The 72,089-nt window shown below is 42.2% G+C and overlaps 2 protein-coding genes across 3 annotated transcripts; both read right to left on the bottom strand.

Annotated features, from left to right (window-relative positions):
- Positions 1-17,068: 17,068 nt before the first annotated feature.
- LOC308079697 (receptor-interacting serine/threonine-protein kinase 3-like) lies at positions 17,069-41,318 on the bottom strand. The gene is made up of 11 exons (XM_080421258.1): positions 41,292-41,318; positions 28,975-29,153; positions 28,420-28,753; positions 26,830-26,972; positions 26,678-26,733; positions 26,148-26,306; positions 25,511-25,593; positions 25,156-25,195; positions 24,535-24,624; positions 24,195-24,260; positions 17,069-18,343 (listed from the first exon to the last, which is right to left on the bottom strand). Exons 2-11 carry the CDS (start codon positions 29,115-29,117, stop codon positions 17,799-17,801), a joined length of 1,659 nt encoding a protein of 552 aa, XP_080277384.1. The 5' UTR covers positions 29,118-29,153; positions 41,292-41,318; the 3' UTR covers positions 17,069-17,798.
- A 19,663-nt stretch (positions 41,319-60,981) lies between these two features.
- On the bottom strand, positions 60,982-68,757 carry LOC308079749 (troponin I, slow skeletal muscle-like). 2 transcript variants are annotated; one of them, XM_080421341.1, is made up of 7 exons: positions 68,736-68,757; positions 65,574-65,615; positions 65,107-65,142; positions 64,372-64,503; positions 63,471-63,560; positions 62,090-62,272; positions 60,982-61,109 (listed from the first exon to the last, which is right to left on the bottom strand). In XM_080421341.1, the coding sequence occupies exons 2-7, from the start codon at positions 65,589-65,591 to the stop codon at positions 61,026-61,028; spliced, it is 543 nt and encodes a 180-aa protein (XP_080277467.1). In that variant the 5' UTR covers positions 65,592-65,615; positions 68,736-68,757; the 3' UTR covers positions 60,982-61,025. The 2 variants fall into 2 exon arrangements, with proteins under 2 accessions (XP_080277467.1, XP_080277466.1); XM_080421340.1 differs by lacking the exon at positions 68,736-68,757 and having other exon boundaries at positions 65,107-65,148; positions 65,574-65,617.
- Between the last annotated feature and the right edge of the window lie 3,332 nt (positions 68,758-72,089).

The following is a 72,089-nucleotide window of genomic DNA, read 5'->3' as shown; positions in this document are numbered from 1 at the left end:
CACAGAGTTGATTTGTCTCCTATTGCGCCACATCCAGTAGTGGAAAAAGTAGTCAAATGTTTTACTTAAGTAAAAGTATCAATACTGCAATGTAGAAGTACTCTGTTACAAGTAAAAGTCCGGAATTAAAAATTTACTTGAGTAAAAGTACAAAAGTATCAAAAAGTACCAAAAGTGAAAGTACTAAAATGTTTGAAAATAGCAGATCTACAAGCTCACAACGCGTTGCGATGCAACGTGTTGTGAGCTTGTAGATCGGCTATTTACAAATAGCCTAGGTATAAAATAGGGCTAAAGTGGTTAATGTATGTTTTATAATGTTATCATTTATATCTGCAAAGTAACTAGTAACTAAAGTTTTCAAATAATTGTAGTGGAGTAAAAGTACAATATTTGCCTCTGAGATGTAATGGAGTAGAAGTGAAAGTATAGACAATTGGAAATACTCCAGTAAAGTAAAAGTACCTCAAAATTGTACTTAAGTACAGTACTTGAGTAAATGTACTTTCCAGTACTTTCCACCACTGCATCCATCCATCCATTGTGACTCACAGGGCTCAGGTCCGCTTCTGAAGGCAGGTCTGCCTTGTTTTAAATGTGTTATACTGGTGTGTCAACCTAAGAACCAACTACGGGGAATGTTGAAAAGTGTTTTTTCAGGCCAGTCCCATCGTGTAAAACAGGTGAGAACATGGTCAGATTTTGACTCAACTTGTCACTAGATTATGACCTCAGTGAGAATGTAGCTTCCTAGGCTCCTGTTACGACCTTATATGGTCTAGAGGATAAGGAGTAACATATTTCAAACCATAGCCAGGGTCAACCAAAAAAAAAGTGTACAATTTATTAATCAACTTAAATTCACAGGGGATCAACAAACAGGGAAAGCAAAAACGTCAGGGTGGCCAAAGCCAGAACACTCCCTATCTGAAAAGAAAACAAACTAAACTACACCAAAACAAAAAGTACAATCTAAACTCCCTACCTAAGAAAAACAGGGATAAAGGGGGAAACAAAGAAAATGGCAGCACACCCCTACCAGCTTCCCTGTTCAGAGGTACTCAGGAAAAGGTTTGGGAATATAATTAAGATTGGCTTATATTTAGAATTGTCTGTACTTTAAACACTCAGTCTTAAAGTTAACTTTAGCACTTAGCAAGAAAGGTATGGCACACAGCCTACAGACCTAAAAAACACTAGCTAACAAAACAAAGGGTCTCAGCATGTGGTGTTGCAATGGTAAAAGAGGCCTTGTGGACTGTTCTTTCCAGGCATTTATACTGGCTGGTTGATTTGGGGAATGGGAGCCAGGTGTGTCCCCAATCTCCACGCCTCCAATCTCCATGGCCACTCCCACCTTCACTCATCCTGCAGCACTGACAGATGGTTAAACACACACACACACACACACACACACACACACACACACACACACACACACACACACACACACACACTATGGCCTTATAGGGCCGTAACAGCTCCAATGTGGCCTGACAGAGCATCGCATGTCCGAGTCCCGTTCCCGACGATCTTTGCTGCATCTCTCTCCCTGTTTCCTGAATGTCTCTACTGTCAAACTATAAATAAAGTCCAAAAAGCCCCCAATTTTTTTTAAAAGGCATTATTATTAAGCAGTATTCGGCATCGACTATATTTTTCATGCAAAACACTCGCTGGCGATTTTCGTATTGTTTCGTATCCCCGGGGTGTAAATACTTATTCATTCTGTTTTAATACACAACAAGCACAAGTCATGAAGTTTTGAGCTTGAGGGTTTGAGCTTGATTGTGATCTTCAAGCTCACAACACGTCACGTGCATTGTGAGTTTGTGGAGCGTCCATTTTCGGCACGCAAGGGTTAGGTATAAATCAGGCTTTACTCTGCATTTGCAAAATAATCAGCAAACTCTTGTCATATTCATTACTTTATCCTCCTCCTCCGTCAGTTAGACGGCCATTTTTATTTTTGCGAAGCATTACTTATTCGTGCTGTGTCATTTTCAACTCGCATCAGTACATTATTGTTAATTAGTGTCAAAACCTAATGAAGTGAAGGGCTTCCTCCTGTTCTTACGAGCGTGACATGCAGCTGTGTGCCGAGATTAAAACTGTACAATCTGTACATTTTATGTGGGGTTCTCTCTCGGGTGAGAGACCACATTTCAACTATAATCCACGCTTGGCCCCTGGGGGAGCTATTGTGCTCATGAGCTTCGGGCAGTACTACTTGTCAACCAGTTGGTAATCCTACATGACACCCAGGGTCTAAGTGTTTCAATGGAAGTGCAACCACCGCAGATGTACAGTACTGGTTACAATATATTGTATTAGCTTACTTTACCATACAGATCATAGAGGTATAATATAACTAGAGGGCGGATTGCCCCGCCCCCAGCTATCATTTCAATGAATGTGCTCACTGGCGTTTTGAAGCACCCGGAAACCTGCCGGAAGTAGAATTATTGGTTCGATTTTGACCCCCCATAGAGTTATGAGCATGCGCACTAGTGTCCTTTTTGCGTTCTACGGCAGCCCGTGTGTCAAGGATTGAACGCGAGATATTTATTAAATACACTCGAGATGCATATTTATATGTAAATGCATATGTATGTATGTATAATATGTTTACATATTTATATGTATAAATATAAATATCTCTCAGTATGTTTTGCGCGTGCATGTATTTCTCCCCGCCTGCAGTTCCAGCTTTGGCCACTGGGGTGGCAGCTCCAATGTTTCTCAGCAACTCTGGGGGCTTGATACAGATTGGTTACAATAAGGTTTGATTCATTCAAACAAACGTTTGAAAAGGTTGGCCGATGGTTCAAGGCTCCATAAAGTCCAGTAATGCAGTTTTTTGTATTTTATTTACCTACAAACATTCTGTGCAGGATTTCACAGTGCAAGCACAGGCAAAAATAATTCAAAAATAAAGACTGGCCAACACAAAGCTCCAAATAAAGGAAGTGAGGAATAAACACTTGACAGCTAAAGTAATGAAACAAATGAGGCCTTCAACAAAGGCCGTGGCGTCTTTCCCCTGGATGTTGTCACAGCTAGCTTCAAGCCAAAACTGACCTGTCTTTTACCTGTAGCATGCATTTTAAGCAGGTGAGGCAAACCATCGTATAAATAGTCAAATTACTGATTATGACTTTGATCAATGTCCTTTAAGCCTAATTGGGCTGCCTGGGCAACAGGAACCATGCATGACACTTGTCATGCAATTATTAGCAGAAATGTTCATTAATTGCAAAAATAGCACACCACATCACAATGACACTCACTTGTGAGCTTGTAGTTATTTTTGTGTGACATAATCGTATGACTAGACTAGTATAAAAATAGTGGTTAATATAAGCATCTAATCAATCAATTAGGATACTATAGGATTATTATTGTTTTCCGTATACTTAACTATCTAGACATAATTACTTGCAACACACCATGCAGTTTGCTGTTTAATGTTCTTCAGAGAGCTAGCAACCATTCTGAACCATTTTGTGATAAAAACCAGGAAGGCATAGTCCTCTGTTGTGCTCACCCACATCACCTTCTTCACATGTTAAACTGTCCTTCTACAAGTCCCGTCAGATTAGTGCTGTTTCTCTCTCCCCTCTCTCTCTCTCTCTCTCTCTGCGAAGTGTGCCAACAGACGCATGCGTTTATTTTTTCCAAAAATGGGGGCATTTTTGGGCGGTGAAACCGCCCCTATAAGTGAGGTTTGGATATTTGTACAACAAATCCTGCGCTGTGATTGGCCAAAAATGTACCCCGCCTAACCCTGCACCGTGATTGGCCAATCACAGTCTATTCAGGACTGTGATTGGCCAGTGTCACATGACACATGTGCATAGCCCTATATAAGAAACCATAACTTTAAAAAAAACATAATTTTGTTTTTTTTAAAGTTATGGTTTCTTCCATCATAAAGAGTGTTTCAATAAATGTATTTATTTTTTGTACATGATTGGTTGACTCCATTCAGTATTGTGATTAGCTAGCAAGACACCGCCCACTTCACACAGGGTGTGATTTTTTGTTTTAATTGATTTTAAATGATTTGCAGACCACTGGCCCATTAATGGTGGGCCCACCGGGCATATGCCCGGTATACCAGATGCCCAGTCCGCCCCTGCTGTCTATAGGGCACGGGTTGCCCTGTGACAGTCCAAATTGTAACTTTAATGATAAACTCTCTTCCTCACCAAAATAAAGAGAAACATGGAGGATACGAGTTGTTTGAGTTTTTGTCTTCCTCTTTTCTTCTTTTCTTTCCTTTTCATGTTTCCCAGAGGCCTTTCAAAACACCCATGAGGAATTCTAAATATCGTCTGACCTTGAAAGAGTCAGTGAATTATGAGGAACGCGGTGGCTAGCCAATGAGAACGCAGCCCGGCCTCCATATGGCCGCCTCTCTCTGCTTCATGAAGTGAAAAATGGCTTCCACACCCGACCGCTGACACATGGCCGCGGAGAGAGCCAAACGTGAAGCAAAGCGTGCCAGCGGTGACTCTGGTAGCCGGGTGGGACGGAACCCTCTGGAGCAGCTGAACCCCACCTTCCAACATCCCTCCCTGAAGACTCTATAACTATGTAATTTATGCAGTGGTGGAAAGTAATTAAGTACATGTACTCACGTACTGTACTTAAGTACAATTTTTAGGTATTTATTTAACTTTACTGGAGTATTTCCAATTGCAAAATGTGTTTCTACTTTTACTTTTACTCCACTACACCTCAGAGGCAAATATTGTACATTTTTACTCCACTACAATTATTTGAAAACTCAAGTTACTAGTGACTTAGTCAATTTTGATTATTATATAAAATAAATATGTTAAAAAACTTCTGGAATGGGACATGCTGCATAATGAGTGCTTTTAGTTTCGGTAGGCCTACTTCAAGTATATTTTGATGCTAATACTTTTGTGCTTTTACTTAATTGTGGTATTGATACTTTTACATAAGTAAAAAATCAGAGTACTTCTTCCATCACTGAATTTATGCTCCGTTGTACAACAGTGTCGATCTTTATTTTTCGTCTTTTTTTATTATACTTTTAATTGAATTACGATAAAATGATGCGCACACCGTCTACACTTGCACAATGAGGACAACTTTAATTAGACAACGTTTCGGTCAATGGCATGAAGAAGGTTGAACAAACATGAACTTGCTTTGCAAAAATATTATTTATTGAAATGTATTTATTGAAATGTATTGAAAATTTTCTGGCACAGGATGCAATCCTCTATGCCAGACTCAACACGATATAATTATTTTCCTTCAAATTGCGACATTTACATTCACAATTTGCAATGTACAACCCCCTGGTTTACTAGTCTATGGAATTACATAGACTTTATTGATTTTAATCATTTCAAAACATTTTCAACGCCATGCAATGCAAATCTATGGGCCAACTCCCCAGAGACAGTTTGATTTGTTGTTGTTGTTGCTGTTGTTGTTGTTGTTGTTTCTTTTTTCTTTTTTTTTCAAAGTAAACCGCTCTGCTTCCTATAATCTCATGGGGTTTGATGTGTTGTCTTGAAAGATGCAGGGTGGAGGTGAGTTTGTAAAGCTGTGAACTCTGATGAACTCTTCAACAAGAAAGCTGTCAGCTCAAACAACAATTTGTCAATGTTCGCAAATGAACTGGACAGCCTTGTTTTAAACACACACTGCTTCAAGGACACTCACTGCCAAAGCGTCTCAATTCAATATTTATAATTCACTCATTCACTAATTCATTAGCTAATTTAATCAAGAATCAGTTGAATATGAAGTTTTATGTGCCCTCTGTTCACAAGCCTTCATCATATTCAATTGCAAAAGAACACGGTACTCTTGAGCACGTTCAGGGGGAAGAATTTAATGAATATTTGATGACAGCGTTATTATTTGACACCAGACTTTATGTTTGAACATTTGCAGTACAATGCAATGCATGAGGAGAGGTCATAAATAATGATATAGAACTTTATGTTCTGTATGCAGTGATGGAAGAAGTACTCACATGTTTTACTTAAGTCAAAGTATCAATACCCTATTGTAGAAATAGTCTGTTATAAGCACAAGGTCGGTATTCAGAATTGTACTTGCGTAAAAGTACAAAAGTATTGGCATCAAAATATACTTAAAGTACCAAAAGTAAAAGTACTCATTATGCAGAAGGTCTCATTTCACAAGTTTTCAAATGTATAAAATGTGTAAAGAATATTTTGAAAATAGCAGATCTACAAGCTCACAACGCGTCGCAAAGCATTGCGACGTGTTGTGACCTTGTAGTTTGGCTATTTTCAAATTGCCAAAGTATATATATATAGGTCTGAAGTGATTTTTTTATAATCAAAATCTACTAAGTAACTAGTAATTAAAGTCGTCAAATAATTATAGTGGCGTAAAAGTATTTGCCTTTGAGATGTAGAGTAGAAGTAACAAGATGTAATGGAGTATAGAAGGGAAATTATTGAACGGAAGTACTCCAGTAAAGTAAAACATCCTCAAAATTGTATTTAGGACAGTACTTGAGTAAATGTACTTAGTTAGTTTCCGCCACTGTGTGTGTGTGTGTGTGTGTGTGTGTGTGTGTGTGTGTGTGTGTGTGTGTGTGTGTGTGTGTGTGTGTGTGTGTGTGTGTGTGTGTGTGTGTGTGTGTGTGTGTGCGCGCACGCACGTGTGTGCGTGTGCGGGTGTGGGTGTGGGGGGGTGATAGAGAGCAGATTAAAAGATAAATCAATTAATAGCAGGTGATTACTTAGTGTGCAGCGCCATGCTCCATTAGTGACACAGTGGAGCAGAGCTAGTTGGAACCACAATGTTAAGTCATTAATGCCACCGGCGTCTGAGAACATCTCATTGTTTTTTAGTAAATGAGTAACAGGAGCAAGGAGTTTAAAGACTATTTTAAGTTGAGAGCAGGGGTCTTCAATGTTTTTCCTGGCCAAGGACCCCCTAGCGGAGAGAGAGATGAAGAAGGGACCCTCACTACATATTATTGGATTCATGTTAAATGTGTGTTTTCAGATATTTATCGACTTAAACCCTCAATACTTTGTTAACTTAACTTTTGGCTCGGTACTTGGTCTGCTCTTTTTTCCCCTCTACACCTCTTTGCCGAACTTTTCAGATCCTCAAGCTCACAGCGCGCTTGCAACGCAACAAACTACAAAAAAAAAAAACGCTTTAAGATTTAGAATACATTTGTAGAATCCCCAGAAGCAAAGATTTGAGTTAAAACGATTTTTCCAAAAATAGCAGATCTACAAGCTCATAGCGTGGCACTCGGTGCCGCGCTATGAGCTATAGATCTGCTATTTTTGAATAGCCGAAGAAATCTAAAAATCACACACAGATGCTTTCCCCGGTCTTACTGGGTTAACAGGTGAGCTACTGGGAGACCCCAATAAGAATAGTTTAGCTGACGTATCAGGTGTTGTTTTACTTCTTGGACGACATCAGTATCGATAATAATATGCAGCCGATACGTCACAATTTTTGACCACTTTCAACCTTACGTCCCTATTGTGGGCAAACATTTTTAAAAATATAGCAGATCTACAATCTCACAAATGTGTCTGGTAGCGGTGCGTGGTGATGACCTTGTAGCTATTTTATTAATAGGGCTTAAGTAGTTAAATAAAACCAAGATCAGTTTATGTGTATTAAATGTTTTACTTGTTTGCTTGTTCCTGGTATAATTTCAATAAAAGACAGGCAGTATCACACCACAAATTGTGAAGTTTATTACACACATAGAGAATAATCTGTATACAGTACTGGACACATGACTGACCAGAAGATATGAGACGAGGACAAAAACAGAAAGAAGTTGATTTCCATGGCGTAAAGTGTATCATTATGTGCTAAACGAAGATGAGAGTGATTACACATGTATGTACTGGGTCAATCCAATAAAGGTCAGTCCCATATAATCATAATTCGCAATGCGGTACAAAACATCAGCAATAGGTGGTCTCTCCAAAATTGGGATCGGCATCGGAAACCACAATTCTGGCGTTGGTCTACAGAGCATTCTCTAAATCAACCATTTGCCAAACCAGAGAACACAGCTTAAGAATTTATTTAGAAATTTGCACACGGTTCCCATAGAGATTTGTCTTTTTTTAATAATGTGTTTTGCTGGTGCAAGACAAGCGGTTGTTTGTGCAAAAAAACGTAGCCCCTGGGAGGCCTCGTTTCTTGCACTTCGTAACCTTGGAGGTAGTTAAATCCCTACAGCCTTATTAATAATGTATCCAGACAGGTTGTTCACACGCACAACCCCGCTCCAGGGAGACTGGGAGGCATGGCGAGCTCAGCTGAGCCAGCTTCTCTCTTGGCCATGATGGAGTGTCTCTGTAATTCCAACGGCTAAAACATCAGCACTATGGCTGAGTTGTTCCACAAACCTCCACTAGTGTTGTGTGTACTGTGTAATCATGGACTGTAGGCCTATATGTTGTATATCCTGGAGGAAGAGATACATGCAGTGGAGGAAAAAGTACTCACGTTTTTTTACTTCAGTAAAAGTATCAATACTCTGCAATGTAGGAATACTCTGATAGGGCGCGGTCCCACCACACTTTTATTTTACCTCTGGGGCGAAATCTGCCAATGCTTTGTCAATGCAAATGCGTGGATTGATGGTCTTGCAAATCTTTTTCCAAGAATCCACGCATTTGCATTGACAAAGCATTGGCAGATTTCGCCCCAGAGGTAAAATAAAAGTGCGGGGGCCGCGCCCTCGCGCACATCTTGCGTTTATGCGCTCTATGCTGCATTTCCTCCTCTGTCCAATCGGGTGAGTGGAAGGCAGAGCGTCCCAAGACTCAGGAAGCGACATGGTGCTTGCGATAGAGCAACTGGTTGTAGCTGTTGCATGGGAGGGTCCTGAAAGTGAGTGACAGGTGGGTCACTCCGTTTATTTAGAATGCGCTGGCTGCAAAAAACTGCACAACCTGAGTTTAACAGCGGCCGACCATGTTTTGGTGGGACCGCGCCCTTACAAGTAAAAGTCTGGTAATCAAATTTGACTTGAGTAAAAGTACAAAAGTATTGGTATCAAAATGTACTTAAAGTACCAAAAGTAACATACCCATATGCAGAATATCCCATTTCACAAGTTTTCAAATGTATACAAATCTTTTGAAAATAACAGAAGTGTAGATATGGCTGAAGTGAGTAACCTATGTTTTGTAATAATAATCAACATTTTCGAAGTAACTAGTAACTAAAGTTTTCAAATAATTGTAGTGGAGTAAAAGTACACAATTTGTCTCAGAGATGTAGTGGAGTAAAGTAAAAGTACTGAAAGTGGTGTTACTTTACACCACAGGATACATGTTTTGTCATTGATAGATACCGCAGTGAATGCACTGGGAGCTGCAATACTGCATTGCAGTATTGATACTTTTACTTTGCTCTGATAATGGGTTCATAGGGTAACACTTGGTTCATAGGGTCATTACACACCGGCGATTATGCGAATATACGCAAAATTCGGACTCGTTCCGAATAATTAAAAGACGCTTTTTCACTTCGCTTTTTCGCTCCGTGGAAGCTTGCATTGACTTTATAAGGTTTTAAAAAAAAAACGTATTATTCGCATGAAAAATTCGCCCCCGGTGTGTAACAGTACGTTTTAACAGCGGGCGATCAGCGGGCGATCAGGATAGTATTTTCCGGAAGTGCATTATATGTCTATGAGAGCCGGCGACTACTGGCGATAGGGCGAAGTGGGCGGGGGGGGCGATGAAAGATGGATTTTCTTTATCTTTTGGACGATGTCGCCGGCGATCGCCCGAGAGTTGCCCGCTGTTAAAACGTACTGTAAGGGCCTTAACACTTGACCTATAGCCTTGACGATCTTGCAGGCTTATGCAAAGGCTAAAATGTAATTCAGATAGCATGTTATGTGTAAACAGATTCAGTTGTAGACCTGGCATCCTATAGTGTGTTTAGTTTCAATACAGCTTATTGATTTTTTTGATATTATACTGTTTAGAGTAGACTGATGATAGGTTCTTGGTTTACCTATATATTACTATTTCTATGCATTTGATGTATTACGTCGTGTTTTCCTATTGCTTTACTGTAAATCGCTCTGGATTAAGAGCATCTGCTAAATTCCTAAATTGTATATTGTAATGTTTTACTTAATGTTTTACTCAAAATGTACTTAAAGTACTAAAAGTAAAACTACCCAATGTGCAGAATGTCCCATTTCACGAGTTAAATATGTATACAAATCTTTTGAAAATAGCCGATCTACAAGCTCACAACACGTCACAAAGCGACACGTTGTGAGCTTATACTGTAGATCGGCTATTTTCAAAAGATTTTTATTATTATTATTATTAAAGTCACCTCACCTACAAAGTAACTAGTAACTAAAGTCACCTCACCTACAAAGTAACTAAAGTCACCTCACCTAAAAGTAACTAGTAACTAAAGTCACCTCACCTACAAAGTAACTAAAGTCACCTCACCTAAAAGTAACTAGTAACTAAAGTCACCTCACCTACAAAGTAACTAGTAACTAAAGTCACCTCACCTAAAAGTAACTAGTAACTAAAGTCACCTCACCTACAAAGTAACTAAAGTCACCTCACCTAAAAGTAACTAGTAACTAAAGTCACCTCACCTACAAAGTAACTAGTAACTAAAGTCACCTCACCTAAAAGTAACTAGTAACTAAAGTCACCTCACCTACAAAGTAACTAGTAACTAAAGTCACCTCACCTAAAAGTAACTAGTAACTAAAGTCACCTCACCTACAAAGTAACTAAAGTCACCTCACCTAAAAGTAACTAGTAACTAAAGTCACCTCACCTACAAAGTAACTAGTAACTAAAGTCACCTCACCTACAAAGTAACTAGTAACTAAAGTCACCTCACCTACAAAGTAACTAGTAACTAAAGTCACCTCATCTTATGTGCATTCGAGCGAATTAAACCAACCTCCAAATTGGTGTTTCCAAGAACCTAGAAATACTACTGTTGGATAAGGATTATGTCTCCAAATGGTTGAATACACCCTAGACGGTTTGGGGGTCATTATTCAAACACAATAACAACTCTATATAGCTTGGAGCCTTGGTGAATGGCTCCACCTGATTAAAGCCAGCATAATCTTTAATTCATGTGTCTCGTTGACCTCCGGTATAGCACCGGCGTCCAAAACCAATACCCTTCAGCCTGCTCCCCCGCTGGCTAGCGGCAGGTCAATAATGATGAGTGCCAGAGACTATACCATATTGTCAGCGGTGGACAAAGTACTCAACCCCATTACTTGAGTAATCACCTACAAGTGAGTAACTAGGCTACAGTGGTGTAAAGTAACTAAGTATATTTACTCAAGTACTGTACTTAAGTACAAATTTGAGGAATTTTCACTTTACTGGATTATCTTAAATGTTGAGTACTTCTACTCCACTACATCTCAAATATTGTACTTTTACTCCACTACAATTATTTGAAAACTTTATTTACTAGTTACTTTGTAGATTTGTATTATTATTACAAAACATGCATTAACCACTTTATCCCTATATACTTCGGCTATTTGATCTGCTATTTTCAAAAGATTTGTATACATATTTAACTTGTGAAATGGGACATTCTGCACATTGAGTACTTTGTTTTGGTACATTTTTGTACTTTTGTACTTTTACTCAAGTACATTTTTAATACCTGACTGTTACTAGTAACAGAGTATTTCTGCATTTCAGTATTGATACTTTTACTTAAGTAAAACATTTGAGTACTTTTTCCACCACTGCTAGGCTACAAGTGAGTATCTACTACTATCGTGTTGCGACACATAATCGCAAAGTTCCGGTTCAATTCCGGTGTGAGACTAATGTCTCTCATGAGTTTGTGCAGTTGCAGTGAACAAATTATAACAGTGATGCTGACTTAAAGTGGTGCTAATGAAGTGTACAAAGTAATTAGACAGTGTTTTCTCAGGGGCCAGGGCAATGGTATATACGTTCAATCATGTGCCATGGAAGTCCAACCCAGCAACACCAGAGCAGAATTGAATTAGCTAATTGGAACACCTTCAATCAGACATTGCACAAGCTGAATTCACTGATAAGAAACACCTTTCAATCAGATATGGGGAAGCGATCGATTATCAGACCTTGAATTATCGCGTGGGAACTCGGAACACAAACCTGAATACATATCGTTGCTGTCGGGCAGAAACCTCATATCTCCATGTTTTAACGCCCTACTGTGTGTGTGTGTGTGTGTTTTCTCAGTAGGGCAACAGTGTCTGATTCCCATCCTGAAAGCCAGCTGGATTCCCCCCCCCCCCCCCCACACACACACACACACACACACACACACACACACACACACACACACACACACACACACACACACACACACACACACACACACACACACACACACACACACAGCCCAATCTCAATGGGTTTTTTACACAAAAAGTATACCTGGACAAGGATGGCTATGGCCGTTTTTAGCCCAAGGAGTGGTTTTGGTGCAAAACAAATGCTTGCAATGGATTCAGAATCATAAAAACACCCTAGTTTGACCCCTCACATGCTACTTAAAACAGAATTAAAATTTGTTTTTTTTTTTGCCCTGCATGGAAATGCAGGGAAATGGTGGGTACCCCAACTTTCAGCAGCTGTCAAAAATTCTCCTAGGGAAACTGAATTTCAGTCTTTGTGAGATGTGTTACTAGACACCTTTACAAACACATTGGTGAAGATTTTTTTAGGTAAGGAATTTATTCCAAGATTGGAAATCTTTCTGCTAATATCCCCTGACTATATGGAAGCAAATGAATCATAAATTGACATTAATTATTCTAATCAAAATGACAATATACTGTAATGTATGCTTCCTGTCTCACTGCCATGAAGGCCTGCCTGCCTGCCTGTCTGTCTGTCTGTCTGTCTGTCTGTCTGTCTGTCTGTCTGTCTGTCTGTCTGTCTGTCTGTCTGTCTGTCTGTCTGTCTGCCTGCCTGCCTGCCTGCCTGCCTGCCTGCCTGCCTGCCTGCCTGCCTGTCTGTCTGTCTGTCTGTCTGTCTGTCTGTCATCAAGTAGAGATGACTGACTCATAATAAATACAATGATAAATGTAAATATTTATATATATATATATATATATATATATATATTGATAATAAAATCATAATTCATCTAGCTATTAACAGTGGTGGAAAGTAACAAAGTACATTTACTCAAGTAATGTACTATTTTTTACTTTACTGAAGTGTTTTCAATTTTCAGTACTTTTACTTCTACTCCACTACATCTCAAAGGCAAATATTACAAAACACACATTAACCACTTCAGCCCTGTATACATTTCAGCCATATGAAAATAGCAGATCTACAAGCTCACAACATATGTCACCATGCAACGCGTTGTGAACTTGTAGATCTGCTCTGCAAAAGACTTTTATGCATTTGTAAACTTGAAAAGGGACATTCTGCATAATAAGTACTTTTTCTTTTGGTACTTCAAGTACATTTTGATGCCAATACTTTTGTACTATTACATACATTTTGAATACAGGACTTTTTCTTACAGTATTTCTACATTGCAGTATTGATACTTTTACTTATAAACAGAGTATTTCTATAGCAGTATTGATACTTTTACTTAAGTAAAACATGCGAGTACTTTTTCCACCACTGCGTCTGGAATCCACAGTTGCCTTTGTTTCCAATTAAGTCCCGCCCACAACCCCTCTGGCTGGCCAATCAGATCAGCTCCCGTCTGAGTGGCAGCGGCGTCGTGCCAATCAGGCGGCATCGAGGCGAGCCATGGCCAATCGGATAGGGCCCAGTCACTTATCTCTCGACCAATCACGTAAGGCCAAGAAAAACTCCTGTGACTAAAGCCTGCATCTTGCCCCGCCCCCCAAGACAGATTCAGTCAAAACCAAACTTTCAGATAATATTAATAATAATAATATTAATATTAATAATATTAATAAAAATAATAATAATAATTAAAATAATAATAATAATAATAATAATAATTAAAACAATAACACTGTCCTGTACTCTAAACACTGGTGGAAGAAGATTGCTTTTTCTTTTTACTTACTGTAAATAAAGGTAGCAATAGAGCACCGAAGTCCTGACGTCACTCGTTCATCCCCAGGTTTGCGGAAGTAATTTCTCTATGGAGAATAACATTGGGTCATCTTAGAATCGTCTCATATAAGAATTGTGGTCCAAAAATAAACACCGCGTGTCGGCGTTATTGTCAGGGAGGAGGTTCTGTATCGTTTATGATAGTCAGTCACTTATATTTGATACAGTCTGTTTCTGGCGAAAATGTAACTAATTCGGCGGAAGTAACATTAGCGTTTTCTCACCGTCAGTTGATGCTTCATATCCATAAGAGTCAACCCGCCGGGGTCATGTGTTTATTTTTGGAACACAGTTCTTATTTGACGCGATATTCAATACGTCTATGGGATTCAGAACGGGGGTGGAAAACTGCAAACCAGGTAGACAAACAAAGGATGTGTAAATGACGTCAGACTTCGGCGGTCTATACCACAATACATAGAAATACTTTGTTACAAGTAAAAGGCCTGAATTCAAAATGTTACTCGAGTGAAAAAATATGTATTTTTATTTTCTTGGCATATAATCATATTTGAACTGGGGACCCCCAAAATAATCAAATTCGAACTGGGGACCCCCCAAAATAATCATATTCGAACTGGGGACCCCCAAAATACTCAAATTCGAACTGGGGACCCCCAAAATAATCATATTCGAACTGGGGACCCCCAAAATAATCATATTCAAACTGGGGACCCCCCAAAATAATCATATTTGAACTGGGGACCCCCCATCCTGGCAAGCACTTAGAAGTTGAGGCATTACATTTAGCTTGACTCGATTCCACAGATAAACATTGTGAAAATAGCAGATCTACAAGCTCACAACGCGCGTTTTTTGGGTGAACTACTCCTTTAAGCTAATCAACTGGGGACCAGTGGTGTAAAGTAACTAAGTACATGTACTCAAGTACTGTACTTAAGTACAATTTTGAGATACTTTTACTTTCTTAGAGTATTTCCAGTTTTCAGTACTTTTACTTCTACTCCACTACATCTCAGAGGCAAATCTTGTACTTTTACTCCACTACAATTATTTGTAAACTTTAGTTACTAATTACTTTTCAGATATAAATTATTACATTATAAAACTTATATTAACCACTTTAGCCCTATTTTATATGCTATTTGAAAATAGCAGATCTACAAGCTCACAATGCTGTGAGCTTGTAGACCTACAAGCTCATAACATTCATGTAGATCTACAATGAATGCAGGTCTACATTCATTGTAGATCTGCTATTTTCAAACATTTTTGTACTTTCTACTTTTGGTACTTTAAGTACATTTTGATACCAATACTTTGGTACTTTTACTCAAGTAAATTTAGAATTCTGGACTTTTACTTGTGACAGAGTATTTCTATATTGCAGTATTGGTACTTTTACTTAAGTGAAACATTTGAGTACTTTTTCCACCACTGAAAATAAGTAATTTTTTTTGGGTGAACTCTCCTTTAAGCTAATCATCTGGGGACCCCCCAACATAATTTGGGGACCCCCCTGTGGATACCGAGCCCCAGCTTGGGAACCAGTGCTCTCTAGAGCATTGGTTCTCAGGGATCTATAGATCTGTTTTATTCAACGGTCTTTGTCGCCCCCGTGTGGACAAAATGAGTCAATAGTGAACTTCAAAATCAAAGTAAAAGTAAAAGTACTAAAATGTTTGAAAATAGCAGATCTACAAGCTCACAGCGCGTGTGAGCTTGTAGATCTGCTATTTTCAAATAGCCTAGGTATAAAATAGGGCTAAAGTGGTTAATGTATGTTTTATAATGTAATCATTTATATCTGCAAAGTAACTAGTAACTAAAGTTTACAAATAATTGTAGTGGAGTAAAAGTACAATATTTTCCTCTGAGATGTAGTGGAGTAGAAGTAAAATAAATACTCCAGTAAAGTAAAAGTACCTCAAAATTGTACTTAAGTACAGTATTTGAGTAAATGTACCTAGTTACTTTACACCACTGGTAATAACACGTATTATATGTATGAGTTAACAGTGGTGTAAAGTAACTAAGTACATTTACTCAAGTACTACGTCTTTACGTCCGTCCTTCCGGTTCTGTGGGCGTTGTTGCCAGATTGTTGCGAGAGAAATAAGCGACCAGGGTCTATTATTATTAAACCTATAATATAATATAATGTGTCAGCTGTTTGAAAGTAGCAGATCTACAAGCTCACGTTGGGTATTTATAGTAGTAAATATGTGTAATCAAATAGTATTGGATTACTCTATATTTGTAATCAAGTAGTATTGATTGCATTATATTTGTAATCAAACAGTAATGGATTACTCTATATTTGTAATCATGAAATAACAACCATGACCAATGAGCTGAGGCCATGTTGTCATGACAACACTATGAATATTAATACACAAGAACAATATCAGACTTTTAAGAATCCATTTATTAAACAATTAAACATCTACAGATGATCATAAAATAACATGTGAAGAATGAGATGAATATGGAATGAATATGCAAATAAAAACAACAATAACATAATGATGTAAAAATGAATCAATAGATGAACAATGAATGATTTGAACGTCATTAATGAATGAATGCAGACATTCAACATGAGAGCAGTGGTGGAAAGTAACTAAGTACATTTACTCAAGTACTGTACTCAAGTACACATTTTAGGAATTTTTTACTTTAGTGGAGTATTTAAAAATGTCAATACTTTTACTTCTTACATCTCAGAGGCAAATATTGTACTTTTACTCCACTACAATTATATTAAAACTTTAGTTACTAGTTACTTTGTAGATTTTGATTATTATTACAAAACATACATTTACCACTTCAGCTCTATTTAAACTTTGGCTATTTGAAAATAGCAGATCTACAAGCTCACAACGCGTCGCAGAGCGACGCGTTGTGAGCTTGTAGATCTGCTATTTTCAAAAGACTTTTACACATTTTAGATGGGACATTCTGCATTTACTTTTGGTACATTTACTCAAGTACATTTTTGAATTCCAAACTTTTATTGACAGAGTATTTCTACATCGGAGTATTGCAGTGGTGGAAAGTAACTAAGTACATTTACTTTAGTACAAGAGGTATTTATACTTTACTTGAGTATTTCCAATTTCCAATACTTTTACTTCTACTCCACTACATCTCAGAGGCAAATATTGCACTTTTACTCCACTACAATTATTTGAAAACTTTAGTTACTAGTTACTTTTCAGATATAAATGATTACATTATAAAACATACATTAACTACTTTAGCCCTATTTTATACCTCGGCTATTTGAAAATAGCCGATCTACAAGCTCACTGCTGTAGCTCAAGCTGTAGATCTACTATTTTCAAACATAATAGTACTTTTACTTTTGGTACTTTAAGTACATTTTGATGCCAATACTTTTGTATTTTGGATTCTGGACTTTTACTTAACAGAGTATTTCTATACTGCAGTATTAATACTTTTACTTAAGTAAAGAATTGGAGTACTTTCTCCACCACCGCAGTATTGATACTTTTACTTAGGTAAACAAATAGTAGTACTTTTCCCACCACAGCATGAGAGTAAAGTAGTCAACCAACAACATGCTCACAGCAGTAGGAGAGGAAAGAGTTAAACATATCAATCCTAGAGTCACAAACATGTGGAGTAACCATGGAGACCTGGTGTCCTCCTCACATAGAGACTCTATCTCTGCTCACACAGACGTACTGAGGAGGAGGAGTAGGGGTTTAACCAGAACCCAGCATAGAGCGGTTCAGAGAATGTGTTGTGGAAGGTGAAGGTGTACAGGTGAGTCAGTGAGTCTGAACAGACCTCATAAAAGGACAGATTCCCTAAAGGACAGTCCAGATACACTGCTACTCTTTTGGAGCGCCCAGAGGGACAGACAGGGAGGACAGTCCCCTCACTATTGTGTTTGACTCTGTAACTGTTATCACCACAGTCCAGCCTCCAGGACTTCAGGCCTCCAAGCAGAGAGTCACCACCACTTCCTTTCCTACTGATTCCTCCATAAGTCACTGCTATAGAAACATTTCCATTCCTCTCTACCTCCCAGTAACAGGGTCCAGTCAGACCCTCTGTACACAGAACCTGTGTCCAGTAATCAAACCTGTCAGGATGATCAGGACGAGGAGGACCTGTCCACCCCCGTGTCGCCACCATGTTGTTCTCAGACAGAGAGAGGTGTCTGTGTGCTGTGTTTGTGTTCAGTTTGAGATGAGAGAAATCTGATGAGAAAATAACACAATAAACATTAAATACATCATTCACTGAGTGACACACACACACACACACACACACACACTCTATCAGCTAGCATGCTAGCTAATGCAACGTAGGCAATGGAAACGGCTTGGCTTGGGGTAATCCTTTTGCCACAGCAAATTTTAATGAAGACACATTGAGTGAGCCTCTCCAATGAATCATCACCTTACCGTGGTGGAGAGGTTTGTGTGCCCCAATGAACCTGGGAGCTGTGTTGTCGGGAGCCTAGTGCTCCTGGTAGGGTCTCCCATGGCAAAGTGGTCTCGGGGGAGGGGCCAGACTAAGAATGGTTCACCAAACACTTCATGGACAATTCAAGACGAAGTGATGCGACCCGGCCCGGAGGAAGCCCGGGGCCCTCCTCTGGAGCCAGGCCCGGAGGAAGGGCTCGTCAGCGAGCGCCTGGTGGCCGGGCTAACCACGGAGCCCGGCCGGGCACAGCCCGAAGAAGGAACGTGGGCAGATCTTCGCCGCCACGTGGGCCCACCACCCGCGATCGGAACCAGTGGGGTCGGGTGCACTGTCAGATGGGTGGCAGTGACAGCAGAGGTTCCAGACGGACCAATCAGGGGCAGCAGAGGCTGACTTTTGGGACGTGGAACGTAACTACGCTGGTGGGGAAGGAGCCTGAGCTGGTGCGGGAGGCAGAGCGCTACCGGTTAGACCTGGTGGGGCTTGCCTCCACACATAGCAAGGACTCTGGAACCAAACTCCTGGACAAGGGGTGGACCTTGTTTTATTCTGGAGTTGCTCAGGGTGTGAGGTCTCAGGCGGGTGTGGGGATACTCACAAGCCCCCGGCTGAGTGCCATCACGTTGGGGTTCACCCCGGTGGACAAGAGAGTCGCCTCCCTCCGCCTAAGGGTTGATGGGGGGAAAACTCTGACTGTTGTCTGTGCGTACGCGCCAAACAAGAGTTCAGAGTATTCGGCCTTTTTGGATACCCTGCATGGGGTCCTGCATGGGGCTCCGGTGGGGGATTCCATAGTCTTGCTGGGGGACTTCAACGCACACGTGGGCAATGACGGGGATACTTGGACTGGCGTGATTGGGAGGAACGGTCTCCCTGATCTGAACCTGAGTGGTGGCTTGTTATTGGATTTCTGTGCTAGTCATGGACTGACAATAACAAACACCATGTTCAAACATAAGGATGCTCATAAGTGTACTTGGTACCAGAGTACCCTAGGCCAAAGATCAATGATCGATTTTGTAATCGTATCAGCTGATCTGAGGCCGCATGTTCTGGACACTCGGGTGAAGAGAGGGGCGGAACTGTCAACTGATCACCATCTGGTGGTGAGTTGGTTCAGATGGCGGGGGAAGCCTCTGGACAGACCTGGCAAACCCAAGCGTGTAGTGCGGGTGAACTGGGAACGTTTGGAGGAGACCTCTGTTCGGAAGGAATTTAACTCCCACCTCCGGCGGGACTTCTCTGGCATCCCTGTGGAGGTTGGGGGCATTGAACAGGAATGGGCAATGTTCAAAGCCTCTATTGCTAAAGCTGCGGTTGTGAGCTGTGGTCAGAAGGTCTTAGGTGCCTCAAGGGGCGGTAACCCTCGAACACCCTGGTGGACAGCGGTGGTCAGGGAAGCCGTCCGACTGAAGAAGGAGGCCTATCGGGGTATGATATCCCAGGGGACTCCAGAGGCAGTTGCAAGGTACCGACAGGCCCGAAGGGCGGCAGCCACAGCTGTGACGGAGGCTAAGCAGCGGGTGTGGGAGGAGTTCGGGGAATCCATGGAGAAGGACTTTCGGGCGGCACCAAAGTTGTTCTGGACGACCATACGGCACCTCAGGAGGGGAAAGCGGGGAACCATCCAAGCTGTATACAGCAAGGATGGGGCTCTGCTGACTTCAAGTGAGGAAGTCGTAGGGAGGTGGAAGGAACACTTTGAGGAACTCCTAAACCCAATGACATCAGACCCACCCTCCCTGACAGGAGCAGAGCCTGAGGATGATGGGGGATCGGCGTCAATCTCCCGGAAGGAAGTCACTGAGGTAGTTAAACAACTCCACAGTGGCAAAGCTCCGGGGGTTGATGAGATTCGTCCAGAAATGCTGAAGGCTCTGGGTGTTGAGGGGCTGTCTTGGTTGATACGTCTTTGCAACATCGCGTGGAAGTCTGGGACAGTACCGAGGGAGTGGCAGACTGGGGTGGTGGTCCCACTTTTCAAAAAGGGGGACCAGAGGTTGTGTGCCAATTACAGAGGTATCACATTACTCAGCCTCCCTGGGAAAGTTTATGCCAAGGTACTGGAAAGGAGGGTCCGGCCGATAGTCGAACCTCAGATTCAAGAGGAGCAATGTGGTTTCCGTCCTGGTCGTGGAACAACTGACCAACTCTTTACTCTGGCAGGGATCCTGGAGAGGGCCTGGGAGTATGCATATCCGGTCTACATGTGTTTTGTGGATTTGGAGAAGGCATATGACCGGGTCCCCCGGGAGTTTCTGTGGGAGGTGCTGCGGGAATATGGGGTGAGGGGGACCTTGTTGAGGGCCATCCAATCTCTGTACGCCCAAAGCGAGAGCTGTGTCCGTGTGCTCGGCAGTAAGTCGGATTATTTTCCAGTGGGGGTTGGTCTCAGACAGGGCTGCGCCTTGTCACCTATCCTGTTTGTGATTTTCATGGACAGGATCTCGAGGCGAAGTCGTGGCGGAGAGGGTATACGGTTCGGTGAGCTAAGGGTTGCGTCACTGCTTTTTGCGGATGATGTGGTCCTGATGGCACCATCGGTCCGGGACCTTCAGCTCTCACTGGATCGGTTCGCAGTCGAGTGTGCGTCGGCTGGGATGAAAATCAGCATCTCCAAATCTGAGGCCATGGTTCTCAGCAGGAAACCGGTGGATTGTGCAGTCCGGGTAGGGAATGAGGCTTTGCCCCAGGTGAAGGAGTTTAAGTATCTCGGGGTCTTGTTCACGAGTGAGGGGAGGACGGAGCAGGAGATCAGCCGGAGAATCGGAGCAGCAGGAGCGGTATTGCAGTCGCTGTACCGCACTGTGGTGACGAAAAGAGAGCTGAGCCAGAAGGCAAAGCTCTCGGTCTTCCGAGCAATCTTCGTTCCTACTCTCACCTATGGTCATGAAGTGTGGGTCATGACCGAAAGAATAAGGTCGCGGGTACAAGCGGCCGAAATGAGTTTTCTCAGACGGGTGGCTGGCATCTCCCTTAGAGATAGGGTGAGAAGTTCGGTCACCCGGGAGAGACTCGGAGTAGAGTCGCTGCTCCTTCGCTTGGAAAGGAGCCAGCTTAGGTGGTTCGGGCATCTAGTACGGATGCCTCCCGAGCGTCTCCCTAGGGAGGTCCTCGCTGCACGTCCCACTGGGAGGAGACCCCGGGGCAGACCAAGGACCAGATGGGCGGATTACATCTCCACACTGGCCTGGGAACGCCTCGGGATCCCCCAGGAGGAAGTTGCTAATGTTGCTCAGGAGAGGAAGGTCTGGAGCTCTCTGCTGGAACTGTTGCCCCCGCGACCCGACTCCGGATAAGCGGTCGAAGATGGATGGATGGATGGATGGACATTGAGTGAGGTAATTTAGCCTGTGTGTGTGTGTGTGTGTGTGTGTGTGTGTGTGTGTGTGTGTGTGTGTGTGTCTGTGTGAGGGGGGGCATATAACAGAACAGGCATTTTATCAAAAAAAATACTTTTTTTGAAAAAAGTTAAAACATCGATGTTTTTCAATTCAACTGTAAAATCCTCACAACAAACAGAGAGAAAAAACTACCATGATCCCCCCCCCCCACCCTTTTTAATCATTTTAACCCATTAAAGCCTGGAACGCATCTGTGTCATTTTAGATGTCTTTGGCTATTAAAAAATAGCAGATCTACAAGCTCATATCGCGGCACTCGGTGCCGCGCTATGAGCTTGTAGATCTGCTATTTTTGAAAATCCTCAACATTTTGTGCAAATATTTGAAAATATATATATTTTTAAAGGGAACATTTGTAACTCAAATCTTTGCTTCATGGGGGTCCCTGGAACAAAATATTTTGGGATGGGGGGTCCACGGCCAAATACATATAATTTTGGGGATATGAAAAAGTTTGAGAACCACTGATATTATAGCAACATAAGTTTTTCAGAAAACTGTTAGGATATAGGAGACATTTGTAGAATCCCCCAGAAGCATAGATTTGAGTTACAGAAATGTTCGCTTTAAATATATATATATATTCAAAGATTTGCACAAATCTTCACGATTTTTCAAAAATAGCAGATCTGCCCAAATAAATCTTAAAAGTTAGTCTTTTTCTTTGAGTGAAAGTAATCAACATATACTTAAAGTATTAAAAGTAAAAGTACTCATTTCACAACTTCTATTTTTCCAGAAGTTTTCAAAATGTGTCAAAATATTTTGAATAAAGCAGATCTACAAGCTCACAATGTAATGCATTGTGAGCTTGTAGATCAGCTATTTTAGAATAGCTGAAGGCTGAAGTATGAAATAGGGTTGAAGTGGTTAATACATGTTTTGTAACAATAATCTAAATGTAAGTAACTAAATTAATAATTATAGTGAAGTAAAAAAGTATAATATCTGCCTCTGAGATGTAGTGGAGTAGAAGTAGAAAGTAAACTATTATATATAAACTATTTTTGTGTATTCTGATGGCAATAGTTTTACTTTTACTCAAGTAAATTGTTGAATACAGGACTTTTACCTTAACAGAGTATTTCTACATTTTGGTATTAATACTTTTACCTGTAAACAATCTGAGTACTTATTCCAACACATAGTCTGTCGGGTAGAAACCTTGTAAGTCCAGACTGTTACTTTACAGGAAAAAGAAACTGATCCAATGTAGTTATTATTTATTATTAATTAACAGGGGGGTCCCCACATGATTTTGGGGGGGTCCCCACATGATTTGGGGGGGTTCCCCAGATGACAGTGAAGTGACAATTTAAGGAATTTTAATACCTTTTTAATACCTAGAATTGTGAAAATAGCCGATCATTGTGAGGCGTTGTGGACTTGTAGATCTGCTATTTTCACAATATTTATCTGTGGAACCGAGTCAAACTAAATGTAATGCCTCAACTCCTAAGATTCTAAGTGCTTGTCAGGGTGGGGGGTCCCCAGTTCAAATATGATCATTTTGTGGGGTCCCCAGGTTCAAATATGATCATTTTGTGGGGTCCCCAGGTTCAAATATGATCATTTTGGGGGTCACGGTCTGAAAAGGTTGAGAACCACTGCTCTATACTACAGTTCTCCCTCTATACTACAAATCTCTTTGTCAAAAATAAAAGATCTACAAGCTCACAACACGTCATAACATGATGCGTTGTGAGCTTGTAGATATTTTCCATGAATGTTCACGTATTAAGAAATGCCAAAAACCTTAAGGAGGGGAGGAGAGGAGAGGAGAGGAGAGGAGAGGAGAGGAGAGGAGAGGAGGGGAGAGGAGAGGAGAGGAGAGGAGAGGAGAGGAGAGGAGAGGAGAGGAGAGGAGAGGAGAGGAGAGGAGAGGAGGGGAGGAGGGGAGAGGAGAGGAGAGGAGAGGAGAGGAGAGGAGAGGAGAGGAGAGGGGAGGGGAGGGGAGGGGAGGGGAGGGGAGGGGAGGGGAGGGGAGAGGAGAGGAGAGGAGAGGAGAGGAGAGGAGAGGAGAGGAGAGGAGAGGAGGGGAGGGGAGGGGAGGGGAGGGGAGGGGAGGGGAGGAGAGGAGAGGAGAGGAGTACACCCTGGAACCCCTTCAAGGACCCCTGGGGGTCCCAAAACCACACCACTGGTCTACTGGTATCCAAACAATGTCACTGTATGAAGGGTTTGTGTAAAAGCAGTTTACTGATCATCATGTACTCACGTTTTAAATAGTCCTTCCTGTTTGTGCTCCCTGGAGGCACTGATGGTGAGTCATTGACTGCAGACTCTGTAAACACAAGAAGTCATTTGATATCATGATCTAATCTACAAAGTATGCATAAATTAGTGCGTTTGGAAATACACACTATCGGAATGGAATATGCAAAAATCTGATTGATACATCTGGATCACATGACTCCAGAGATCCTGTGTATTCATTCATGTGAGTTTTGAGCAAAACAAATGACAAAATAAAAAACATGCACAAGTAAGTACTGTGTTTTGAAATGAATTGTTCAGGCTTCAGATCAACATCAACATTTAAATAGAAATAAACATACTTGGAGCTCTTGTGGGTTGGAGAAGAGCTGTGGTTGCAGGGTCTGTAGAAACTCTGCCGGTAGTAGATGGAGAATCTGTCTGCATTGGTCCTGGTTTAAGGAAATTAAAATGATTTTAGGCCAACCGGTTACAAGATAAATGGACAACAGAGCCTTTTCTCCTCTTTAACCCATTAAGACCGGGAAAGAAACGCATCTGTGTCATTTTAAGATGTCTTTGGCTATTCTAATAATAGCTACTAATAGCAGATCTACAAGCTCATATCGCGCTTGTAGATATGCTATTTGTTTTTTAAATCATGACAATTTGAGCAAATCTTTGAATATACATTTTTAAGTGAACATTTGTAATTCAAATCCTTTGCTTCTGGGGGGTCCCTGGAACTAAATATTTTACAAATGTTTGCTTTAAAAATATATATATTTAAAGATTTCCACAAATGTTCACGATTTTTCAAAAATAGCAGATCTACAAGCTCATAGCGCGGCACACAATCATGGATTGTGGAATAACCATCCCTATAATAATAATAATTATTATTATATCCTTATAATGAGCCCATAGTGTTCTGTGATGTTTACAGGAACCTTGGATGGGAGTTAAATAGATAGTTTACGTACCTGGTGGTCGTACACACTCCTCCTGTCTGTTCACAGAGTCCTGGAGTAATGGCATTATACACATATTAGAGTACTGATTTCAATTAAGGTCACAAGTAGCCTACAGAAACACATTTCGAATAAACTGATAAAGCCTGAGTTTTTTTTATCACAATTTTAACTTCACAACTCACACTTTCAATTTGTGTAGGTATGTTGGCAAGAAAAACTATACAAGTGTTTCTGAGATGTACAGTTACAAATCATAAAGTCACAAGTAAGGCCTTTTTCATAAAATGTTATAGTGGGCTTCCATCAATAAACTACTAAAAGTTGTTCTGAGTTTGAAAACACAGCTAGAAAAATGTGTACCTACCAACTTTGTCAAGGTTTCATTGACAGCAGCTTTGATTCCCTTCTGATGCTTTGAGAAAACACGACCTGTCACTTCAGTGCATCCTGAAAGGCAAACCACCATGACAGGACAAAGATATTTGACAATGTAAATGACCAGAATGATGTACCTCTGACCAGCGTGAATGTTGTGCGTACATAACAAGTTACAATATACACTAGGTCTAATTCTTTCACATGAATTACATGTATGAAAATTGGACAAATTTGAATATCTGTTTAGAAAGTACAATTTGGATACTATTGTATAAATCATATTGACAAAGTATTTTAGATATATATATAAAACAATATCCCACTTGAATCCTGCTCTCTTTCAGCTACATAAAGTGCCGGCATGGCGATCTCAGAGAATCTGAATCTGGCTTTCTTTTCTACCAAAAATTACATTTTACAATTTGTATAACGTGTACAAAATATACTCGTTTGTGTTTATATCATACAGTATATTTTAAATGTACAAAACATGACAAAAATATATTTTGGACACATTATTGAAGTGTTTGAAGTCAATTAACATTGAGCAGGAAGCTCGTAGTGTGCTCCCATTTCATGACTTTCCCTAAAAACTATATATCTGTGTAAGAATGTAAATTCACCTTTGAATGTGGGCCTCTTAGTGGGATCCTTGTCCCAGCACCTCTCCATGAGGTTAACTAGCTCTTCTAATCCATCTGCTTTGCTCTGATCAATTGTGTGAAGATCAGGTCTCTGTCCCATATTAATAATCCTGAATATCAGCACATCACGATTTACCCCTACAACGAATACAGAACAGATATTTGTGTGTGCACGTACATGCGTGCGTAAGGTTTGAAATATGAATACATACAGTAGGTATGCATGAGTACTGTACATAGTGGTTGTTATGTACATAGTGGTATAAATAATAATAATAATAAATGTATTTGTTTAGCACTTTTCTCAAAGCTTACACATTGCTTCACGCAGCAAATATGACAAATAAAAACAGAACGTTGAAAGGCTCATTGCCAAATATCACAAATCAAACATGTTGATTGTAAGTGAAATTCCTTTTTCTACAACCACTTAGTTCAAACTCCATTCATTTCATACTTACTGTATGTGTGCTGCTGTATACATTCACATGGAATAGTGGATCATTTACCTGCTGGATAGGGCTCCCAATTTCCAGTAAGAATGGTCCAGAGGAGTATGCCGTAACTAAATACAAATATGTTAAAAAAAAAAGTTTGAAACTGTTTTCACATAATCAATAAATGTAATGACTATATCAACAGCATTCCTTCAAGAGTTTACCTGTAAACATCATAAGAGCGGACAGGACGGTAGTGCTGTTCAAAGGCCTCTGGGGCAGTGTAGAACAGAGTGCCTCCTTCATCACCTTTGTTGCTGGTATTCAAAACACTGGTGGACACCAGAGAGAGGCCAAAATCGGCTAACTATTAAAAGAAAGAGGATAAAAGAGCATTTTAGGCATTTCTGCTTTGATTGAAGCCCAGTGAAGAGAAGCAGTGAGGACAAATGGCATGGCAATATGCATCATGGTCGCAATCAAACCCTTGAGGTTACGTTGTTAATTGATAGAGAAAAGTGGGTGCTCAATTTGTTTTTTAAATATTGTTTTAATTGTTTTTCAGAATCAGCATTTTACACAAATGTGGTCACGGCTTTAGATGATAGATATAATAAAGCATAGTAATAATATTAATAATAATAGTCATAATCATAATCAGAGATGTCAGAGATGAACAATTAAATAATAATAATAATAATAATAATAATAATAATAATAATAATAATAATAATAATATAATGGGGATTAACCAAATTATCATATTCACAACGGGAGTTTTTAGTTCTTGGCTAAATCCGTTTATTTCTGTCGCGCGAAAATAGTTTTTTCTTGTAGCCTATATAATCAGTAGTGTGTGGTCTAAATTACTGAAATCACATTTGAAATCTCGTCTCGCGATACTTCCGCCTTCCGTCCGGACCAATGGCGGAGGGAAGTATCGTGAGACGAGATTTCAAACGTGATTTCAGTAAAACAGATTTGTAAACAGTAATGGCGGCGCCCGTGAAGCAATAGCATTCTATCAGATGGACCACACTTATGATGAGATAACAACCTCAAATAAAGGTAAGGACAATGCCTAGGTCGAAATTCTCCTTTAAGCTGAATACCCTAGCATCTATTGACCATTTTAGGAATTTATATAATAACCGTGTATTACCTGTATGCAACTGTTTTAACTGATTGCTGTTAACATACAACTGTTTTAACTGTTTGTGTCAACTTTATTGTTTTTCTTGTTGTTCTTATGTTATTTATATGTGTGTAATCTCGGCATCATTGTAAATGAGGGCCTCCCTCAATGATCTCTCAGAGAATCTTAAATAAAGGTTGAATGAATGAAAAGCTCATGGACTATGTGTTTCTTGCTTGGCAACCATAGAAACATGTATAATGCCCTAAATATAAGCTCCCATAGTAACAGAGACTGATATTATAATACAAAAAGTTTATTCAAAGATCGTTCAACGGGGGGAAAGATAGTAGTAGAGAAGTAAAGACATGTTTAGCCCTCAGTAAACAAGGAACCCTTTCATTCTATTGATTGGGGGGAATATTCATATTTTTAATATTCAAGTAATTCAGAAAGGGGTTCCAGGAAACATAGAATAGGTCTTTTTGACCATGTGTGTGTGTGTGTGTGTGTGTGTGTGTGTGTGTGTGTGTGTGTGTGTGTGTGTGTGTGTGTGTGTGTGTGTGTGTGTGTGTGTGTGTGTGTGTGTGTGTGTCTGTGTGTGTCTGTGCGTGGGTGCATGCATGCGTGTGTGTGTGTGTGTGTGTGTGTGTGTGTGTGTGTGTGTGTGTGTGCATACCTTGGCATCTAAGTAGGCATCCAGTAGTACATTGTCCGGTTTCAGGTCCGAGTGCACAACCGGTGGCTTCTTGCTGTGAAGGAAGTTCATGGCCACGGCCACCTGGTCGGCCAGACGGAAAGCCAGGGCCCAGGGTGGAGGCCCAGACAGGGCCTTCTGGAGGGACAGCAGGGAGCCTCTCTGCATCAGCTCCATTACTATACCCTGCCTCTCCATACAGCCCAGCTTAGGGACAGGGGGAATGCCCCGGTACATCCCATAGACCTTGGGCACAAACGCAGCAGAGTCCATGTAACCAGCCTCTCGCCCCAGAGCGGTGGACAAGGTGCCAGAGCTGCAGTATGGAAGGAGACAGTTTAGGAGGAGAAAGACGGCAGTTAGAATCCAGTTATGTGAGGCTGACTTTGATAGGACTGATGATCATGAAATATGTCATTGATTAGTGTGAAAGAATCAACCATGTTGCTGATAAAATTCCTATAATATATAATATATATATATATATATATATATATATATATATATATATATATATATATATATATATTTTTTTACCCATCATGAAGCAGCTTGATGGCAACGTCAAAGCCCCAGTCCTTGTGGCTGGCCTTATAGACACATCCAAAGCCCCCTGAGGCCAGCTCTTTCCAGTTCTCCAGACTTCCATCGTCAATTGTCTCTCTGTCCCGGGCTGCCATCTCTCACCAAAGAACAGAACCACCAAAGATTCAAATCTAGAGGGCAGTAATAATAGGCAAATTAATATGAAATCTTTCCATATAAAGCAACCAACTAATCACATATACGTACAGTACTTATCTGCTGACAATGCATACATGCCTCCTTTGTTACATTCATTAGAAAGAGCATAGTGCGGATGCTTTTTTTAGGGCCCCATGTAATTAATTCTGTGGTCACATTATCCGTTTTGCTTATGTCTTAACCACTCTCTTAAAGGTTTCCAGGTACCAGTTCTTATGTCTTAACCACTCTCTTAAAGGCTTTCAGGTACCAGTTGCTGATGGGGGGTGAGGCTGAAGCATGATGGAGATGTGAGCTGCTTTCAGCGGGGTTCATTTTTGTAAGTCCACCTTCATAATATATTCATTCATTTAGGCACTAGTTTTGGGGTCCTGGGGCCTTTGCCAGGGTTTTGACTGCTGTGTGTGCCTACTGCCTAATCATGTGTGTTGCAGTGCTGGGTTGGAGGGCGGAGTCGGAGACAATCAGGGTTAAGGGAGACACCTGGCCATTGTCTCCCCAAAGACTATAAAAGACCTGCTATGTCCATGCTCTGTCTCTTCAGTCATCCCCAGGACACAGGAGCGGCCACACAGAAGAAAATGTCTCTTTGGTTGCATCTGTTAGTCTTTAAAATGGGCAGAATGTTCACCTGTCTGCTTCGTAGGCACATTCATTCATTCACTGCGGGCAGCACTAATAACAACAACATTGACCCGGAACCGGAAGTGGTTATATTCCCTTAACCCCCGCTCTTAAAGTTACAAGCCCTCTTTGGTGAATGTCTCTCAATGTCTCTCAATGTGGGTCACCACACAGGCCCCCCCAGAATTCACCAATACAAAAAGTGCAACCAAATAATTAGACAGTAAACAGTCCAACAGCACAGTCCCTCAGTGAACAAACTCTAAAGTCAACGTGGGGTAGGGGACTGATCAAGCGGCCGAAGCGACTGCGCTTAACAGGAGGGGAATTAAGTGGGACCTGAGGCCGCGCCATGGAAGGGGCCGGGACAGGGTCAGAGGTCGGGCCGAAAGCGGGGGGCCAACTGAACTGGCTCATCCTTGTCCAAGTGAGCAGCCTTAAGACGGTCTATAATGACCGTCTCTGGCCTGCCCCCCATGTCCACAACAAAGTTTTTTGCGCCCGCCTCCAGGACCCAGGAAGGGCCCGTCATAGGGGGGCTGCAGCGGAGTCCGATGGCTGTCGTGCCGGATGAAGACATACTTCGCTGATGGCAGGTCCCTGGGGACGTACGACTGGGGGAGGCAGTGGCGAGATGACGGAATAGGAATAAGGGCATCGGCGACACCCCGGGACACAGTTCGATGCGAGGCGGCCAACCCCCCCCCGGGACCCGCAGTGGCTGGCCGTACACCAGCTCGGCGGACGAGGCCTGGAGGTCCTCTTTGGAGGTAGAGCGAAGACCGAGCATGACCCACGGGAGGTGGTCAACCCAGTCGCTATCCGTAAGGCCGGCCCGAAGAGCGGCCTTCATGTCCCTATGGAACCGCTCGCAGAGTCTGTTGCCCTGTGGGTTGTACACCGTAGTGTGGTGGATTTCACCCCCAGGTGCTCAGCAGCCGCAGTCCAGTCAGCTGCGTCATCTCCTAATCGTACTCGGGTGTTATGATAAACAAAACCGGGGTCTCGAAGTGATAGAATCTGAACCAAGCCGGACCCAATTGACGATAATAAAACCCGTCAAAACCCGAACTCGTATGGGTCGTGGATATTATACAAGCAAGCACAGTGACTGTCTGTCTGTCTGCAATGGATAAAGTGTTAGTGGTGAAAGTTGGTGACACACATTGCAGGCAACTAAGGAAAGTAATCAACGTCCCTTGCGCCATCATTTATGTATAACATTAACAAAACTAAACGAAAGCTGTAGGTTTTGCATATTAAGGTTTAAAGGCCAAAACATATATTAATGTGTTTATACTGTGCAACATACAGTGTCGCGCAGCAGTTCACTCACGGCCACTTTATTCAGTTATTGTTTGGTAAGCAACATCTCTGCATGATGGAGTAGATATCATATTATTTAGTTAACTATAATAACAGGAACAGATTGCATAATGTGACAAGTGGAAAGAAGCGCAGCGCTAATGTAACGAGGTGTAATGATCAGTTGGGTGCATGTCTGCAAACATGCATGTGACGTTAATTATGACCGATAAATGTATTCTTTGGCCGGTAAAATATAATCCTGTCGGTCAAGGAGGCCAGCCCACAAAATGCCTAGCGGAAACCCTGCCACCATGGTGAAGAGGTGAGTATATCCGTGGGAGGGGGGCAGGGGGCCCACCAGGTCCACCTTCACCTGATCGAAACACCTCTCTGGAACTATAAACGGTGCCAAAGGAGCTTTGGTGTGGCGGTGCACCTTGACGCGCTGACATGCCACGCATGACCCAGCCCAGGTCCTAAAATCCTTCCGGAGGCCAGGCCAAACAAACCTGACCCGCACCAGCTTAGTCGAGGCCTTCACCCCTGGGTGGGAAAGGCCGTGGATGGTGTCAAAAACCTGGCGCCGCCAGGCAGCAGGTACCATAGGGCTTGGCCACACCGAAGACTTTGTCTATCACCGGGGACCAGTCCAACTCGTCCTTGGGCGCCTTGCCCCGCAGGGCTTCCTACAAGGGCAAGGGGCGCATGAGGTGGGCAGCAACCAGTTGTAAAAGTTCACCATGCCCAGAAACTCCTGTAGAGTGCGGGGACGAGGAAAACTGGAGACGGCATCCACCCTGGCGGAAAGGGGGACGGCTCCCTGTGGAGCGACGTGGTGTCCGTGGAAGGTGATGGAGGACTGCCCGAACTGGCACTTGGCCGGGTTGACGATGAGGCCGTGTTCGCTGAGGCGCTCACACAGCTGCCGGAGGTGTGTCATGTGCTCCTCAATGGACACACTGGCTACTAGAATGTCATCTAGGTAGACAAACAAGAACGGCATGTCTCGGAGCACCATCAGGTCTATCAGGCGGTGAAACGTCTGCGTCGCCCCCATGAGGCCAAAAGGCATCTGCAGGAACTCGAAAAGGCCAAAGGGTGTGATGACAGCTGTTTTAGGCACATCTCGTAGATGGAGCGGCACCTGGTGGTACCCGCGCACCAGGTCCACCTTGGAGGAGATGATGGCCCCCACAAGGTGGGCAGAGAAGTCCTGTATGTGCGGGACGGGGTACCGGTCGGGGGTTGTGGCGTTATTCAGGCGACGGAAATCGCCGCAGGGGCGCCACCCCCCGCCAGCCTTATCAACCATGTGTAGGGGAGAAGCCCACGGGCTGTTCGAGTGGCGCACAATGCCGAGGCGCTCCATGGTGGTAAACTCCCCTTTGGCGATTGCCAGTTTTGCCGAGGCGAGGCGCCGGGCATAGACTGGAGGGCCCTCGTGGTAATATGGTTTTCCACGCCGTACTTAGCCACCGCCAATGAGAAAGTGGGTGTGGTGAGGTCAGGGAACCCGGCGAGCAGGCGTTGATACGGATCCCCGGTGGCAAGCGTGTTTAACAGGCATAGAGCTCCGGCCCCCCCAAGCGTACAGCGGTACGAAGCAAAGGAGAGGGCATCGATCAGGCGACAGTTCTTATATCAATCAGCGGCTGTAAGCACAGAGGAAGTCCGCGCCCAGGAGCGGCGTGGACACAGCAGCCATAACGAAGTCCCAGCCGAAACGTCGCCCGCCAAAACACACCTCCACATACCTGGTGCCATAAGTACGTATGGGCGTGCCGTTATCGGCCGTGTCCGCCGGCAATGGTGTCCACGGCCTGTGCTGGCAGGATGCTGCATTGAGCGCCTCAACCAGCAGCCGCCGGCCAGACACGGAGTCGGTGATGAACAACAGCTTGCCAGCGCCCATAGCCGCTAATGAGCGCTGGCCTTGCCGTTTCCCTGACCCCTGAAACTGCATGGCTTGCGACACTGCTTGGCCTTGGCCCCAAACCTGGCATGGTAATAACAGAGCCCGTCGTCGGGTTGGCGTCGGGCTGTCACCACAGCCGCGGTGTCCGTATAGTCCTCCAGGGGTGTTGTTGAGGTGTCCTGGTGAGGCAGCAGCGCATGGACAAACTGCTGCCGGTTGGCCAGGAAAACCCTGTCTGCTTCTGCAGCCAGACCGCGATAGTCCTTGGTGGTGGAGAGGGGGGAACTGGCTAGTGCTGTGCGCACCGGCACTGGAAGCTGCCGCAGGAAAAGTTGTGTAAACAGAAAGGAGGGATCAGCTGCTCCCAGCACAGCTAGCATCTTCTCCATTAACTCTGACGGTCTGCGATCGCCGAGGCCGTTGAGGGACAGCAAGTGGTCCGCTTTCTCCAGTTCTGACAGTTCGTAAGGTTTCAGAAGGAATTCTTTAGTGCATCGTACTTGCCGGCTGCCGGTGGATCCTCCAACAGCATCATCGCTCGTGCCGTCGTCGAAGCATCCAACGCCGCCACTACATGGAAGTATTTTGTTACATCCTGCGTTATCCCTCTCAGCTGGAATTGGGCTTTGATGTGTTGAAACCACGGCTGTGGATTATGCTGCCAAAAATCGAGCAGCTTGACAGTTGCTGCGTTGATGTTAGCCTGTATGTTAGCTGCGTTGTTATCCCCGTTCGGTGCAGGCGCTGCTGCGTCCGCTGCGGGGGCGTCGTTGTCGTCAAACATGTTTGTTATTCACAGGGTCACCAATGTGGAGTAAGAAACAGCGAGACAGGAGACGTAGGCAAGTCGAGGTAGTTTACTTAAACTTCACCGTAGGTACATACATTCATTCATTCACTGCGGGCAGCACTAATAACAATAACATTAACCCGGAACCAGAAGTGGTTATATTCCCTTAACCCCGCTCTTAAAGGGACAAGCCCTCTTTGGTGAATGTCTCTCAATGTGAGACACCACAATGGAAGCCATCATTACTCTCACACATACCTGCCTAATTCAGCAACCTCCCTACCAATGACATCATCAGTGGTGATTGCAAGCTAATGGAAGACACACAGCACACTTTCTCTAGAAGCCATTGTTCTGGTATAAATATAGAATAAATACACCATTTAAAGAAAAATCTTGTTTGAAATGACCGAACCTGCCTATACTGATGATGTCACTGGTAGGCGGGTTTCTGAATTGTTCACAGCTGTCCTCTGAGACACAGACAGAATAGACACAAATGGTACCATATTATAAGGAGCGTTAGTGAGGACCATTTCATCATCATCATAACCTTTGGGGCAGGCCCTCATTTTCAATGTAGCCGAGATGTATATAAAGATAGTTTGAAAATGGCTGAAGTGGTCCTTTAACAATGCCTTGCCCGTGTAGGGAAGACCAGCAGGAAACTTATACAACACATTAGCAGTGAAAATAATATGATTCACTGAAACAATAGCCATAGCTGTGCATTTTACTGATATGAAACATGACATACTGTATCCTCCCTCTGGTGTTGTGTCGTTGAGAGAAGGTCTTGCTACTGTACCACCTACTGTAGGTAGAGACCACCTCTTACTGTTGAAGAGATGGGAAGCTTATTGAAGTTTGACTCATCTCCTACGGGACTATAAGGCTATTCAATCTAATGTTATATTTTCATGGCTTTCATTATTTTAGTTTTTAATTATACATGTCTCGAGGCAAATGTTAATGTTTTAATGTCTCAAGTTCTTAAAGGAGCTACACCATGAATTTAAAAAAAATATTTGATATTTAATATCATATGGTGTATGTCCCTCAAACCTTTTTCAAAAGGTTTGAGCCTAAATCATCACTCAGATATACTCATCCCAAGTCAATTGTCTCTGGCTTATACAGCGCTTTCAGCTGCAATACCAAAACGTCCTCTTGGGCAGGGGGGGGCTACTGAGCAATTCTGTCTGTTAATACAAAAAAATATTTAAAGAAAATATTTAAAAAAAGAAAAAAAAATGGAAAAATTCTGCATAAAAAGAAGCATCTAAGAAAAATACAAAATCGAAAAAAAAACACTTTGAACATTTTTGAACAATTCCACCAAGTGTTTGAGGTGCCTATTTCACCCACTTCCGGGGGGGCGGAGCCAAAATCCGAGCCCGAAGTATTTGTTCGTAGACCCCCACTTAGGGGGGGTAGAAAAAGTTTCGGAGCGATTCGGGCACTTTTCATTTAACATTGGGTTTGCCATCAATAATGTTTGTGACATCATAAACATTTCCATTCTGAGATCGCCTGTTCAGACACGCCCATTCTGGAAATCCATGAAATGAGAAGGAATGACTGAATTAAAAAAAAAAACATTTTTTGGGTACAAGAGACACTGGGGACCCCAAAAAATACAAAAAACCAAGAAAAAAGTGATTTTCATGGTGTAGATCCTTTAATCTATCTTATCTATTGACCAGTTGTGTCATGGAAAAGTGTGCATGAATGATGCTGACATTTGGGATTTTAATATCGACGGTGGACCAGTGGTGGAAAAAGTAGTACATTTTTTGTATTAAGTAAAAGTATCAATATACTGCAATGTAGAAATACTCTGTAAGTAAAAGACCGGAATTCAAAATGTAAAAATGCAAAAAGTAAAAGTAGTCGTGGTGCAAAATGTCCCATTTCACAAGTTTTGAAATGTATAAAAATATAATATTTTGAAAATAGCAGATCTACAGCTCACAATGCGACGCATTGTGAGCTTGTAGATCGTCTATTTTCAAATGACCGAAATGTATATAGGACTGAAGTGGTTAATGTATGTTTTGTGATAATAATCAAACTCTACAAAGTAACTACTGTAGTAACTAAAGATTTCAATTAATTGTAGTGGAGTAAAAGTACACTATTTGCCTGTGAGATGTAGTGGAGTAGTAAAAGTATTGGAAATTAGAAATACTCAAGTAAAGTGCAAATACCTCAAAATTGTACTTAAGTACAGTCCTTGAGTAAATGTACTTAGTTACTTTCCACCAGTGCGGTGTACGTATTACCTTATTACCACATCATCCGTATGGGCCCTCCCTACAGCTACTTAACTACTGCATATACAGTAGGAACAGCACACAGCATACCAAACCAAGGAGTGCTGCTTGGCAGCAAGCAGTGTGTCATGGAGGCCACACGGAGTAGGACGGCGTGTGGCCAGTGATTTTTCACGTGCAAGGTACGGTACGGTACAGTGAACGCACTTTCACACACGTGCACGCTAGAACGTGCCCCCCCCCCCCCCCCCCGTAGATTCACAAGCCATTCATGTGAATGGATCGGTTCATGACTCCCAGGAGCCAAGGATTCTGATTGGTCTGTGGGTGGAGCGGGACCAGAGACTTCCAATTGGCCCGATTCCAATCCGCTCCCTTACAGACTCACTGACTGATTGGAGCGCGTTCACGTGAAGTCTGAAGTCTGTCCCTCCTATTTGTAATGGGCAGTGGTGGAAAAAGGTACTAAATCAAGATCATAAATAAAGAAAAAAATAAAGATGTGTGTGTGTGTGTGTGTGTGTGTGTGTGTGTGTGTGTGTGTGTGTGTGTGTGTGTGTGTGTGTGTGTGTGTGTGTGTGTGTGTGTGTGTGTGTGTGTGTGTGTGTGTGTGTGTGTATTTTCAGTGATATGTTGGCAGTGGTTCAGGAGGCAGAGACTTAGGGATCGCAAGGTTACCGGTTCGATCCCCAGCTCCCCCTATGTTAGTCAGTGTTGTCTCAAGTGTCCTTGAGCAAGACACTGAACCCCTCACTGCTCCTGAAGAGACATACGTTGAAACAACATGTGTGGAACTCCTACATACTAATAATATCTGCATTAATTCACTTAAAAAAGAAATAAAAATAAGACATGGATCAACAGTGTGTGAAAATGACCACAGGGAAAAATGCTTCAAAAGATCAAACAGATGTGATGTCATCTGTTGAGATCAAGACAAAGGAGGCAGAACAGGAAGATAAAAGATTTTCATCAGCTGAGAGACAGTGATTCCAATAATGTCCAATAATAACAATATTAACAATCTTTGGAAACCCTCCATCCAATAATAATAATAATAAAGCTTTATTTATATAGCACCTTTCGAAACAAAGTTACAAAGTGCTTCACAGAGATAAAATACACCATACAGTAGGAGAGCACAAAAAAAAAAGTAACCAATCGACTCCAAATGGCCTGAAACGTGCTCCTAAAAAAGAAAACGTCAAAAAAATAATAAAGAAATTATTAAAAAATAAACCGAAACCGGAGTCCTGGCATCAAACTATAGAGACACTGCATTCCTTTAAAAGCTGTCATACCATCATGAATGTGTTTTCATTGTTAGATTAATATCATTACGGGTGAGTTCAGAAATGCGCACCGGGAACACACTCACGTATTAGTTTGTATTGGCCAGTGCCAGTGGTGTAAAGTAACTAAGTACATTTACTCAAGTACTGTACTTAAGTACAATTTTGAGGTACTTTTACTTTTCTGGAGTATTTCCAATTGTCAGTACTTTTACTTCTACTCCACTACATCTCAGAGGCAAATATTATACTTTTACTCCACTACTTTAGTTACTAGTTACTTTGCCGATTTAAATATATTACATTATAAAACATACATTAACCACTTTAGCCCTATTTTATACATAGGCTATTTTCAAACATTTTAGTACTTTTACTTTTGGTACATTTTGATACCAATACTTTTGTACTTTTACTCAAGTAAATTTTTAATTCCGGACTTTTACTTGTAATGGAGTATTTCTATATTGCAGTATTGATACTTTAACTTAAGTAAAATATCTGAGTACTTTTTCCACGACTGGCCAGTGCGCTCAGTGCTGTATATCCGAACACACCTAAAATCAAACCATAGAGTCACTGCATTCCTTTAAAAGCCGTCATACCTTCATTAATCTGTTCTCATTGTTAGATTAACATCATTACATCACACCTACTCCTGGTCTAAGACTCTCTCATCAACATAGAACCTGTTCTCCTTCATCACTGGTACAACCTGATCTCCTCCTGTCCTCATCTAACCCTGTTCTCACTCTGCCACGTGTTGTGAGCTTGTAGATCAGCTATACATATGAATCAGACATAACTCTGATCAGGTACACAACTATCCTTGTAGAATATCTTCTGATCTTTACGTGGCTTTATTTTAGGACACAAGGACACTTTACAGTTAAGATACCAAGCCTCTGGAACACCTGACAACATGTATACGTCTGATTTAATTTAAACAAGGACTCTTTTATTATTATCGTTCTTTATTGTATGTCTATTACTTATGTTGTTTTTGTTTTGTAGAGGTTGAACTGATTTGATTGATTTACTCTTTTTCTAGGGTTTCATATCTCTACTAGCATTTCAAGCACGCACGCACGCACGCACACACACACACACACACACACACACACACACAGTGCATGCCATGCCGTGCACGTTTATCTTTTCATCGTGGTTGCGTACCAAACATTCTCAACACAACGGACATAGCTGATCTACAAGCTACTAACTCCTCACAGCACGACATGTTGTGAGTTTGTAAATCTGTATTTTCTGTGCCGTGACAACGGTGTCACTGAGTAGGTTTGAGTCACTCCTACATTCTGAACATTCTTCTACTCTGACATGACACTGTGTGTGTGTGTGTGTGTGTGTGTGTGTGTGTGTGTGTGTGTGTGTGTGTGTGTGTGTGTGTGTGTGTGTGTGTGTGTGTGTATGACGTAGAGATGCTATATTCATTTATAGATGGTGATCTTGTGGATGCCAAATTGATTCAAACAGTATTCCACCATTTTGTAGACAATGGATATTCATATGACAAGTGGAATTGGAGCTATAGGACCATATACCTCTCATTTCACGAATGCCCGTTGTGTCATTTGCGCGTGTGTGTGTGTGTGGGGGGGGGGGGGGGGCACACACTGTCAACAAAGCTCTGGTGACGAACACAACACCAGTACACCACCAATCTAGCAGAATAGCAGATCTACAAGTTCAACAACACCAGTACACCAGCAACCTAGCAGAATAGCAGATCTACAAGCCCTCAAGGCGTCTCATCAGCTCTGTTGTTCAAAAAGTAATAAAACAGGGTTAAGGTGGTTCAACTATTTTACTATTTCTGTTGGGGACCCCCTAGAACCTCTTCAAGGACCCCCGGGGGTCCCCTGACCACACTTTGAGAACCACTGCAATAAAGCATTGTGTTTTCCTTTGTTAAAAGTAGCCTTTCTAAAAGAGATTTTCATTTTATTTATGTTTTAGTTTGAGTCCCAATCTTCACAGTAAAATCCTCAGTGTAATTATGTATTTATTATTATGTATATAAATAAATAGAGTAGGGCCTACATTGAAACTATTAACTATAGCAGGGTTTCTCAAAGTATGTACCGTGGCCAGGGGTGCCGCAGAATACTTAAAAATATTTGGGATTTATCAATATCACTTCAGTTTAACCACTTAAACCCTCTATACTCATTAAGACAGACCACCAAACCTCCTTGCCAAAAATAGCCAATATACAAGCTCACAGCGTGTCACGTTGTGACACGTTGTGAGCTTGTAGATCTGCTATTTTTGGTGAATGTTCCCCCCAGAATAGGGATGCTGGGGTTTAAGTGGTTATGAAGTTCTTTTCAATCTGTCGTCATGGAAACTACTTTTCTCTAAAGTTTTCCTCGTGACACATACTGTATCTTAGGGGGAAAGATTTACATATTTACGTACCGTAATATGACATAAATGTAACGTTCTATAAAGTAACAATGTAGTTCAGGGGTGCCTTGGATGAAAAAGTAATTTATAGGGTTGACCTGAGACCCTCTGAACTATAGGATGCCAGATCTACAACTTAATGTCATCTAAATGACATTTTAGCCTTTCCATAAGCCTGCATGCTCGTCAAGGCTATAGGATATAAGTAGCTCTATATAATTAGTATAATTATAATAATATAATAATTATAATATGTATAATTAGCTAAAAGTAGTATGTCCAACACATTGTTTCACTGGCTGATGTGAAAACTGAAATGCTGATTGATGTGTGTTGTTCTGGTAAATAAGTAAACACACCCCCCCCCCCTCTCTCTCTCTCTCTCTCTCTCTCGCCCCACTAGGTTTAAAGGAGTAGTTCACCCAAAAAAGGACTTGTTTACTATCAATTACACACCCCATGAAGCATTGAATTCATGGAGATGTTTTTGTTTTCGTCTCATTCCTGAGACAAGAATTTGATGACCAGCAGAGTTTACAGTAGGAGACTCCACCGGTCATCCAATTATCGTCTCAGGAATGAGACAAAAAAATAATGATCTCCATGAATTCAAGGCTTCATGGGGTGTGTAATGGATGGAAAGTAATTTTTTGGGTGAACTACTCCTTTAATGATGAGTGGTGACACAAAGACAATGCAAATTACGGTTTAGTTGAACAATAAAAAATGAAGGGGAAAAAAAAAAAAAACGGGAAAGCATCTGTGTCAGCTTAGCGTTGGCTATTAAAAAATAGCAGATATACAAGCTCACAGTGTGTCACTTCGTGCCGCACTGCCGAGCTTGTACATCTGCTATTTTTAATTTTTTTTGAAGGATCTTGAAATGTGAGAACTACTAATTTAGGAGGCATTTGTAGAATCAGCCTCAGGTCTTAATGGGTTAATAGGAACTTCTTGTCACACAGTCAATCCTCCGCCATGCCACACGAGAGAAAGAGCTCCAAACACACATGATGACATCACACAATGATCACACTGACTAGTCAGTCACAGTAAATCCACTAATGTCTTCTTTCTCCATGTAAACTATAAGACTGTTTGAGTCCTTCAACAACAAACGATCATTAACCTATCATAGCAGACCTCAACCACAGTCAGCTAACAAACAACACAAAGCAATGTGACACGTTAACATACATGAATAATTAAAACAGGTATTTATCACTCATACTGTATACAACCTGGGTGGAGATCGTGTGTATAATTATTTAGAAGTAGAATGCTACAATAAAACATTTTGATTAAAGTGATTTAATTTTTTTTTATTAAACCTGATCTGCTGATCCATATTTACACATCCCTAAACTCCCCTAAAATGACTCATAATGTAAACGATACACAACCCAGGTTGAATATTAATATAAATCCTGTTTATCCATTTATTCCATATTTTCCATTCCAAGCACATTAAGTCTTACCGTGTTCTTGTGCTGCAGAGAAGTGTGTCAGCGCAGGTGTGTAGAAACTGACACGTTTTACTGTATAGCTCTCACATGATTGGACACAGCAGCACCTGTTGATAAAAGGCAACATATCAGTAGAGATTGTGATTGGTTTAGAGCTCTGATCAGGCGTGGCGAGTGTATTCAGGTAGACATGATGGAAAGATAACCTGTTTATAAAAAAGAAAAAGGACAAGCAGAATGGGGCGTAGCATCATGGTATTTGTTAGAGAAGTTTATCAATAAGTCAAAACAACTGGTGTAAAATGATAGAAATCACTGAATGTGTGCAGTGGGTCCTTGCTTCATCTTCATACAACATACATGTTTATCATGACAGACAGTAGACAGTTCAGAGCTCACTGAGGTTCAGATATCACTATATTTATAATGATAAATAAAGATCATGTTTATCATGACAGACAGTAGACAGTTCAGAGTCACTGAGGTTCAGATATCACTCAGTATTTCATAAAATAAAGATCAGATCTCTACTGTATCTGTCTACCTTAAGACAGGGTTGAATGAATGCGTGCCAGTTGTTTGTGTGTGTGTGTGTGTGTGTGTGTGTGTGTGTGTGTGTGTGTGTGTGTGTGTGTGTGTGTGTGTGTGTGTGTGTGTGTGTGTGTGTGTGTGTGTGTGTGTGTATCTGTGACTCTGTGTGTGTGTGTGTGTCTCTGTCTGTCTGTCTGTCTGTCTGTCTGTCTGTCTGTCTGTCTGTCTGTCTGTCTGTCTGTCTGTCTGTCTGTCTGTCTGTCTGTCTGTCTGTCTGTCTGTCTGTCTGTCTGTGTGTGTGTGTGTGTGTGTGTGTGTGTGTGTGTGGGGGTGTGTGTGTGTGTGTGTGTGTGTCTCTCCATTCTGCTATGTTCAGAATGTTGTCAGGTGAGTGACGTCACCTCCCACAAACACACACCTTCCCTGTAAGCGAGTAAATAAGTAAACTAGAACAGAGATCCCCGCCAGGCTGGGTTGCCTAACCCAGGGCCTGAAACATTTGGAAGGCATTCATAACCAATTGGAATGGAATTGGATAAATGTGATGCATTTTGATCACATGACTCCAGACATATTCTAATATTTACAAACTTTTGGGGAGGAGGTTCTTACTGGCAGTGTGTATGCAACGTTTCATGGCATTCGGACGCCGTATTCATGATTTGAGGCATTTTGTCCCACAAACGAAAGCCAATTGCAACCAATAGAAGGGAATCTTAAAAGGCTCAGGCTGATATCATATATATATATATATATATATATATATATATATATATATATATATATATATATATTTATGTGACATGGATGATGTGCACAGATTAGCGTGCCTTTTGGACAAAATCTGTAGGAGGAGCAAAAAGTGTGTTAATATTGGGAGTTGCGTCATGATCTAAGGAATCCAGGGAAAGAAGATTGACTGTACGATCTACGGTTCAGGAGTTATTTGGCCTGCTGTAGGGCCATTAGCTGGCCAAAGAGGCCACAAAATAAATGGGGCAGAAGTTCTTCCTTGGCCTACTGGGAGTGTGCGTGAAAAGTTTCACGCTGATCGACAGGTAGGCAGGCAGGCAGGCAGGCAGGCAGGCAGGCAGGCAGGCAGGCAGGCAGGCAGACAGAGAGACAGGCAGACAGACAGACAGACAGACAGACAGACAGACAGACAGACAGACAGACAGACAGACAGACAGACAGACAGACAGTCTGTCTGTCTGTCTCCCAAGGGGTCGGCCTACAGGAGGCTTTGTCGGTCGGTCGGTCGGTCGGTCTGTCCCTCTTTTCCTCTGCACACACGTCATGCGAAGTCCGGCCATTCAGATTCCAACCACTAGGGGTCTGGCAGTGCTCCGAGGAGCACTTTTTCTAGTTACTGTAGTTATTGTATTTGATCCCAAATTACTTCATCAGTGTCTCTATAGCCCTCTAACCCAGGGTTTCTCAAAGTGGGGGCTGTGGCACCCTAAGGTTGCCGTGACGTAGGTCCAGGGGTGCTGCAGAATACTTTGATGACATTAAAAGTAATTCACAATACAAGGTCTACTAAACTGGGAGACTCATTAAGCATTAAGCTTGTTTAAGATGAGATGCATCTTTTTTGATTGATTGAATATTTTATTAGGCAAAAAAATTAAAACAGCACAGTTACATTTAAAATACTTTGTCTAACAGGTCCGTTCATAAAAGTCCTTGCGGACTTGTTTCCAATGAGGGCCTTGGTATTCAATTCATAGGCATATATAGTGGCACCACAGTTCGAATATCATTACAAAAAAACAGCAAAAAAAGAAAAAAGAAAAAATATATATAACGTAATGTACAAAAAAAAAAAAGGGGGGGAGGGGAAAGATATGTACAAGAACAGGGGGGGGGGGTCGGCTGTCTAACGAAAATGGTACTACCTCCTCCTTTGGCCTCCTGAAAGGTGATTTTTTAAGGCTCTTTTAAATGAGCCCAGCGAACTGCATTTTTTGAGGGATGGGGTTAGACTATTCCAATCCTGGGTGGCAGTGCTGTAGAAGGAGAATTTGCCCATGTTTGTTTTATGGGTGGGTGGTACCAAATTGTTGTTAACGCTCCCTCTGGTATTGTGACTGTGGGAGTCGCTAACCTTTTGGAGGTATTTACTCAGATATGCGGGTATAGGGGGCATATCGGGCAAATTTGCATTTACAATTTTGAAGGCCAGTCCCATTTTTAGTTGTTTAACCCTGTCTTCCACCCTGAGCCAGCCTAGGCTGGCAAAATGGGTGGGAGAAAGGTGGGTCATGGGCCCCAATCTGAGGAGTAGCCGAATCAGTTTGTTTTGGGTGTTGGAGTACCAGGAGGTGCAAGCATAGTCAAAAAGTGGTTGAATCAGGGCCCCAGAGAGGGTCCTGAGGGCCTGAGGGTTGACAAAAGAGGAAACTGCCCATATATTTGGTTCTCTGGTTTACTCTTTTGACCACCTTTGTCGCCATGCTTTCACCTGTCAGGTATTTGTCAAGAATACAACCCAAATAGGTAATCTCTTCTTTGCTAGAGATAATTGTGCCATCGACTTTGACCTTGAAATCATTTACATCCATCTGTCTGAGGGAATGTTTGGTCCCAAAGAGAATGGATTCAGTTTTCCCAAGGTGTAGTGACAGTTTGTTATCGGTAAGCCAAGTACAGATTTTTGAGAGTTCGGAGCTGAGCGCCTCCTCAACTTGCAACTTGTCCTCTCCCGAGATCAGGAGTGCCGAGTCATCAGCGAACAGGAACAATTTGCAGTTACAGGCAGCATTCATGTCGTTAATGTATAGAAGGAACAGTAACAGCCCTAGAATGCTGCCCTGAGGAACCCCACAGCTCACCGGGAGGGATGAGGACATGGTTCCGTTGATGTCAACCACTTGTTCTCTTCCCTCCAGGTAAGATCTCATCCAGTTTAGTGATGTGCAGTCAAAACCAATCGTCCTCAGCTTATCAAGTAAAATTGAATGGTTTACAGTGTCAAACGCTTTTTGGAGGTCCAACATGACCATGCCGCAGTATTTGCCCGCATCTACCTCACGTTTGATGTAGTCGGTCAGATACAGTAGGCATGTGTCAGTGGAATGGGAGGTTCTGAAGCCCGATTGGAATTCAAACAACAGTTTATGCTCGCTGAGGTAGCTGTTGATTTGTTCTTGAATTAATCGCTCTACAACCTTTGAGATGGAACAAAGGATGGAAACAGGCCTATAGTTGCCAGGTTCTAATTTGCTTCCTTTTTTATGCAGAGGGATTACTCTTGCCAACTTGAAATCCTGTGGGACGTGACACTGGCTGATGGATAGGTTTGTGATTTAGGCTACTATGGGGGCAATAGCAGTAGCTGCATCTCTGAGGAATCTGGTGGGGATATTGTCAAGGCCGGTGGCCTTGTTTGGCTGGAGGGCGAGTAGTTTTTTCTGCACATCATCAGCATCATCAGCATCTGTTACCCCCTGTCGTGGGAAACAGTAATTTTTGCATCTAGATGTGAAATGTTTACTTTCCGTGGGGATTGGTTAAAATAATTATGCCAAGCATCGCATCCTGCAGCTGTTTTGTTTTGGGTCGAAGGCTAAAAAATATCCATGCTAAAGATACCCTGGCTATAAATATCCGCGGGGCTAAAAATATCCAATTTGATTCGTTCATTAATTAATACACATCCTCTCTGTCTCTCTCTCTTTTCTCCCTTTCTCTCTCACTGTCTCTCTCTCTCTCTCTCTCTCTCTCTCTCTCTCTCTCTCAGTTCATCAGTACATGAAAGTACAAATTCACAATACAAGGTCTACTAAACTGGGAGACTCATTAAGCACTAGGCTTGTTTAACTTTTCTCTGTCACTTGTCAGCTGTCACCCTTTCTCTCTCTTTCTCCCTCTGTCTGTCACTATATGTGATCTTCTGCTTCCATGGGATCTGTGAGCCAGGGAACATGGTGTGCACCTGGAACCCTAACATAGCCTGTCTCTAGAAGTAACCAAATGGACCCAGGCTAGATCTTTAATCATTTATACTCTCAAGAGTTAAATTATTGCCAAACATCTGCATTACTTAATTAAATAATTGTTATTTTGATCAACGTTTGCCTATTATCACTCTTATTGGTACCGACTCTCCATCATTTACATTATTGTAGCTAGGGACCCCTGGTTGGCTACAGCTGAACCTGGTGCATAACATCTACATAAACAGCGCCCCATGGTCACTTTGTCCTTAGGCCCCAGCCATAAAAGTCTGTCCCCCTTTCGTCCATACATGGGCATAGACACAGGCTGACACGTCATGTGAAGTCTGGGTCTGGCAGAACCAGGTCTCCTGGTCTTGTTTAAATATGGCAAGCACCCACCCTACAGTATATAGCAAAGTCTCTATCCCCTTACATCGCTGTCGGGCAGAAACCTCTTATCTCCATATTTTACCCTACTTGATCATACTGCAGCATCACATAAAAGCATCAAAAGTAGCAATTTGAATCCTGAAAAGTAACAGTTTTGGACGTATGGGGTATATAAGAAATACACATTCAAATGATAAAACTACATTTTGTTCTTCTGAGAGTCCAACGTTATTCATAGCACTCAATGCATGTTTTGTGGTAGTCCAGCTCTTGACTGCCACCAAGTGGCATTGAACATGCACTACCATTGTTGGCATCTCAATTCATCTCCAACAGATTAGATCATGTCTTTGTAGGGTGGCTGGGTGGGTGGGTGGGTGGTGGCTGATTTAAACAAGTGGTTCTGAAACTTTTTCACGTCAAGGACCCCCAAATTGATATGTATTTGGCCACGGACCCCCCCCCCCCCCCCATCAGAAAATATGTTGTGCCTGGGACCCCCAGAAGAGAAGATAATGTGTAAAAATATGTAAATTGTCATGTTTTTTCCACACTTTTGAATATCTATTAACTAGATACTAGAACACAAATGTTGAAAATTGTCACATACTTGTAGATTTGGATTATTATTACAAAACATACATGGTCTAAATGTATCTAGGGCTGAAGTGGTTCTTCATCCCTAGATACATTTTGACCATTTGAAAATAGCAGATCTACAAGCTCACAATGCGTCGCGATGCAACGCCTTGTGAGCTTGCAGATCTGCTATTTTCAAAATATTTGTATACATTTGAAATCTTGAACATAGTATATGAGAGTGTACAAAGGGAACCAAATGTACCCTACCCTTACAGGTCTGTAACTATGAGAGTATACAAATGTATCCTTACAGGTCTGTAACTATATGAGAGTATACAAATGTATCCTTACAGGTCTGTAACTATATGAGAGTATACAAATGTAACCTTACATGTCTGTAGCTATGAGAGTATACAAATGTACCCTTACAGGTCTGTAACTAGAGAGTATACACATGTACCCTTACAGGTCTGTAACTAGAGAGTATACACATGTACCCTTACAGGTCTGTAACTCTGAGAGTGTACAAATGGAACAAAATGTATCCTTACAGGTCTGTAACTCTGAGAGTGTACAAATGGAACCAAATGGACCCTTAAAGTTCTGTAACTATGGATAAATTTTGCCACGGACCATCATAACTTTGAGAGTGTACAAATGTAACCAAATAAGGGGCCATTTGGTTCCTTTTTCCATTTGTACACTTATGAAGTTATGGGGTCCGTGGCCAAATAAATGCATACCAAATAAATGCATCCCACCGCTGATGTGAAAGGTGGTTGTCCAAAAAATAGCAACAAAAAACCCAAATCCCGATATACAGAAAAATAATACAAATAATTATATATATATATATGGCACGTTCCTTATTCCTAAATGTTTTTGATTATTATTGAAACCAGTGGTTCTCAAATATGTTCATGTCATGGACCCCCACATTATATTGTATTGTATTTGTCCCTAACCGCCATCTGAAAATGTTCTGTGCCAGGGAGCCCTGTACCGGATTTGTGTTGTTAGCACGGCTATTTTCAAATAACCAATGTATATAGGTTTAAAGTGCTCATGTGTAGTCAGGGCTTGTTGGTTGCTTATTTCTCGCGCAAAATCTGGCAACACTGGCTGTGAGCTAACAAGATTAGATAGCAGTCAATATCACAAAACAACAGTAAACAAGCAAAGCTTTACGTGTTATTATTATACGGCTTGGTTGAATGCTTGAGCCTCTTAAGTGAAATAGTGTTGTTTATTTTTTACCACTTATAATAACGTGTGGGAATGAGATCTGCAGGCCTGCAGGCTGCTGTTCTACTCCTTAGCCAGCAGGTGGAGCTATAGCTCATTATATACAGTAGAATGGGGTTTGTGGAAATAAACTATATTTGTTCATAGACCATCTGGGTGTTTATTATTAACATGGACACACAGAAGTTAAGATTATTTGTACAGCTCTGTAATGTTGAAGTGAAGAAATAACACATTTCGGCTATTTTCGGCAAAGAGTTTTGGTGTACAGGGAAAAAAGAGCAGACCAAGTCGGCCTACCGAGCCAAAGGTCAAATTTACAAAGTATTGATCGTGGCTGGATGGTTGATTGAATACTTCATTAGTCAGAAATGTAAACAGCACGTGGTACAGTAAGACATTAAGGCTAAAAGGATAACACAAAAAAGTCCTGGGGACTTAATTGTTTCCATCTTGCTAACTTACCAGGAAGAGAAAGGCTGTAGTTTCCATTCGCTGGAAATCCCCATTGATGATGTCACTGGTAAGCAGGTTTCTGAACTGTCCAAAGCCCAGTGGTTCTTAAAGTGGGGTCTGGGGACCCCCTGGGGTCCTTAAAGGGGCTCCATGGGTCCATGGAACCTGGAAATCAGCATTCTATTATCATAATGGATACTACTATGATACATGTATGTATATATATATATATATATATTTTTTTTAATAGTGATCCCCCACTCCCTTATATGGAGTTATGGGATTGCCTGCTCTGCTCATACTGATCTTCCTAGGTGAACAGTGTTACCCATTTCCCTCTGTAGCTCCGAACCGTGGTTGGGAGCGTCTGGAAACGTGGCTTGTTTAACGTGGTAACCTTTATAGAATTAGTCCATACAACTTCTTGGTAGAGAACGGGTATCTATGGAATCGGATCACTGCCAATACTCCTAACTTCAAATAAAGGTTTCAGAACCTTGAAAACCTTTTTTGCAAGACTGAAAACTCGTTTCGAACCTCTGAAAAAAGTGTTGAATCTCTGAAAAAAGTGTTGAATCTCTGAAAAAAGTGTTGATAGGCCGAAAAAAAAATTCAAAACTCTGAACAAATATTTTACAGTGTTTCGCCAACACATTTTCAGAGTTTCAAATTTGTCACAAACACACTTTCAGAATATGCATTTTGGCACTGTTCTCCCTGGGTATTATTTTGTTTTACATGTGTGAAACCTTGTAAACTCCTGACTTAAAATAAAGGGTTCAAAAGGCTTGAAAATAATTTCAAGACTGAGAACTGGTTTTGAATCTTTGAAAAAAGTGTTGATAGGCTGAAAGTGTTTCTCAAATCCTTGCAAACACATTTTACAGTGTTTCGTCAACACCTTTTCAGAGTTTCAAATTGGTCACAAACACACTTTCAGAATATGCATTTTGGCACTGTTCTCCTTGGGTATTATTTTGTTTTCCATGTTAGAAACCTTTTAAATGGGAATCGTTTTTGAAACTAGCAACTTTATTGTTGAAAGACTGAAAAAAAAATCAATGGTTAAACTTTATTTTGAAACTGTGATTTAGCGTCACACACACAGCAGCACATTCTCCTCAAATCTCTGAACACACACACACACACACGCGCGCGCGCACGCACACACACAGCAGCAGCGGCGGCAGAGGCATGCCATAAGTGTTGAAACTCTGAAACTGCTACTCGAAACCTCGCAGGGAGGCGGGGGGGAGCGGAGGCGGGACCAGAGGCGGGGCCGTTTGAAGTCCATTCCATTCGCTCCAAATGACACACTTCAGTTTTATTCATGGTTTACACAGGAAATAATGAACTGATTACAATAATGTAAATTCTCTCAAATCAGTAACAGGTAGGTGATACATATGCCCATCAAATATGGTTTTATTGAAAGGCAATCCAGGTACCAACATTCGGGGAATATCTGACGGCTTGGAGCGCCTCAGTGCGGCTGCAGAGTTCATCTTGGAATTTGTCATTACAATTTTACTGTAATCCACATTCCTAAACCCCCCCACTCCTACACCCCCCCCCCCAAAGGGACCCCCCCCCCGAACCCCCCCCCCCCCCCCCCCCTGGCCCAAGGGGTCACTCATAATAATTCTATATCAGCATATTTTGTGCATTCAAACAGAACAGTTGAGATTTCATTTGGCCAGATCTCTGGCAATTGTACTTGAATTCTTATAATTTTAATGTTTATATGGTCTTTCAAGTTTATATTTTCATTTGGTATCAGTCATGAATTTATTAGAATGTATTAGAATTCATTTTCTCTATTGATATCAAGCCGGATTTTCCCACGTGCGCAAGTGCATGCTGTAACATAATAATACACAACGTGTACTGTACATATATATAGCCCACTGTAGGCTAACATTTTTGGGGGTTTTAGCTATGGACCCTCAAGCTCCAAGCTCCACCTTAGCGCCGCTAATGGAGCGGTTTCAGAAAAGAAAAATGAAAAAAATTAAACCGAAAAAAAGGTGTGTCTGTCTGTCTGTCTATCTATAAATCTATCTAAATATCTATCTATCTATCTATCAAACTATCTATCTCCAGCATGTTGTTCAACAAATAGCAGATCTACAAGCTCACAACAACTGTTATTGTGATCTTATCTGCTATTTTCAAATAGCGTATGTATAAAATACGTGGTTAGTGATTCATAATATAATCATTTATATCTGCGAAGTGTAGGATTATTATAATTATTATTATTATATCACAATTAAAGTAAGCGCATCGGTTAGTGTGATTCGGTCGGTCTGTCTGTCGGTCTGTCTGTCTGTCTGTCTGTCTGTGTATATGTATCTATCTATCTATGTATCTTGTAGATCGATCGATCTGTCTGTCTGTCTGTCTGTCTGTCCGTCCGTCCGTCTGTCTGTCTGTCTGTCTGTCTGTCTGTCTGTCTGTCTGCCTGTCCGTCTGTCTATCTAACTATCTATCTCCAGCAATATGTACCACTTGCCTACAGCTGCCCCCCCCCCCCCCCCCCCCAATAAATAATATCAGTCCAGTAATGACAGCCCCAGATGTAAGCTCCCAACGCGGTGATTAGCAACACGTTGTTCAACAAATAGCAGATCTACAAGCTCGGTTACTGTGAGCTTGTAGATCTGCTATTTTCAAATAGCGTATGTATAAAATAGGTCTGAAGTGGTTAGTGTATGGTTCATAATATAATAATTTATATCAGACAGACAGACAGACAGACAGACAGACTGGTTCAGTCCATTAATGTTGTATTCAGAATAATAAAAAAAAATATATATATTATTATTATTATTATTATCATCATTATTATTACCCTTATTATTATTACCCTTATTATTATTATTATTATTACCCATATTATTATTATTACTACAACTTGTTATATCCACATAATAAGGCACGCTACTAGAAGGGTGAGCTTTATAGGTCCATCTTTACTGGGTAACAAACATGTACGCTGGCAACGCACGTTACAAGCCGGTACAACAACAGAGCAGTCACACTTTACGGTCTAGTGTCGTAAACACAACGGTACACTCATACACAACATTTCCCCCCCCCATAGAAAACCATGAAACACAACCCCACCCCCCCAATGTCTTATGCATTCAGAAATTGGTAACATAGTCCTTGAGGTAATCTGGTCGAGCCCGGTCTCGAACTGGCCGTGCCACGGGCACCACCGGGTGGTCATTAGGTGCCGGAGGGCGCACCACCACTGGGTGGTCATCAGGTGCCACAGGGCGCACCGGGGGCAAGTCCATATCACCTGCTGTAAACTCAAAGTCAGTATTAGCCCACATACCTGCGGCAGCAGGCGGTGTAACAGGCATGGCAGCCTCCGGCCCCACGACAGCAGGTGGTGGCACTCGCCGAATGCGCCTGGCATGCCAGCGTGACCCATCGGACAGGCGGAAAGTGGCAGGCCCCAGCTGGTCGGTTATCTGCATAGGCGTGGACCAGAAAGACTGCAGCTTGTGGCCCCTGTGAGGGCGGCGGACGCGGACCCAGTCCAGGGCCGCGAACGATGGAGTCTTCACCCTCCGTGTCCTGTCGAAACGCTGCTTCATCTGACGCTGCCGGTGGCGGACTCTGTTGCGCCCTCGAGCTGAAGGTGGCACCATCACGGAAGCCCTCAGTCGATCCAAAGGCAGCTGCAGCTCCCGTCCCAACATGAGGAATGCTGGGGAGCAACCGGTAGTGGAATGCTGTGAGGCTCTGTAGTGCAGAAGCGTGCGGCGAAGAGCTGTAGAGAAGGAGAAGCCATCTGCCAGGTGAGCTCTGATGCCATTCTTCAGTGTCTGGTTAAATCTTTCCACCCCCCCGTTGGCCTCAGGGTGGTAGAATGATGTACGGACGTGCTTTATGCCCTTGTCCTCCAGGAAGGCAGCAAACTCCGCAGAGATAAACTGGGGGCCATTATCCGTCGTGATGGCCGTAGGGTGCCCCCAGCGGGAGAAGAGCAAGTCCAGGAACTCAGTCACCACGCGGGTGGTAACAGTCCCCGTGGAGAGCACCTCAGGCCACTTGGAATGAAGGTCGTACACCACCACCATGAAACGCTGGTGGTGTGGGACTGCATGAAGCTCCCCGCAGATGTAGAGCTGGAGGTGCTCCCAGGGCTTGTCAGGCCAATGCAGCGGTTGCAGCGGCGGCGGGGCGGGTGGGCCGGTTTTTCCACTGAGAAGGCAAGCTGTACAGTCCCTCACTAAGGCCTTGATGTCTCTGTCAATGCCAGGCCACCACACCAGGTCACGACAGCGCTGCTTCACCCTCACAATGCCCAGATGACCCTCGTGGGCCATGGTCAAGATACATGGTCTTAGGCAGTCAGGCACCATGGTGCAGAGGCCGCGGGCTATGCAGACGTCATTCCAGCAGGACAGCTCGTCCTTGACCCGGTGAAAGGGAACCAGCTGGTCTGGGACCTTAGCGGGCCACCCCGAGCGGATAAAAGTGCGGAGCTGGGAGAGCACCGGGTCCTGTTCCGAGGCTGTCTGGAGCTCTTGGAGTGAGACTGTAGGCTGGAGTGGAGAGTGGAGCATCTGGATGAGGCCCTGCTCAGCGGAGTCAGGACCAGGATCTGGAGAAGGGCCGGGGGTTGCCCGTGACAGTAGGTCTGCTACTACGTTGTCACGACCTGGAGTGAATTGCAGGCTGAAGTTATACTGCTGGAGCCGCTCCGACCAGCGATGGATCCTGAGTGGCCTATGCCCTGTGCCAGACGTTGCGAGCAGAGCCGTGAGGGCCTGGTGATCCGTCCGCAGTGTGAAGGAACGGCCATACAAGTACATATGCCAACGCTCGCTCGCTCAGATGCAAGCCAAGGCCTCCCGTTCCCCCACTGAGTACTTTTGTTCTGCTGAGTTAGAGCCCGAGAGGCAAAAGCGATGGGCCGCTCAACGCCAGCATGGATCTGGGACAGCACAGCCCCCAGCGCTGGAGGCGTCACAGGTGAGGAGTGTGGGGCTTGCGAGGTCGAAGTGTGCGAGCACGGGTGGCGAGGTGAGCTGGACTTTGAGCTGCTGGACGGCGTCTGAACAGGCGGGGGTCCAAACCCATGGTGCGTCCTTCTTCAACAGCTCGCGCAGCGGGGCTGTGGTGGCCGAATACTGAGGGAGAAAACGTAAGTAGTAGGCTGTCATTCCGAGGAACGAGGCCACTTGGGCTGGACAGGCAGGCTCAGGGAGGCGTAGCACAGCCTCCACATTAGACTGGAGTGGACGGAGCCCCTTGGCATTCAGGCGGAACCCCACAAACTCTATCTCAGGCACGGCGAAGACACATTTGTCCCCGTTCAGAGTGAGGTGCTGGCTGGCAAGGACATGGAGGACTCGGCGAAGGCGCTCGTCGTGGGCAGCAGGCGTTGAGCCATGAACCACAATGTCAATCAAATAGATCGCTACCCCAGGGATGCCTGCTAGTATGGTGGCCATGATTTTCTGGAAACAGCTGGGGGCCGAGCTGGGTCCGAAAGGCATCCTCGTGTATCGAAACACCCCCATGTGTGTGACAAAGGCGGTGAGACTCCGGCTGTCAGGGTGTAGAGGAACCTGCAGATAGCCCTGCCGAAGATCCAGCTTTGTGAATATGGTAGAACCATGGAACTGTGTGGTCAGTTCCTCCGCTGTAGGCAACGGGTACTTGTCGGGGATGACTGCCTTGTTAACTGCCTTGAGATCAATGCACAGGCGCAGCTTCCCTGTCTTCTTCCGCACAGCCACCAGATTCGAGATCCATGGTGCCGCGTTGACTGGCTCAATTATGCCTGCCTCCAAGAGGTTGTTGAGCTCTCCAGCCACCTCGTCGCGCAGGGCAAGAGGAACGCGTCGCAGGGGCTGGATGACAGGGTGTACATCAGGGTTGAGGAGGGGCTGGTGGTTAAAGGCAGTGAGGCAACCCAGCCCAGCGAACAGTCCAGGCCATTGTTGGGGCCACAGTGAATCAACATGGTGGATAGTGAGCCCACTGTAATCCATGAGCACAAAACCTAGGTCAGTGAACAAGTCCAGGCCCATGAGGTTAGCACCGTGGCTTGCCACTTGGAATGTGAAAGAGGAAACAGTCTTAGTGCCATAGCGCACCGCGGAGCTGAAGGTGCCCACAATGTTAATTTTGGAATTACCATAACCCTTGAGGGGCACTTTGGACGGCGCAGCAAGCGTGTGGTGTGGGAAAAATTGTGTGACTGTAGCCGCATTCAAGAGGGACGCGTTAGCCCCAGTGTCGAGCAGTAACGGCAGGCACACGCCATCAAGCTCCACAGTACACACCTTGAACGGCCGGCGAGCAGCACTCACAGAGTGTATAGTAGTCGTGGGTGCAGGGTCAGTAGCTGAGAAAGGCTGCCGTGGGGTGGTGGCCGGGGCAGAACGGCAAACCTTGGAAAAATGGTTTTGTTTACCACAACGTTGGCAACGCTGGCCCCTGGCGGGACAGTTTTGGGCTCTGGAAGCATGTGATGATGAGCCGCAGTTACTGCAGCGCTGACCTGGGGGGCGCTGTTGTCCAGCATAGTTTATGTGGGAAGCGTCCTGGAGAGGATCAGGGCTAGCTGAACGCGATGGGGACTCGAGCTGCTGTGCTGTGAGTGCAGGCAGTGGAGATGAGGCGCAAGCCAATTGCCTGGCAAACCCCTCTGCTGTCTCAAGTTGAAAAGCTATTTCCACAGCCTTATGGAGAGTCAGATCATCTGGGGACATTATCAATTTCTCACGAACCTTTGGGTTGTTTGTGTGCTCGGCTAGCTGGTCTCTAATCATTTCGTCCTGTAATGCTTCAAACTTGCACAGGCTGGCCAAACCCCTCAGATCGGCCACATATTGGTGAACTGACTCACCCGCACGTTGTCGGCGCTGGCGAAACAAAATCCTACGGAGGATAACGCTTTGTGGGGCTGCAAAATGTCCAGACAGTAATGTGACACAGTCTGCATATTTTTCGGCGGTCCCAAGAGTGGTGAATATCCGCTGTCCTTCTGTGCCCAGGCAGTGGATTAAGATGGCCCTTTTCCGTGCATCGCTTACGTCCGTGAGTCCCAGAGCCGTGATGTAGGTCTCGAACGACCCCAGCCGGCGAGTCCATGGTACAGGAGGCTCGCCCGGGAACGATAAGAAAGCGGGAGGCGGTGAGAAAGTCATCTCCATCCTCGTCGTCAATGTTATATCCACATAATAAGGCACGCTACTAGAAGGGTGAGCTTTATAGGTCCGTCTTTACTGGGTAACAAACATGTACGCTGGCAACGCACGTTACAAGCCGGTACAACAACAGAGCAGTCACACTTTACGGTCTAGTGTCGTAAACACAACGGTACACTCATACACAACACAACTACTATTACGCTATTGTTATTATTATTATTATTATTATTATTATTATTATTATTATTATTATTATTATTATTATTATTATTATTATTACTATTATTATTATTATTATTATTACATTAATGTTGATGTTCTGTCACAGCTCACTGTTGCGCGCACGTTGATTGACGGGTCAGGGTCAGTAATCATCACGTATAGGCCTACTCAGAGACGCTCACATGCTGCAGGTTTCTCAGATGTTTTCTCGTTAATTAACCCACTTGTCACATCTCACATGAATAGTATACGCATCAGACAGACAGACAGACAGACAGACAGACCCAGACCCAATCACACTAACCGATGCGCTTACTTTAATTGTAATATAATAATAATAATTATAATAATCCTACACTTCGCAGATATAAATGATTATATTATGAATCACTAACCAATTCAGACATATTTTATACATACGCTATTTGAAAATAGCAGATAAGCTCACAATAACAGTTGTTGTGAGCTTGTAGATCTGCTATTTGTTGAACAACATGCTGGAGATAGATAGTTTGATAGATAGATAGATAGATAGATAGATATTTAAATAGATTTATAGACAGACAGACAGACAGACAGACAGGCCTTTTTTTCGGTTTAATTTTTTTCATTTTTCTTTTCTGAAACCGCTCCATTAGCGGCGCCAAGGTGGAGCTTAGAGCTTGGGGGTCCATAGCTAAAACCCCCAAAAATGTTAGCCTAGTGGGCTATATATATGTACAGTACACGTTGTGTATTATTATGTTACAGCATGCACTTGCGCACGTGGAAAAATCCGGCTTGATATCAATAGAGAAAATGAATTCTAATACATTCTAATAAATTCATGACTGATACCAAATGAAAATATAAACTTGAAAGACCATATAAACATTAAAATTATAAGAATTCAAGTACAATTGCCAGAGATCTGGCCAAATGAAATCTCAACTGTTCTGTTTGAATGCACAAAATATGCTGATATAGAATTATTATGAGTGACCCCTTGGGCCAGGGGGGGGGGGGGGGTTCGGGGGGGGTCCCTTTGGGGGGGGGGTGTAGGAGTGGGGGGGTTTAGGAATGTGGATTACAGTAAAATTGTAATGACAAATTCCAAGATGAACTCTGCAGCCGCACTGAGGCGCTCCAAGCCGTCAGATATTCCCCGAATGTTGGTACCTGGATTGCCTTTCAATCAGCGGTGAGCTGTGGATTTTTTAACTAAGGGGGCTATATTTTATGACGTCACGTGCGCGCGCACGTGCACGCGCGCGGGCACATGCGCGCGCAGGCATGTGCACATAGCAACATGCCTGCATATCCAACATAGCAACATTATTTTCCTTTTTTTATATAAAAGCCCTTTACATATATTCACCCACACATAAGTACTTAAAATAATCAATCAACTTGTCTTTACTTGAATAACTTTTTTTTGAAGACTTACATTGCTTTTAAAACAGTGTTTTTTAAAACAAGTAAAAAATTTAAAAAATACCCTTTTGCTACTCACCAAAACAAAGACGGTTTTATGGAGTTGAAAGCCTACTTTACTAAATGGGAACACTGTGAGCCCCCACCTCACGTCTAAAATACACTTTTTGGCCAGAAAAGAAAATATTTCACCGGAATTAAAACCTGTTTTTGATTACTCCACAGTGCCCTCTACAGATCTGGTCAATGGAATTTTCCTATTGACCAGATTCTTCCTTCCGGTGAAATATTTTATTTTCTGGCCAAAAAGTGTATTTTAGACGTGAGGTGGGGGCTCAGAGTGTTCCCACTTAGTAGAATAGACTTTCAACTCCATTAAACCGTCTTTGTTTTGGTGAGTACCAAAAGTGTATTTTTTATTTTTACTACAGACGAGAGGCTGCGCTACCGCGGTGCGAGGGGAAAGAATTGAAAGTACCATAACGTTAAGGAGAACTCCTTCTAACGCCATGGACCAGAGCTAGACAGGGATAACTTTGTGAGTGTCTGGCAGGCTACTAGCTCTTGTCCTCTGCTAAGCGATTAACCCTTTCACACTCCATGGCTTTAATGTTATGCAAAGCAGCCAGGTTGAGGCCATTGTTAAAGGTGTTAAAGACGGCTCGCCCCCATAGAGGTATAATATAGCTCGCCCCTGACGGTGCGTTGTTGTGTTGTGGGCGGCTGACGGTGAGTGCTCGCGCGTGCATGTGGAGCTCGTGCATGTGGAGCACGCGCGAGCCCCCAGCCTGGGAACTAAGGGGTCGACGACCCCCCGTAGCACCCCCTTCAGCTCAACCCTGCTTTCAATAAAACCATATTTGATGGGCATATGTATCACCTACCTGTTACTGATTTGAGAGAATTTACATTATTGTAATCAGTTCATTATTTCCTGTGTAAACCATGAATAAAACTGAAGTGTGTCATTTGGAGCGAATGGAATGGACTTCAAACGGCCCCGCCTCTGGTCCCGCCTCCGCTCCCCCCCGCCTCCCTGCGAGGTTTCGAGTAGCAGTTTTCAGAGAGATTTGAGGAGAATGTGCTGCTGTGTGTGTGACGCTAAATCACAGTTTCAAAATAAAGTTTAACCATTGATTTTTTTTTTCAGTCTTTCAACAATAAAGTTGCTAGTTTCAAAAACGATTCCCATTTAAAAGGTTTCTAACATGGAAAACAAAATAATACCCAAGGAGAACAGTGCCAAAATGCATATTCTGAAAGTGTGTTTGTGACCAATTTGAAACTCTGAAAAGGTGTTGACGAAACACTGTAAAATGTGTTTGCAAGGATTTGAGAAACACTTTCAGCCTATCAACACTTTTTTCAAAGATTCAAAACCAGTTCTCAGTCTTGAAATTATTTTCAAGCCTTTTGAACCCTTTATTTTAAGTCAGGAGTTTACAAGGTTTCACACATGTAAAACAAAATAATACCCAGGGAGAACAGTGCCAAAATGCATATTCTGAAAGTGTGTTTGTGACAAATTTGAAACTCTGAAAATGTGTTGGCGAAACACTGTAAAATATTTGTTCAGAGTTTTGAATTTTTTTTTCGGCCTATCAACACTTTTTTCAGAGATTCAACACTTTTTTCAGAGATTCAACACTTTTTTCAGAGATTCGAAACGAGTTTTCAGTCTTGCAAAAAAGGTTTTCAAGGTTCTGAAACCTTTATTTGAAGTTAGGAGTATTGGCAGTGATCCGATTCCATACGTATCATTCATTACTGACGGTCAGGCAGGAACATACAGTACAACACTTTTTAACGGATGCTTCTCTCTTTGTTATCTTTTCTGTTATCATCTCTTTCTCCCGCTATTCACTCGCGCCATATCACTTCCGCACCGGCACAACAACAGTGCGTCAACGTCATCAGGTTTCACGCCCAGGCCCCACCCCCTTAAAGGAACAGGCCTGGCATATAACAACAGGGTGGGGCAGTCTACATACCTGCTAATGGTTTATTGGAGAGCACCTGGGCCCGGTGCCTCCAGGAGTCTATAAAACCCCTGCCCATGCTCAGAATTAGGTGAGATTTCAGAAGAGAAATTACTGCGGTCTACCTCAGCTCTACACTGCTCTCCATTCCTCTGTCATGTTTCGTTTGACTATTCTTTCCATCCACGTACACACCCTGCACTACACTATATATTCCACTCATGCACACTTACACCACTGATTTGCTGACTCCACACCTCATTGGATCCTTAGTTCTATGTTACTTTATCTTCAGGATATGCCTCAGTTGCCTTTGTTTATTATTTAATAAACATACTTTGTATAGGATATACAGTATGTAGCAGTGCTTTAGTTATCAGTCTCTCTCTCTCTCTCTCCCACGCACGCGCACACACACACACACACACACACACACAGGAGAGACAGGGGTCTCTCTGAAGAGACAGCGATTGGGAGAACACATTCCCACACTCAATAAAACCTCTGACTCACATAAAACTGTCGACGGCCACCACACACACGCGAAGGCGCAGACATGCACAAAGACACACGAATGCGCACCATGCCGGTGGGCCGTTCCACCCAACAACACAGCTAAAAATACAGATATACAAGTGTGTGTGCGTGCGTGTGTGTGTGTGTGTATGTGTGTGTGCGTGCGTGTGTGTGTGTGTGTGTGTGTGTGTGTGTGTGTGTGTGTGTGTGTGTGTGTGTATGTGTGTGTGCGTGCGTGTGCGTCTGTGTGCGTGTGTGTGTGTGTGTGTGTGTGTGTGTGTCTACAGTATATACTCAACAACCCTAAAGGCAGGTGCATGTTGTTCATAAGAGTCAAGATGTTTATTCTACACATCAGTCATAATGTCATTAACCACGTCTGGAGCATTTAATAGAGCTTGGTGAATAGGCCAGGTTCTGACAACGCTGTTACATTGCAGATATACAGATATGTAGCCTAATGTAAATATCAGAATTGGAGTCAGAAAACCTTCAATATCATTAAGGGGTTCTTACAAGATCCAGTCTATAATAAATAAATAATAAGAATAGAGCGAACAATTGAGTAAAGATTCATGATTGTATAACTGAGTAAATTTTACTCATGCGATGCCCTTGCAGCCCACCAGTGGGACCCAGTCCACAGTTTAGGAATCACTGGTGCAGAGGGAAGAAATACCCGTTTAGACCCCTGGGGTACTCCGATCATTTTTATTTTTACAGAATGTATGTACTAAATGGATTTGGCTGTTATATGTTCTCTCCTGTCTGCACCATCTATTTTTATGTTATGAATTAGAAGTTCTGGGCAGGCAGCAGCTGTCCCTATTCATCTGTTTGGTTTCATCCATCAAAACCCAAGATATTTTTTTTTCTCCCATCATGGTGCATTCCTCTCATACACCACAGGGTGATAAAGACACGGAACGCGACAACGACCAAAATTAACAACAACTTTATTTTATTTCTCTTCTAAATTCTACACATGTCATCATAACTAAACAAAACAGAAAATGTTCTTTCTTAATAAAAATCAGCAATGAGCTTTACACTCACTGTCATTGCAGAGAAATAGAACATAGCAGTGGCAGCCATTTTGTAGTTCCACAGATAGAATATATACATATATATATATATATATATATATATATATATATATATATTACAAATGGCCGCCACTGCTATGCTCTATAGCAGACATAACAAAGACATTGCGTGTGCGTAACACACGTGACGACACGACCTTCAGCTTCCTTCATCTTCATCACTAGCCGGAGGCATCAAACATCACGCATCAAACATCTTCTTACGACCCTCCATCCCTGACATGGCCTCCACGTTCTTACGCCAGTCGCCCACCTCAGGCGTATCCTGGGAGAGAATTCAGAGTTACAGTTAGATCCCGGGTCGGGATCCTTTAGGATTTTTAACCGTTCCGGTTCCCTAACGATTCCCTCTTAACGGTCCGATTCCTTGACGGTTCCCTTTCTGTATTTCCTTCCTATATTAAATTTTTTTTTAAATAATTTTGTCCTTCATTCAAATTTGGGATAAACACAAATTCAAAAAATCCTTCCTAGTAAAATCTATCATAGTGAGGTCCAGGGACCCTCTGGGTTCCTTGAGGAGGTTCCAAATGGACCCTTACAGGTCTGTAACTCTGAGAGTGTACAAATGGACATGGTTCCATTTGTACACTGTACACTCTCAGAGTTATGGTGGTGAGCCACTGGTATTGTGATTGCATACTGTAGCACATACCAGCTCTGACAGTGTGATAAACCGAATATGAGGTATTTTTTACTTTACTGGAGTATTTCCAATTTTCAATAATTTTACTTCTACTCCATTGCATCTCAAAGGCAAATATTGTACTTTTTACTCCACTATAATTATTTGAAAACTTTAGTTACTAGTTACTTTGTAGATTTTGATATTATTACGAAACCGATTCAGACCTATATATATAAATTACTTTGGCAATTTGAAAATAGCAATAGATTTTTATACATTATACATTTGAAAACTTGCGAAATGGGGACCTTCTGCATAATGAGTACTTTTACTTTTGGTACTTTAAGTGTATTTTGATGCCAATACTTTTGTTCTGTGGACTATTTTGAACCATATCTCCCTAAAACTATTATATTTTGGGTCACTGAGTTTAGTATAAAGTTACCAAGCTTCGAAAATACACCACAGTACTTTTACACAAGTATTTTTTTTTATACCGAACTTGTACTTGTAACAGACTATTTCTACAATAGGGTATTGATACTTTTACATAAGTTAAACATGTGAGTACTTCTTCCATCACTGCCAGCTGGCTGGCAGGCTGGCGTGTTGTGTACCTTGTCTTGTTTCACGTCTTCCTTCTTCACAGACTTGAGGTTGGCTCGGAGGTCCATGGAGCCCTTGTGTTTGGATCCCAGCAGGGCTCTCATCATCTCGTCCGCAGACACCCTCACCTTCCGCAGGGCGGGCTTCTTGAACTTGCCTCCCAGGTCCTGTATCTTCAGCTTCAGTTCGTGGATCTGACAAAACAGTGTGACAAGTGTGAGAAGACACACAATATTGCCTTTAATAGAATTCACACAATATTTTATAGTACAGTTTGTTGGTTCTGTCCGATGTCGTTTTGTCCACACAATATTCAACTATTCAAATATCAAAACTACTATTCGACACTGTACTGTATGTCGAATATTTGCTTATTATTTTTAATTGCTTTTTAATATATTTTTTAAAATGATTATTTTTTAGTTTTTTTATGAAGCAGTGGCATTATATATCTACAACAGCTATGCGGCTGTGGGCTCTAGTGTTGGGTAGTCTCGCGTAGCCAGACAACTATTCCACAATCTCTGAATGCTATATAGAGTCTGGAACTACAACTCCCAAAATCCGAGAGAGGAAACTGGCACTTCCGTTCACGAAAATATCTTTTAAAATATCTTTACACTTTACTTTTTAATTTCCAATTCTGCTAAGCAGCAAGCTATGTATACTTAGATGATTTGTATTTATATTAGGATAAATTTGCGCGACTGTAAAGACGAAACGGAAATGGAGAGGAGGCTCCACATCCGGTTTATATTCTAATCATGATCAGAGCTTCCGAGTCCCAGACTGTATGCCGGAAACATTTGAAAATTGTGGGAGGCAACAGTCTGGTAACGCGAGACTAAGTGTTGGGTAGTTCTCCTAATCCATTCATGGTTGATTGTTGTAAAATTGTCAACTAATTTCATACTGTACTGTTGTATCACTCAATGCAGGTGGGTCGCTTAAACAGCAGGACTCATGCCAGAAAGGTAAAACTATGGGAAAAAAAACATGACTTTACGCTTGCAACACTACATTTTAATGAGAAATGCAGAGAAATGCTGATTTTTATTGGATGAAAATAAATACGATATATAACCCGCGAATATTTGGCTATTCGAATACTTTTTGGTATTGGAAGTCGAATACTAAAAATCAGTATTTGTGAATGCCCAGAGAAAAGACAACCATTACTGGAATGTGGTCAGGAGGTCAAATCTGCAGTTAATATCCCGTCAGATCCAGGTTTGCTGTTTAGGTGACATTAGAGTTTAAAGGCTTAGTTCTATGGTTTGAAGCTTACAAAGACAGTTGACTGTTTAAAAATGTTTATTGATCTGATCTGTGTGAGAGCAAATATAAATAATTCACATCAGGCCCTGGAGGAGGAGAACATCTCGTTCTTACATCTTTGTTGTGTTTATTGACTTTGGATTCACAGTCGTATCTCTCTTCATCCACCGACTCGATCTTTCCATTGAGCTCCTTGCATAGATTCTGTTGGGAGAAACACAGTGAGTACAATGTACTTCCCAAAAGGGTTGTTTCATATTCATTCACTTCTAATACTTTTCTCTTGTTTTTTATTGCTTAGAACAGTGGCTCTCAACCTTTTCAGACCTCGACCCCCCCAAAATAATCATAGTTGAACTGGGGACCCCCCACCCTGACAAGCACTTGGAATTGTAGGAGTTGAGGTGTTAAATTTAGTTTGACTCGGTTCTACAGATAAATATTGTGAAAATAGCTGAACTACAAGCATTGCGAGGCGTTGTGAGCTATGTGTCTATTTTCAAGGTCTTAAAAGTAAATTGTACGTTTTAAGCCTCTTTCTTACGTAATATTAAAACATTTGGCCAATGTTTAACCATTTTCTATAGTAGGGACCCCCAGGGGGGTCGTCATATTATTTTGGAGGGGTCCCCAGATGATTAGCTTAATGTGCAACATTCTCACTCAACAGTAAACAAACCAACATACAGTATAAGTGTATACAGGGTATAAAGGCACATTTCGAAACTTACAATTTAATAACTTTTAAGACCTTTTTAATACCAAATTGGCCAAATTGTTAAATATTACATAAGAAAGAGACAAACGTTGTGACCATAGCCGATCTACAAGCTCACAACACCTCGCACTCTATGTATCTGTGGAACCGAGTCGATCTAAATGTAATGCCTACAATTGCAAGTGCTTGTCAGGATGTGGGGGGTCCCCCCAGTTCAAATATGATTATTTTTGGGGGGTCGTGGCCTGAAAGGTTTGGGAACCCTTGACCTACTAGGTCTGCTTGCGTGCTTGGTACCTGTAGGTCGTCCTGGGACAGTCCAGACAGCTGCAGGGGCTGTATCTTCTCTTCCAGGTATCGGACCTTCTCATCGTCCCTCTCCTGCTTCTCTTGTTCTAGATCCTCACATGCTTTGGTGAGGAGTAGGATCTGGAGGGAGTGAAAACATTTTGAACTCAACTTGACTCCATTTTCCACCTTTTTATTAGTTTTTCAACTCAACTTGACTAACACTTGCCTTTTCGTTTGGTTTTCAACTCAACTTGACTAACACTTGCCTTTTCGTTTGGTTTTCAACTCAACTTGACAAACACTTGCCTTTTGTTTGGTTTTCAACTCAACTTGACTAACACTTGCCTTTTCGTTTGGTTTTCAACTCAACTTGACTAACACTTGCCTTTTCGTTTGGTTTTCCATCAGGTAATAAATAGTACATGGTCCTTTTTTGGTATCACCTTACCCCTTTTTTTAAAACCAATTCAGTGGTTATGCCAATTAATTCCTCCCCACACTCTGTGTTGTCAGTGTCACTGCTGTTAAAGCCTGACTGAATGAATACAGATGTGCCTTGCACTTTTGCCCATTGGTTTGGCTTTGGGCACAAAATGTTTGAAAACCACTGGCCTCTAGACAACTGTAGGGCCTTCACACATGCAGTTATAGATCTATAAATACCCACCAAGTTAAACATAAATGCACGGCAGAATACATTACACGTCAGTCCTAGAATTTGAGAATGTAGATGTGACTCACTTTGAGGGAGAGCTTGCGCGAAGCTGAGATCTTCGACTTCGGCTGTGGGGAAAAAAGCGGATTAAATACATTATAATTATACTGTATATTTTCAGCAATACGTTATTACTTTATTATCTGGCTGCCAGTTGCCAGCTGTGCATAACTCTGTACATAAAGTCTGACAACAAAGCTTCTTGATTCTTGAACATGTATGGAGAACTATGCAAGAAGACTCTCGAGTGGTTCATGATCCCAAAGCCATATGCTCTTTCTCCCAGGCCAGCCATAACTAGAGATAAGGTTTTATTAATAGGATGAAGTCAAAAGGGAAACACTCCACGGTACAGGCCCTCCAGCTGATAACAACCTGTGTCTGATAAGCAACAAGTGGCAGTCACAGTGCCCCCAGCATGCCAGGAGTTCAGCGCACTGATGCCATGATGTGTGTGAGGGATTATTATCACTGAACACTAACGCTGGCTCACCTTGTCCTTGGTATTCATTGATCTGGAGGGGATGTCACTCTCCTGCAACAATAGCAAATTATATTTAATTAATTAATTAAAAACAAATGGTGTTTTGATAGGAAGAAAAGGAGATTAAGATATAAATGTACTTGTAATGTGATCAAATCACACACATATTACATCGTCACCTCCTATGGCAAGTTTTTTCAGAAAACAGAAAATAATTAACCAAAACAAACAATATGATATTTCTTAATCATTTCACCCAAAAGGTTTATAACAATATTTGACTATTGATATACAAATAACACAGTTATGTAACGTAAGAGGATTAAAAAACTTTGTGTTTTGACTTGAGGCCAAATTATTTGTGGAGTAACTGACTTACTCCAGACTTAGGCCATTCACAAGACATGTGACTTGGGCCAAAAATGGTCCCAAGTCATGACTTAAAGGAGAATTTTGGACTAAAGTTTTCTTACCTTTTCTATGACGTTATGATATCTTAGGATGAATGGTACAGTAGAAAAAATTCATAACTCCACCCCTGAGCCGCCACAGCTTAAAAGGTGCGCGGATAGGCCTTAGGTTAGATCACATATTTTAATAGCTTAGCTTTTTTTTTTGTGAGATCTGACGTTCATAGTGACTGAACACTATGCAACCAAAAAAATAAATTAAAAAAAAAACAGAAGTCTCGCTAGACGAGATTGAAATCTCGAGATTTCAATCTCGTCTAGCGAGACTTCTGTTTTTTATTTTTTTTTTATTTTTTTGGGACAGTGTTCTGTCACTATGAACGTCAGATCTCAGAAAAAAAAAAGAAAAAAAAAGCTATTAAAATATGTGATCTAACCTAAGGCCTATCCGCGCACCTTTTAAGCTGTGGCGGCTCAGGGGTGGAGTTATGAAAATTTTCTACTGTACCATTCATCCTAAGATATCATAACGTCATAGAAAAGGTAAGAAAACTTTAGTCCAAAATTCTCCAGTAGGTCACACTCTTGACATTATAGGCCATTATACTGCTGGGGTGGTAACAGCATGATCTTTTCAATAAGGATATAGGCAATTTTACCAGAAGTGGGCAGTGTCATGAAGAGCTGATTTAGGCAAAAATAAAAATGTCCTCAAAAAATTACTTAGGCCATAATTTTAAGAAGGTGATGACATCTTAAATCACTTAAGCCCTAAATGCACTGTGATCTAATATAGTCAATATCACACAAACACTACATCACTTATGACCCATAACAGTAGCGTTGTAGTGTGAATAATGGTGCAATGCGGATCTGGCTAAAAGCAGCATGTATAGTTACAACACAAAGCTGAACAACATGAAAGAGGCTCTGTCTGGGTCCTCTTTAACATGACTGGGACTGAGCTCCGCTGTAACGTGATCCATACAGGAGCCGGGACTGCTGTGTGTGTGTGGCCTTCACCATCCTCTGACACCCAGAGATTAATGGAAGGACACAGTGCTATCAAATCACTCTCTTGTGGATTCAGTATCACATGGCTTTTAGCGAGTGGTGGACAATAAAGACCTACCGGTACATTTAGTCTACTCGAGCATTGTATTTAAAAGAAAAACGTTTTTGCAAGCTTATGAATTTCAAAGCTTATGAAAGACAAATACTTTTGTACTTTCGACTCCACTACATTTCTAGGACGGGACCCCAATGAGCCAAACATACAGGACAATGTATTTAGCTGATCTAGACGAAGCACAAGATGTGAGATATTTTATTTCTGAATTATAATTTTCTATTTGGGGTAAAAAGTTAAAGTTTCAATACATCGATGCATTGATATTAAAGAGAAAACGTGGCCTAATTTGTACTTTTGAATGCTTGAGTATTTTATAAGCATGTACTTTTGAATACTATTTTATAAGCATGTATTTTTTGAATACTTAAGTATTTGTAAAAGCCAGTGCTGCAGTTGGCTACTTTAACTGTATTAGACTGAGCAACTGACTTATTTTATATTTGACCAGCAGTCTATACTTTGACTAAGAATGACTGATGAACAGCGTCACCCACAACTGTTGGCATGACTGCCACAATCATGACGGTGTGTCAGACCTCAAGAATGAACAACATCTAAATATAACACCAGTTGTTATAACTTGTCATCAACATAAAGAAATAAATATGGCCTCTCAATACACTAAGCATTTTAGAATAATTTATATAAACACACATTGTCTACTATCACACTATTAAGGGATAGGCAAATGTGTTATCTAGAGTGAAGTAGCACAGCCATTGGCACTGATAACAGTAATTTCAGTCATTTTCAAATCACGATTTGTAGAGCTGTCCCTAGAAAGTCTCCACATGCTTTGACATACAACAGTGTTTGAAGATTATTGCATTCTTTTTAAATGTCTGAACGTCATCATTTTAAAATGACATGTCCTATAGGGTTAGCAAGTGGCTAAAGGGATATTTCACTTTCAAACATGTTTGGGGTCATTTTAACGTCTACTCAGGCTTTTGTGAGCACCCCAGACAGTTTTTAAGTTGCTTGAGTCAGTATCTAGATATTCAATTCAATTCAATCTTTATTTCAGACCTAGGAAGATCCATATCATAAGAATACAACACCACCACAGATAGTTGATATACATTTTTATTGGACACGCCCCTTTCCTATATAAACCCATGGTAACTTTAAACTCCATTTTAACCATGATATGTTAGATTCATTGAAAATACCTGTCCTTCATTGATATTCAACTGATATTGTCCCACATGGTTTGTCAATAACTTTTTTCATGTATTTCTTATTTATTTTTTTGTTAAAAAAATTATGAAACTTTATAAAAAGAAATTGAAAAAACAAGGCCCCCTCACTTATTAGAAGGACAATATCAACCAGCAGAACCAAGAACGGGTATTTTCAATGAATCTAACATGGTTAAAATGTTAGATTCTAAAATCTAAATACTGAATCAAGCAACTACAAAACTGTCTGGGGTGTTCACAAAAGCCTGAGTAGACGTTAAAATGACCCCAAACATGTTTGAAAGTCAAATATCCCTTTAAGCCTGTGTGTGTTTGCACCTGACTAATCCAACTTAAAATCATTCCAACACAACAATGATACACAAAAGAAGACAATTAATAAATAAATCAAGGAAACCTGACAAAGCTAAAGGTCTCATTGTGTTACCTGGTTTCTGGGGTGTCTGCAGAAAGAGTCAAACAAGGCATGCCAGAGACAGAGAGGGGTTTATATAAGGAGCGGTGGACAGTCAGTGGACAGCAGATAGCGTCAGGGCCCCAAGAATGTGCTGGCAGGAGGCCAAGCATGAAATACCACCTCGGCTGTCTTTGTGATAATATACTGTGTAGAGAGAAACAGTGGTGGAATGTAGCCTAACATTTACTCAAGTAACTGTATTGTCCCCAAGTACAATTTTGAGGTACAAAATCTCTGTCAGTCCCATCCGAAAATGAGGAATGGTTGGCGAGTGTGGTACTATAATTCAACCACATTTCCATGGCACTATCGGTAGGAGTAATGAGCAATACATGGTTCTCAGTCTGTCAATGCTCTCTGTATCCCCGAGGCAGCAAACAGAAAGCATCACCTGATTGTCTGCACGGTGTCATATACAGTCACATGGAACTACTCATGAACTGCCTGAGAACCAGTTTATAGACCATATAGTATTAATGACTTGTTAAAGTCAATACAGTTGGTCAATGATTTAAATCTATGACTTGGTAAATTGTAAATTGATAATCATAAACCAACACCACAAAGTAGGCTGAGCAGTTCTGCAGGAAAACACCTCAGGAATCAGGATTCATTGTGAATAACAGACAACGTGACGCTGCCGATGCCAAACAGATAAAACCGAGAGAGAGAGAGAGAGAGAGAGAGAGAGAGAGAGAGAGAGAGAGAGAGAGAGAGAGAGAGAGAGAGAGAGAGAGAGAGAGAGAATCAGAATCAGGTTTATTGTCACATCACAGGTTTACAAGGTAAAAAAAAGTGGGTGAAATTCGTTTTTGTACATCGTTCCCATCGCAACGTTATTTCCATAGAAAGAAGATGGGGGAGGAAGAAGAGGGGTGGGGGGGGGGGAAGTGGGAAGGAGAGAGAGAGAAAGAGAGAAAGAGAGACAGACAGACAGACAGACAGACAGACAGACAGACAGGCTCGCACGCACACACACACACGCACACACACGCACACACACACACACGCACACACACACAGACACAGACAGACATTGTGGATAGGACATACATACATACATACATACATACATACATACATACATACATACATACATACATACATACATACATACATACATACATACATACATACATACATACATATATATATATACACATACATATATACATATATATACTATGTAGTATAGTTGCTTAAAGGACGACTTCACCACTTTTCAACATATCTTCATATAATAGGTCCTCACTAATGCTCATGATAAAATGATACAATTTTTTCCTACTTGGTCTGTGTCTCATAGGAGGGCTGTGGACAGTCCAGAAACCCGTCTACCAGTGACATCAGGCAGGATTTTCCCCCCAAAAAAGATTACAATTTACAAGATTACAAGATTTTCAGATTTTTATTAGGACGAGAACAATGGGATCTATTATTGCATTGCAACTTTCCAGGAATACTATTAGCTTGGATTCCCCATTGATGATGTCACTGGTAGACGGGTTTCTGAACTGTCTACAGCCCTCCTCTGAGACACAGACTGATTAGATTTTTTTTTTACCATTTTATCATGAGTATTAGTGAGGACCTATTATATGAAGATATGTTGAAAAGTGGTGAAGTCGTCCTTTAAGAGAACTGATCTTCAACTGATCAGTTTAGCTTGAAAATCAGTTATCTGCAAGCAACACTATATGGCGTGATGATAGTGTAGGCTTTACAAGAAGCTTATAAGGATGAGAATCTTACTCGTGTTCAACTGGTGAAGGATGATGATGATGCAACACGTGGACAGAAAGCTGTCAACATGTTGCCCACCACTGCAGAGGTCGTCGGTTCAAATCCACCGCGGTGCATCCGGCTTCGTCTACACACGAACACAATTGGCCCGTGTTCAGGGGAGGGCAGCCTCAGAATAGAGGCGTCCTCCTCAGAATAGGGATGCATGGGGTTCAGGTGATTAATGTGAGGAAGATATCCTATCACACAAAGATTTGGTGCCCCCCCCCTGTAGTAACTCTGATGACCCCCTGTTGAAGACCCCTGTTAAAGACAATTACTTGTTAAAGACATTGGAGACACATTAAATGTCCTGTTAAAGCTTTCTTCACTGATCCTCAGCAGGTGGGGCGTCTATTTCTGCTGCCACCCGCAGCCCCCCCAGCCCCCCAAGCCCCCCAACGCAGGCTGATGGTATCTGAGACTGGCTCGTTATGCACCTTCTGCTGTCGTTACATTGGCTGATAAGTAGCTGACAGCTCAATGCTTTACACCATAGGCATCTTGACTTGTTTGTCAGCGTTGCCATGTCTGCTTATTATAAGCGACTTTGGGCTTGTATTCCTGTAAAGTGACTAGTAAAATATTGGTAGTTGCAGGGTTGAGGTTATTTTTTTTGGAGCTTGTTTCTACATACATTTTGTGCCAGGGGTCCCAGTACCAGATTTGTGTGAAAAATATTCAAAATGTTTCACTTTTTTGTTTCAAGATTTGTTTGAAAATAGCAGATCTACAAGCTCACAACGCGTCGCATTGCAACACGTCGTGAGTTTGAAGATCACCTATTCTTAAGTGCTCATGTGGCCTATAGTCGCTTCTTTTGGGCTTGTTTTCATAGACCCTGGTTGCTTGTTTCTCTCAAAACAATTTGGCAACACTGGTGCTTGTCAACCAGAGCAATTGTACTCACCCTGAGATGGAAGGAGAGAGAGCGAGAGGCAACGACAGGAGTCTTAATGGATCATGCACAAGTCGAAGTTGGTTCACGCCTGGGCTGGGTCAACCATCTGGGCCTAGGGCTTTATTTTAAGGTGGTGACCTTACAATCCAAGATATTAGGAAGTGTCCACACTTCCAGACATGATGTAGTCTTTAACAGGTGTTTTTTACATTAACCAATTGAGCTGAAAGCTGAAATCCTCTGCATATATACAACAGCAATATACATTCAACGCACGGTTTTCTACGTGACAAATTGCTCAACAATAACGATGTAGGCATTTAATGTAGCAGACGCTCTTATCCAGAGCGACGTACGAAGTGTAAGATCAGAGTGGAAGACATGAACACTAGTCCGGTAGTTTTCAAAGTGGGGTCCGAGGACCCCCGGGGGTCCCAAAGGGGGTTCCATGGGGTCCCCAGATAAATGATGGATAGTTAGGAACCAAATGGACCCTTATGGGTGTGTAACTCTGAGAGTGTAGAAATGGAACCAAATGGACCCTAACCATCCATTTGGTTCCATTTGTACACTCTCAAAGAGTTTCAAAGAGTCTCCCACTGAGTCTCCTATTGACAGATGACCCGTCATCAAATTATTGG

This window comes from Gymnoscopelus braueri (assembly GCF_963280865.1).
Source record: "Gymnoscopelus braueri genome assembly, chromosome: 23".
NCBI classification, from domain to species: Eukaryota; Metazoa; Chordata; class Actinopteri; order Myctophiformes; family Myctophidae; genus Gymnoscopelus; species Gymnoscopelus braueri.
Note: the sequence above shows the minus strand (reverse complement) of the source record. Positions and strands in the feature narration are given on the sequence as shown.

What these genes read in the sequence shown, in the direction of transcription:
- LOC308079697 (XM_080421258.1), bottom strand. Translation starts at nt 29,117, where the DNA reads ATGGCAGCCCGGGACAGAGAGACAATTGACGATGGAAGTCTGGAGAAC. An exon ending in TTGGGAGCCCTATCCAGCAG is followed by an intron (nt 26,307 to 26,677) that starts GTAAATGATCCA and finishes TATTCGTTGTAG; the next exon opens with GGGTAAATCGTGATGTGCTG. An exon ending in ATGAAACCTTGACAAAGTTG is followed by an intron (nt 25,196 to 25,510) that starts GTAGGTACACAT and finishes CCATTACTCCAG; the next exon opens with GACTCTGTGAACAGACAGGA.
- LOC308079749 (XM_080421340.1), bottom strand. An exon ending in TCAATAAACACAACAAAGAT is followed by an intron (nt 62,273 to 63,470) that starts GTAAGAACGAGA and finishes CTGTTTTGTCAG; the next exon opens with ATCCACGAACTGAAGCTGAA. An exon ending in AAGACGTGAAACAAGACAAG is followed by an intron (nt 61,110 to 62,089) that starts GTACACAACACG and finishes ATTCTCTCCCAG; the next exon opens with GATACGCCTGAGGTGGGCGA.